This window comes from Oreochromis niloticus, unplaced genomic scaffold (genome assembly GCF_001858045.2).
Source record: "Oreochromis niloticus isolate F11D_XX unplaced genomic scaffold, O_niloticus_UMD_NMBU tig00001134_pilon, whole genome shotgun sequence".
NCBI lineage: Eukaryota > Metazoa > Chordata > Actinopteri > Cichliformes > Cichlidae > Oreochromis > Oreochromis niloticus.
In genome coordinates, this window is record NW_020327321.1 from 1 (window position 1) to 61660 (window position 61660).

Consider the following 61660-nt stretch of genomic DNA (forward strand, 5'->3'; position numbering starts at 1 on the left):
CAGTATTTTCACGGACCGCCTTTAAGGTGTCACGGATAAATACATCAAATTAAAATGATACGACCAAGACAAAAACTGTGGTATTTTGTAAATTTAATAATAAACATGAATTCACTGTGTACTTGTGTAACTTTATTAGCAGCGTCCTCCTGAAATGCGCCAACAACATTGAGAGTAAGATCCTCTCTCTCCTTGATGCTCTCTGATCACTATGGTAACACGTAAATATTTCTTTCAAAATAAGACAAAACTACCAAAAAACAAAGTACATGAAAATATATAATTCACCATGACGCTAAATCAGTGAGAGCCCTGTGCTTGTTTCTCTGCAACGAGCCGGTCCCACCTGGACATAATGGGGGACAGTGACACCTGAAGTGTGTTGCTTTTGCTCAGTCTGCGCCGCAATTTTGTTTTGGAAGCTGTAACTGCAGAAAACTCCGCTTCACACAGTTATGTCAGAAATGGCAACAGGGTTTTTAGTGCTGTTGTGGCAATCTCGGGTATTCTCGGGCTACACCGGCAAAGCTCATAATTTACTCATAACAACCAGGAAAAGATCCAGGGAAACCGAGTTAACAATAAAAACTCTGAAAACGATAAATTTCACACTCCAGCCTCAGCTCTCGCTGCCCGGTACCAAATGACTCACGGTCCCGGTGAGGGCGCTAAGTGAACCGTGTTATAGCGAGGGACCACTGTAATACAAAATCAAAACACTGGTTCACAGACCCCGGACTGTGACAGAAGCATGTGGAGTTGAAAAACATATCAGTAAATTTCATAAAAAATGAAACAAAATGTAATGATCCCAGTTTATTCAGCTCAGTTGTTGCACATGTGGAGTTTTCATCAGTTTTCAGCAGAGTGGAAGCAGACAGTGGTTCTCTGCCACTTTTTTGACCCAGTTTTCTCCTGTTTTGTGGACAGCCAGGAAGGTCAGGCATTGCATCTTCCTTTTCTTGATCAGGGAGTTTTACCCTGTGTTTTGTTTCTAGGAAGGGGGAGAGTTTTTTGTTATTTGGCCTCGGAGACCCTGATGCTTTTAGCTTCCTGGCTCAGCTGTGTTTATTGTGAGGCTTTTCCTTTTTTTTCAGCTTTGTAAAAATAAACCCTCGATTCAGCAGCAGCTGTGTGGTTTTTGCGTGCGTTACACACTTTTCCCATGTTGCTTTGCGTTTCTGTTTTGAGGGGCGTAACAGTCCTTAAATTCTGTCCACATGGTGTTCCTAATGTGAGTGAATAATCCAGCTGTTAGCACAGCGAGTTTACAACATAGGACACATATTAAACAGGTCAATACTGATAGATACTTTATTGATCCACAAAGCAAATTGTTGTGTTAGAGCAGCATGATAAAAAGTGAAAATAGGGCCTTACACTATGAGACAGCGCAGGAATTTTTATATTTACAACAGTGAAAAAGAAAAGTAAAAATTTAATTTGTTAAAAACAGTTAAAGTAAAACTGATATTGTGTATAATATGTTAGGGTTTTTATACCTGACAGGAAACTAAGATCTCAGGTTATTCAGAAGGATCACAGCCCACTGACAACTCTGGATTATATGTTCATAAATGTATAAATATGCAAATGTAAAGATGTAGAAATAAGTAAATAGTGGGATGTTTGAGTATAAAACTTTTTTACAATGTAAAATCTGAGAGACTGAAGTTGTTTACATGATATTGTGTTGATGTTCAGTCTCAGTTTAGATTTGTGCACACCTGGTTGTTTTCAGTCACTCTGCTGGTAGATTCTAAATATCAGTAAATTACCAGGTTTAATCTGATATTTTATTGTTGATTTTCAGTCAAATTGTCACTGGGATAAAAAAAAAAAAAAAAGATGTGATTACCACTAACAAGAGCAATAAAACAAGGAAAGCTTTAATGATCATTTTCTATTTCTAGAAGTCTGATGATGTGATTTTCTATTTGAACAGCTCCTCCTAAGCCCACTGTGACCCTGCAGCCATCCAGGACTCAGATAAACATCGGTGAGACAGTCACTGTCAGATGTGTGATTCAAGGAGGTGAAAGAGCTCCGTGGACGTATGAATGGAGACGAGGCCAGAAAACATACATGAAACATCCAGTGAATACAGAATCAGCAGACTTACTGAGTCTCATGGTGGAGGATACAGCTGTCGGGCCACAAGAAGTTCTTCCTGGACAGAGTGGAGTGACATCACCACATTGAGAGTAACAGGTGAGTTGGACATATTTCACATATTTTAATTTGTACTGAACAATGTTTCATCAATGAAACAAAACATTTTCTTTCAACAGCACTGTAGGTTTATTTTGTGTTTAGGATCAAAAGTAGTTTAAAATATCTTTTAGTCTCATTATAAAGATATTTAATAATCACTCAATGAAACATCTGGAAAATATTTTGTTAGTTTGATAGAAGAATTCAGTCCAAATGTAATAATCCCAGTCTGTCCCATCTTGACCTCATGGCTGCACATGTGGAGTTTATCACTGCAGATCAGTTACTTCCTTTGTTTTTAGCATTTTTACACTAATTCCTCGACGTTTCAGGTTTGACTACAATATAACCTCATTTTATTAGAGACTGTTCTGCTACATTACAGGTTCCACTTAGATTCTTTCCTGTAATTGTTGTTAATGGCATTTATTTATTTTAATTAATGAAAAGTAAAGGTGTTCATGGGTGTCATAATATGTTTAATGATACTACAGCTAGAAGAACCTCCAGTGTAGAACAGATCCATTAGTGCACAGGTGTCGAACTCCAGGCCTCGAGGGCCGGTGTCCTGCAGGTTTTAGATGTGTCCTTGATCAAACACAGCTGATTTAAATGGCTAAATTACCTCAACATGGCTTGACGTTCTCCAGAGGCCTGGTATTAAACTAATCATTTGATTCAGGTGTGTTGACCCAGGGTGAGATCTAAAACCTGCAGGACACCGGCCCTCGAGGCCTGGAGTTCGACACCCCTGCATTAGTGGATCAGTGGTTTAAGGTTCAGTTCATGGAAAATCATTGAGAGCCACAAGAACCTGTTTGTTATACAATAACTACAAGTGTGACAAACTCCAATGTCCCAAATCAGCAACTGTACCAGTTTCACATGATGACATCATCAGAACTTTTAGAAAGCATTTCTGTTACGTTCCCCTGAGGGGTCTAGGCGGTGAGGCGAAGTAACAAAGTGTCCGGGTCAGAAAAAGGAGTCAAGGAGGCAAAAGGGTTAAATTAAAGAGTTTTATTAAAGTAGCTCAACTAAAGAGACGGACAAGCCGCTATCACCATTTAAGGAAACAAACAAAACTCAAGCGTTGGTCAATAAAGTAACGCAAGTCAAAGAGAGCAGCTCACTAGCTGCAACCACCCAGCTCACTAGCTGCAACACCAGCTCACTAGCTGCAACCATTCACATGGCACTCTGGCCCAGAGCTCACCTTTCCCTGGGCTTAAATCCCTTTAATTACTGACCAGAGTCAGCTGCACAAAAGAATAAAGGTGGCAGCTAAGGCAGGAGAGATGGTCGGACACGCCCACACAGACAACTTCAGGAGGCGTCCCTGCTAGGGCCGTAACACCCCCTCCCATAAATACAAACCCGTGGTTTGTCAGCTGATTACGATAACCAAAACAATTAAGTCCATAACCGTTCATCACCAATTGCAGGCTTTCCACCTACCAAACCCCCATAGCAACGGTTAGGCATCGCCTGTGAAGCTGCCAACCCATCTCAATGGGTTCAAAATACTGACTGAGGGTGGCCCCAGACCTTCAAAACATGTCCCATGGATAGCCAGGCTTTTTGAGGCATCACATGTGGAGAACCCAGCAGACAGCTAGTGGCCCTACTGAAACACTTTGCAGGCGATTCTTCAAGTCACCGGTACAGGCATGTTTGTTAGCCAGGGTTGCAGGTCTAGTGGTGGTTTGCACAGTCTGTCCCCCTGCAGGTCATTTGAGGACAGAGAAATGGTCAACCAGCGGCAGCTCAGGTTAGTTGACCTCTGACCATGACCACAGGCACTACTGAGCAATTGTGCTCCAAATTTAGCCTTTACTAGCCTGCAACCTTGTCGTTTGAGAACCACAACTAACTGTTCTTAAGGCAGGCTCTTTTGCTTTAGTGAGTTTTCTGTTTAGTTCAGACATTGGCAACAAGATGGCCAGTTGTGGCAAAAGAAACACAGCTTTGGTTTGCATCTTGAAACCACAGCTTCTTCAGCCTTTCTAGCTGCTCACTTCTAACTTTCCAAGACGTACTATGGCGCACAAGGATATCATGTCTACAGCATTGTTTCATAGTAGCTTAAACTCATCTGCCAGTATGGCAGCCTGCTGTAAAGTGAAACCCTCTGTCACTTAAATAACAAGCAACACACTCAGGCACTGCGTTCTTAAAGTCCTCTACCAGCACAAGCTCACGTAACGACCCCAGTCGTAACCTGGCTTGCAGAGCACCACCTATCCTATCAAAAAGCTTCGCCTTGTTCCTAGCGAAGTCAAGATAGGACTGACCTGCCAACTCCAAACCTCGAAAATGCTGCCTATAGGCTTCAGTACAAGTTCGTAGCTTGGAGGACGGCACTTTTAATCTTTTCATAAACTAGGCCGTCCTGCCTACAGACCAGAACAAGCTTCCTGAGCCTTACCTGTGAATTTACACAGCAACATCACCCCCCACACGTCTTGAGGCCACTATAATGCAGCTGCTATGCTTTCAAACACACTGAAGAAGCTCTCAACACTGGATTCACAGAAAACTGGAACCAGGTGAATGTTATTGCTTACAAACGAGCTTCTAGACACCTGTACTGATAGCTGTATCATCCATTTTGGGCCGGAGAAGGGTTAGAAAACACACCCTAATTAAGACACAACCACACCCCTCTGCCAACTCACTCAGAGACTACCCAATAATTAACCCATTAATGGTGAACTACACAACTTACTTTAACTGACCAACTCACCTCTGCTGCATACACATTAACAAATACAACTACCCAGTTCCTAAGCACACCAAACTCTACCTACCTATCTTCTGGAGCGTGCTGGGCTCGAGGCGACTTGAAAGGCAAAGCTTCAGCGACCGGAGCCCTGAATTGCCTACCCCAACAGGGAACTTATCCCCGCCAGGATTACTCCAAAGATAAGAAAGGCAAAATAATAAAAGAGTGGCCGAAGGAAGAACTTAAAGTGAAGCTCAGCTGGACACTCACCTAACTTAACTGGGAAGTTGTGGTTCTCAAAAAGGTGACAAAGCAAGATAATCAAATCCAACTTGAAGCTCCCTTTTCAAATATCCCGGACGAGCTAAGGCAGGAGAGATGGTCGGACACGCCCACACAGACAACCTCAGGAGGCGTCCCTGCTAGTGCCGTAACAATTCTCACATGATAATTTCTTCCAGTCTTCTTAATCTGCTGTCAACTCATGAAAAATAATCTGTAATTTTTTGGAATCTAAAACAAAAAATGTGCAAAGTAAAGACTTTACCTTTACATTTTACTGAAAATATTGTGTTACAGTTGAAATTTTTATGTTGTGACTTTCTAAATGTTTAACTTGTTCTCTGTGAATCAGCTGTTTGCAATGACTCCACTCTTATGTTATAAAGAGCAGAGTTTTTATGTTTCTCTCCTAACTGGATCATTCTTATGTGAACAGTTCCCGTTAAGCCCACTGTGACCCTGCAGCCACCTGGCCTCAGATATACAGCGGTGAGACAGTCACTGTCAGATGTGAGATTCAGGAGGTGAAGGAGCTCAGTGGACGTATGAATGGAGACCAGCCAAGTTAAACACACCTCCAACATCCAGTGAATACAGAATCACAGTTACTGAGTCTGACAGTGGAGATACAGCTGCCGGGGTAAAAGAAGCTTTTACTGGACGAAGTGGAGTGACGCATTAACTGTAGTATGTAAGTTGGACACATTCACTCATTTTAATTTATACTGCACAATGTTTCATCCAAAAACACAACAAAATACTTTGTATTTCAACAACACTACAGGTTTGTTTTAATCTTGTATCCAAAGTACATAAACAGCGTTTAATAATTATAACAACATACAGTAATCATACAGTAAAGTTAAACACACCTCCAACATCCAGTGAATACAGAATCATCACAGTTACTGAATCTGACAGTGGAGGATACAGCTGCCGGGCAGAAGGGACTATTTTTAACATATTGGAGTAAAATTAATGGACTGACTGTATCATGTAAGTTGGAGATGTTCTGTACAGATAATTCGTTTGTTAAAATAAGTGAAAACTCTCACTTTCTTGCAGATTTGTAGCTGATTCTTTTGTGCTGCTCACTAAAATATTTTGGTTTCAGTTTGACACCAAAAAAAAACGTGAAAAACAACTTTTCACTCACAGTGAAGATAAAAAACATATCAGAGTAACTTCTCTGCTGTGCAGCTCTACAGAACAGGAAAACAGTCTGTGTTTGTCCCAGTTCGGTGATTTTTGTGTCACAGGTTTACGTGCTTACACAGGGACCTCCAGAGCCTTTTCAACAGTGCTGCGGACCTCGGGGGGAAAGCAGTGCTGTCTTACTAGTGGGAGAGTTACAAAGCTTTCTTCGTTATGAATTAGTGATACATGTTTTATTAAACAATTAAAGATAAAACACCACAAACTCTAGTAGAGGACATAAAGTCAGAGATAGAAACTACAAGGAGCATTTAGTACAGGTAGAGCTCAGTGGCAGCACAACAAATTCTGGATCCTTTGCTTTTAGTTAGCATTTAGCATTAGTAGCGCATGCGGCGTCTGCTGTGAAAAGTCCTGTATGCTGCGCACTGTGACTCACAGCAATGTTTCTAACCTTAACACAAAGTCAGCACTGACTTTGTGTTAAACTAATCCTAAAATAATAATGGTATTTCTAACCACTGACATACCACAACTTATCATTTCAACAGCTATCGAAAGTTAATGGACCTAGCTTGAATGGGATATTTATAGAGAGATCCTCCAGCTTTAAACTTTATTAGTGGTGTGTGGATCGATATTGAAATATCATTTCTTCTGATACCTGTAATTTATGTTCTAAAATCGATTCTCATATTAAAATATTTTAGTACTTCGGAGTAAATTTGTAGTTTATCATTAACAGGAACACAGTGGAAACAAACTATATCATTCGGATTGTCTAAATTGGGAGGAACTACTTCCTCTTGTGCCTTTCATAGTCATATGCAAAATACGGCTGTATAAATGCGTTGCAGCCTCTGGCGTGTGCACTCACAACAATGGCTGTTCATAAACAAAGTGATGTGTGGACGTATTTTACCTCCACAAAAAGCCAAGATGCAGTATTTGATACATGTGGCAAGACAGTGAGGTTTTGTGGTAACACCACTAACCTCGTCAAACACATCAGAGTAAATCATATCACAGAATATTAAGAGCGTATGTTGAGGCAAACTGAAGAGGAGGAGAGGGACAGGTGCTGCTAGGGCGAGACAGACGTCTCTCGCGGAGTCCTTTAGTGCTTCAGGCAGCAACATGCTCAAATAGCACAACTTCAAGTTTTTTTTATTTCTATGTGATTATTCTGCAATATTAAGCAATAAGTACAAGTAGTCTGACGTCCTGTAATCATTATGAAGGTATATGATTTCAATTACATAATACAATTAAATATTGTATTATGAAATACAATGAAACATTAAGTTTTTGTACAAACTATCAGTATCGGATCAGTATCGTCGATACCACCCTGAATTTTACTTGGTATCAGATCGGAAAGGAAATCAGTGGTATCGCACATCACTAAACTGTATTAGCCTTCCAGGACCTGAAGCTCAGTAAAGCACCCCAAGCAGCCAAACCCATCTGTTTTCTGATTGGATCGTTACATTTGTGATTGATATGACATTAACCAATCAGCTGAAAGGAAGAAAAATCAGGTCAAAATTACTGTGTGTAGTATAAAATCACAAATAGTTTTTGCTTTGTATCAGGAAGCAGACCTAAACAAAAAATTGTAACTCGTGTAAATATTTTTATACAAACACAAATCTTTTTCACACACACACACACACACACACACACACACACACACACACATTCTCATCTGTAGATGCACAAACATACAATTTTCACATATTTTGATTTACAAGGTTACAAAACCAAACTCAGTTCACAAATACGGATTTGATTTACAAGTACAAAATACTTATGACCACAATTTGAGCCGTACATGTTGTCCATTATTGAAATGAATCTTAGAGGTTTCAGGTTTGAGTTAAAGAGTCTGGTCTCATGAACAACACACACTGCATGTTTTTCACTTAATGAACTATGAACTGCAGACGACAATATGGACTCATTTTATTGGACGCGGTGTTCTGGGAATCCATCCTACCTGACAAACCATCCTACCATCCTTGTTTCTGCGCATGCGCACAACACGAAATTAAGTGGTGAACCATCCTGCCTTTGTGAATATTAGCCAGAAAAATACTCTGACGGGTAAAATGAAGTGCCAAACCGTCCTAGCTTTATAATTATGAGCTACAAGCATACTCTGATGGGCAAAGTTAAGTGGCAAACCGTCATACCAACTTAAATTGTGCTGGAATTACTCTGTGACAGCAGAAATGTGCATAAACTACTTACGGTAGGACGGTTTGTCAAAGTAGGATGGTTTGTCAGAACACGCTGGTCTGTTAATTCAGGTTAGGACTGGGCGATATGGCCAAAAATCCATATCATGGTATAATTTGAAGCATGTGCGGTAACGTTAAATATATCGCGATATATTATTTTCTTCTGTATACTGTATTTTACACACTATTAAAATCCTTTAATTTTCTCAGAAATCAACAGTGCGCCTTATATATGAATTCTGGCTGTGCTTACTGACCTCGAACCGATTTTATGTGGTCCACAGCGCTCAAAAATCTATCAAAAAATGGTAAGCTACGAAGCCGCATTGCTTGGTGGATTGTCGGAGCATTACTGCCGTAGTCAGGAGCCTCGCAGAATAATCTGGTTCCAAACCTCCGTCCACTTCAGGTCCCAAAGTCAAACGAACCCTGCAGCATCACTGAGAGTTAAAACTGTCTAAATTGTATCATCTTTAATAAAATGATCAGTGTTACTGCTTTACCAGGTGTAACAGTTACGTTTAACATCCAGCCATTGATGAAAACAAAATGTATTAAATTTAACAAAGTTAGAAGTTAGCAGGAAGTTAGCTCGCTATTTTCGAGTTCTCTCTGACTGTCTCCTTGGTGCTTCCTTGTCCTCGTCGTCTGTTAGCTTCGTCTCCATTTTCATCATAATAATTTTACCATCTCTGTGCAAGTCTGCAAATTTCTAACCTTAATTACTGGGAGAATAATGAATGATGCTTACAGTGAGTAAAAAGAAAACTGACTGCATGTTTTGGACAGAGATTCACTTTTAATGTTTATGTTTAATGTAATACAGACACATAAAAATACACTCCAAAAACAGAAGAGTCCTTGAAATGTACAAAATGTTGATTAAAAAAAATTATAAAAATTGGGGCAACTTTGCCTGTGGTACAATGTATACAATGTATGAAAGAAATCTTTACTGCAGATATTAATTTGACTAATTTACTAATACTAATATTGTGTTGTAAGATTTATGAGTTTCATGCTTTCATAGTGATACTTGGGAGAGCTTGACATTTTTCTCAGGTGGTACACACTGTAAAAAGTTTAAGAAACACTGATAAGTGTATGTGTGCTTGTGGAAAACATTTAAAGCTGCTGTACAGAATCTTTGAAACAAGCTTAAAACATCTTTAGAATATAAACAGAGCATCTGCTTCTCTTTACAGCTCCTCACTCCACCAGGGCTCCGTTTGGCACTTTCTGATAGTGCACAAATTTGATGTACGTACTGCGGCAGTCACTCAGACAACTGGATGGTCCAAAAGTTGGCCCAATCTATTATTACCTGAGGTTTTAGTAGAGTTGTGGCTGAACCACATAAAAATATATCATTAATTTTAATCTCCCCAATCAATGATAATGTTATGTTCAAAAAATGTTTCAACACAGTTTGTTTTGCAGATTCTGTATAACAGCTTTAATATCAGGAGAACACAACTTCCAGATTGTGTGAGTAAAATCAGGTTTTTTCTCTTCATCAGTTTAACAGTTTCTGTTTTGCTGTCACTGTTCCCTGTCTGTTTTCTTACCTGGTTCTTCCTGACCTTGTACTTTCTCCTCACGTTCTCCTCTTTCCTCTCTCCCTCTTTGGACTGACAATCATACACAAATAGATTCAATTAGATTAAAAAATTACATTAATATGAAAAAAATACTATTAAGATCCTTAACAAGAAGTCCTCTCTCAGTGTACTTTCAACCAAAAGGCAAATAACCAAACCACATGAACATCTAATAAAAGATATAAATATTGAAACACTGATCCAACATTATCCTTTATTGATGGATCATTTGATTTTACACTTGTACCTGAATGTGGCTCCTTTTTTTGTTGAAAACGTCCTAATATCCATTATGAACCTGGCTGTCTCTCTGTACACACACACACACACACACACACACACACACATACACATTCTTACTTACATACAGAAGTTCACACATATACATACAATGCCTATGTCTTAGAACCAATTGGGCGTTACTTTGCTATGACGTGTTTTGTGTGAACTGTCTCGCAATAAAAAGGCAGCAGGAGGAGGTCAGAGTCGGGGTCATTTTCGTGTTAGACACAGATGATACCTCCCTTGCAAGTGAAAACGATCGATCGCTGTTGCCTTGTTTTTCTTTCACGGGAATAAGTCCTGGAGTCAGCGGGGTCTGACTTTAGACCCAACATTTATTTGGTCCTCCGAGCCGGAGCCTAAAACATCACATCCACCGCGAGGAGAGGGAGAGGACGCCACCGCAACGTGATTGACGGAAAGCCCTGGTGCTACTTTGTCACCAGGCCGGGAAGTTTGCGTCTGGGCTCCCCTCGGGATGGATGGCGATTGACGGGATACCGAGACTCTTCCCGTGAACGAAAACAACACGAACAGTGAGTACAGAAGGCCTTAGAGAGCGGCTACGTGACCCTGCGTTGAGCGCAGGTACGGGAGCGCTGGTCACGAGAGCGCACGTGGACCCAAAACAATAGAGAGCCCGATATCATAAGAGAGCCTATGAACCTGGCTGTCTCTCTGTACACACACACACACACACACACACACACACACACACACCAGGAGTTATAAGGTTAATGGGCACCCAGTCAGTTAGCTAGTTAGTATCCATTTCAAACAGGACAGTGGTAACAACAGTAGGATACAGACAATTTTTAGATTTTAAATAGGCTGTACACATTTCAATGGGAGCAGCAGGACGGTCAAATGTCGCTGATTTTACTACAGAGCAGGACGGATTGTAGGGTAGCAAACATCGTCGGGAAACACGTTTTCAACACTGCAGGTTACCTGGTGTAAGGTTTTTCAGCTAAAAAGAAACATGGTCTGACTCCTACCAACTATATAAAGAGTAACTGATGGTTAAATGCAGCTAATATGTCCTGTTTTAAGCCAGACACTCACACCTCCGCTCCGCTGCGTCTCAGCCACCATCGGTTTGGCAGAAAGGGCGCTAGAGTCAGAGTAGGGGAGAGGCGAGCTGGAACAAACCATTTTGGGAGAGGGGGGGTATCTATACTTTTGTTGTTAAAATATTACGTTTCAACCAAGTACTGTATGGTTTTTATATTTTTAGTAGTGTGTCACACAAACAGCAAATATTGTAAAAAAACAACAAAAAAAGGAAAAGGAAATTTTGCTTCAGCACCCCCAGAAATTGGCTAAAAAAGGCCTTGCTACCGACTAATTTTCCCTGTATCTCATTTGTATGAATTAAAAAAAGAGTAAAATCAAATTCCTCTAAGTGTTATATTTTTTCTTTAGATATCATCTATACAGTTCTTACTGGCCAATAGGGATGGGTATCATTTAGGTTTTATCCGGTGCCAAACCTTTACTTTTGAAACCTGCCGGTGCTTAAACGTAAATATTTTAATTTTTTTGTCAGAACCCATATCAGTACCCATCCCTACTGGCCAATACCAATATACCAACGACAAAAATACATTTCAGTGCAAATCGAATAAACCATAAAAAGTGTTTCAAATGGTGAGTTAGTTAAAACCTCACATGTAAGCTATGCCGTTATTTTTGTGCCACTATTTTAAGCGCACGTATAAAAGATTTTTGCAAGTGTTGCATTTGGAAGAGAAATTTATTTTGAGCCAAGATAAGCTAAATTTGAATGAACAAAGATTTATTGCTGCTTCATTTCAGTGTTTGCAATTATCCATATCCATAATTTTGCAATTGTCCATATACACACACAACAGCAGCCCTTCTCGCTCAGTTTTTGCATTTGCTCTTGCTTGGATCGCGGACCTGCTTGCAATGTGTTGCTTGCGCTCTCAACATTTCTACCCCTGCTTTTATATTTGTGCCACAAAACCAACCAATCACAGACTTGGATGCAAAAAATTCTGATTGGCTGTTTTGGTCTCCAATCAGCTCACTAGCTGCTGTAGCTAAACCCAGGCAAATATCCCAGAATGCATTTCATCCAAACTCAAACGAGGCAGTGGCGGAAGAACGCAGAGTGGCGGAGTTTAAAATATTGACTGGGAATGAGCTACAAAAAACGATGTGCCGGGAGCCTTGACCAGCCGGTCAGCTGGTGGGTAACAGGCATCTCTGAAAACGTTAGAGCACTGTTGCAAATATGTGACGTCTTAATAAATCGAGCAGATGTTTGAAGTTTACACAGCAACATTCTCGCCTGAAAATATCTCAAAAGTTTGTTTTGTGATCCAGAAAGAGTAATATTTCACTGCCTCGTTTGAGTTTTGGACGAAATGCATTCTGGGATATTGCATTTCGTTATTTCGAGCTGATTGAAGAACAAAACAGCCAATCAGAATATTTGCATCCAAGTCTGTGATTGGCTGGTTTTGTGGCACAAATATATCGGAGTACAGAAAGAGTTGAACGCACAGGGGCAGAAATGTTGAGAAGCGTAAGCAACACATTGCGAGCAAACGCAAATGCAAAAACAGAGCAAAAGGGGGCTGCTATTGTGTGTGTGTGTGTGTGTGTGTGTATAATTGCAAACACTGAAATACATTTTTGCACGCAGCAATTAATTTTGTTCACTCAAATTTACCTTTTCTTTCCTCAAAATCAAATTCTCCTCAAAATGCAACACTTGTGCCTGCAAAGGTAGCACATGTGGGTACACTAGCATACTTTTCACAGGGCTAACACATCTAAGACATCGTTAACAGCTTCTACAATCACATAGAAGCTGTTTTATAAAGTTAGAAACGGGACTGTGAATTTGATGTGAAAAAAAATGCACAGAAATCAATTATTTTTCAAGAATAATTAAATAGATTCAACATCTTTCTTCAACAGAATTGCAGACTGCACAGATGGTATCTTCCCAAAGGAAAAAGTACTATAGCTTACTAGGGTATATTAGACTTAACAGTTACTATATACAGTAATGGACTTCTATACATTTTACATCAGATTAAAACTTTGGGTGTAAGATTCGGATAATTATTTATTAAAAGCTAGACATTTTAAATGAGAATAAGAAAGAAAAGTATGTCTTTGTGCCCCCTTTTCCCTGTTGATGCCCTATCGGCCCCGTGGCTAAACTTTGCTAGACCCGCCCCTGCACAGTTACCAGCCGTCAGCTACGTAGAAAAGGATCCTGGTGTAGAAAGTAATATTAAATAAATTCTAACAACAGCTTATCAAGCTTAAACGTGCTGCTGTTGTTCAGCCGCTGGTTTCCTCTTTCTGGTGCAAAGTGAGCAATAAACAAACAAGAGAGACGGACTCGCGACAGAAAAGCCGATCAGCTGATCATTAATCAGTTTCATGATTGAAGTAGCAGCACGAAGGGAGGGGAGAGAGAGGCAGTCACTCCATATATCGGTTGTTAAGCTTAACGTGGGAATGCTTTACAAACATTCAGAGATGAACTTACACACTTGCTTTACTTCTCTCTGGGATAACTTCCTCGGAGATGAAATGCTGGTTTGGTAGCGAGGCTACAAATACACACAGCCGCTCTATCACATGAGCACACTGCTCCGACGTGCTACGGTTATGAGGCGAGTTACGCCATGTCGCAAGTTTTGTGAGGTGCTTTTTTGATATTTAATGGATCGGATTACATTTTTTATTTCTCTCCGATATCCGATCCAGTAATTTACATCAGTATGGGACCGATACCAATACGTAATATCGGATCGGTCCATCTCTACTATGAATCACAATTTAATTTGCACAATTCGAGACTCACCAGAGTTCATGTATTTCTCACACAATACATTAACTCTGTAGCTCAACACGTTACAGGATTGCAAGTTCCACATGGTGAATGGACTGGTTCTTTCTACTCTCCTGGAGTTCTCAAAGTGCTCTATACAACACACCCATTCACACAAGCACTACTATCTATACGTTAAGTGCTTTCTAACTATCAATCATACGCATTCATACGCCATAAGTATCTTGCCCAAGGATATTTGGCATGCAAACTAGGGGAGCCAGGGATCGAACCACCAACCTCCGATCAGCAGCTGACCCGCTCTAACTCCTGAGCTACAGCCACCCCACCACAGCAGTTTCGTACATCTGCAAAACAAAATCAGTGCTCAAAACTACGTTCATGGAGTTCTTTTACCCTTTTAACACAGTGCAATATACAGAGAAAGTCACCTTGCTGCGTGCAGACAGCTGCAGTGAAAGAAAGTTAACATGAGCAGTGCAGCGGTGCATTCACGGTACATGGGAAAACTCAATACTTCACTAAAGATAAAACAAAATAAAATAAAAATAAAATACCAACCAATAACCAATAATACATACCAGGACCAGGGTGAACTTTGAACTTGTAGGTGGGAAACAGAAGACACAGAAATATACAACCAGTTTCCAGTTTACATTAATTTATGCATCCGAAAACCAGAATAAAATATTTAAATAAAATTAAACAACAATATGTAAAAATATCTCTCTCTGTCTAGTTCAGGTTAGTTTGAACTCTTATCTGTGTTAACTACAAGTTAACCTGTGTTAGCTCCTACAGGGTTAACTAGCTTTCTTTCAGCTGCTCTTCAAACTCTGATCAATTTAAGTCGACTCAGTTCACTCACTAGACCTGCAGAGTGGCTGGTTAGTTATAATCAGTAACACAGTGAGTTACCAGTACAACACCAACACAATGAATGGAATTACAACACTGAAAGCACAAAATCAGCTGTCCACAGATTTACAGAGAAAACCTTTCACAGTCACAGTCTGGTGTGGAATCAGTTCTTGGATTAAGTCCTCTGTGTGTCGCAGTAACAGAGATTATGGTGGAGTCCTACCACAGTTCAGCAGTGTGAGTCAGTTTCCTGATCTCTGGAATATGAGTTGATCCAGCAGGAACAGAAGATTTCAGTGGAAGTTCAGATCTCCTAGGCTTGGATCACCATCAAGGTTCAACAGTCTCAGATTTCACTGCCAAGATCTGCACTCGGCTAATAAACCTGGCCTGTTGTGCAACACAAACACTGAAGTCTTATTCCAGCATTCCTAACAGCTCAGCTGGAAATCACATCCAAACTGCTCCCTGTAATGGCAGTGGTGACGTTCACCGTGCTTATTATTGTGGCCTAAAGACATCTGTGCGACAGGAAATGTCAGCTTCCACAGCAAAAGAATATAAAACACACTTACTAGGTCTCATCTTAGCTATCAGAGGCTTCAACATCAGATTGAGTAAAGAAAACAAGGACATAACATGTAATTAACTGTAAATACACACAAGTACATATTTTAAAAAGTCACTGTTCTCATCAAAACAAAAATGCAGAATAGAATCATGTGTGACACAGTTTGTTATATCTTCAGCATTGACGTTTCATGATATTTGATCATTTACATTTTTCCATCTTTAAATTGTTCTGATTCTGTCATTTTTACTTTTATGTTCTTGTTCTAAACTGAACTGCAGCGAAACCAAAGGCAGAACTGAGAGCTGATAGGACAGCTGTTCCAGTAGGGGGCAGTGTGACCCTGACCTGCTCTGTGAGCCCATCATCATCATCATCATCATCATCTGGATGGAAATACTACTGGTACAGAGATGGGAAATCTTATGAAGCTTTGACAAATGGACTAATCAGTGTCTCAGAGGGAGGACTCTACAGCTGCAGAGGAGGAAGAGGAGAACCAGTTTACTACACAGAGGACAGTGAGTCAGTCAGGATTGTCACAACTGGTGAGTTTAAATGTAACTTTCGACAAATCACTACATCTGATGGTAACTGAAGCTTTTGTCATTCATGTGTTTTTATTGTACTTTCTTGAACATTAACAGTGTCAAACAGGCCTGTTGTGACTCTGTATCCAAACTGGTCTGAGATATACAGAGGAGAGACGATCACTGTCAGATGTGAGATCCATGGAGGAGACACTGAGTGGGATTATGAGTGGGAAACAAACAGCACCATAAAACCTCCAAATCAAAATGAATACAGGATTAGATCTGCTTCATCATCCAACAGTGGAAACTACCGCTGTAAGGGCAGAATGAAAAGTTCACAGCATAACACAACAGAGTGGAGTGATTCAGTCACACTGACAGTTTCTGACAGTAAGTCATATTTGCTTTAAGCTGTTTGAACACTTTGTAAAATGTGTTTCTGTTCATATAGACTGAGATTATTATTCTTTGTATAAACTGAGCTCACTGTTCAGAGACTGTACTACATGTTCACTGAGAGAAAATCTTTCTTGAACAGATAAACCCCGTCCTGTCCTCACTGTGTCTCCATCATGGCTGAGTCCTGGAGCCTCAGTAACTCTGAACTGTGAGGTTGAACATCCGTCTGCAGGATGGAGCTTCTACTGGTATAAAGCTGTTCCTGATCTATCAGAGAAATCCTCCAGTTATGAGCTGCTACCTGATGGCAGTGGGACTGCACAGGACTCCTACATCATTCATGGACAGACACACACAGCAGGATATGTGTGCAGAGCTGGAAGAGGAGACCCAGAGTATCACACTGATCACACTCAACCAAAGTTTGTCTGGTCTGCAGGTCAGTTTGTTTCTCTCTGTCCTTTCAATAAGCTCATGTTAGGTCATCATTTTTATTCACCACCATTTAGACCATTAAAATCTCATCTCCATGACAACCATTGATGTCTGTGTACATTAAAACTCCCCAAAAGAAGAACTGAACTGAATATTTTCCTTTCTCTCTGTGATCAAACTAAACTGAATTTCTGTTTCCTTTTCTTATTGCTCAATTTATTTAATGTGATAACATGAAAAACAAAAGACATCTATGAGATTTTAAATATTTTCTCTTTGAATACTTTTACTTTGATATTTAAACTCATGTTACTGTTTGTACTGATTATTGTTACTTAGTGCACAGACAGGATTTACACAGTTAAGACTCTTTGTTTAGTGCTCAGGTAGGTGTTCAGATAAAAAAGTCAAATATAGTTAATAAAGAAACAAAGATGTCAGCAGGCAGGTTAACAGCTCTGACAAATACAAGAAAAACACTGACTACAGATGGACGCTAGAAGAAGACGTCACAAATAACAGCTGCTGTTATTGTTCATTTAAATATATGTCACGGTGCTGTTGGACCCAGTATTTTGAGTTTATTATATTTTGGTTTAATTCTGCTTCATGGATTGTTTTCTTATTCTCTTGTAGTGATGATTATTATTAGTTTCTTGTTTCTGTTTATCCGTGCTTAAGGATTTGTGGTTTCATGTATTGTTTGAGTTCCATGTGTTATTTTCTGTCTCTCAGTGTCGAGTCTGCGTTCTTGTTTAGTAATTCATGTTTCCTGTTTTATTGTGAAAGTCTTTGTCTTATGTTAGTGTGTGCAGCTTGGTTCCCCCGTCTCGTTAGCCCTCATCTCTCCCAGCTGTGTCTCCCTTCTGTTGCCCATTCCCTCATTACTACCCTGTGTATTTAAGCCCTGTGTTTTCCTCAACCCAGTGTTGCGTCGTAGCCTCAGATCCTGCCTGTGTGTTCCAGTTAGTGTTTTCATGTTTGGTTTCTGTTTGTTGGTGCCAGCAATAAAGCTGTGGTTTTCAGTTACATTTTCGTCTCAGAGTCCTGCACTTGGATCCACATCTCCACCTGCCTGCACACAGAGCCCTGACAATATCCTTCAAAGGTTTTAGTTTTGGTCCTGCTGCTGCAAAATATCTCACTGTAGAAGGAATCTGTGAAACAGACAATATCACAGAATTATGACAGAAACATTACAGCAAATGACTGAAGTGTGTTCAGAGTGATCTGTATCAGGTGGATAATGCTGAGAGTGATGACTCAAAGCTCATGATGTCACATGACGTGTACCAAGCTCTACATGAGCTGCCAGCAGATAAAGCATGTGGGTTAGATCATCTTAAACATGTCAGTATTCGGCTCCTGTGTTTTCCGAATATTTCCACTGTGATATTTTGAATGCTAACATCTGTGAGCTTTGTCTCTTCACTGCATGTTGTTTCCAGATGTTCATTCAGCAGCGTCTCTCACAGTGAGTCCTGACAGAGTGCAACACTTCACCTCTGACTCTGTCTCACTGACCTGTGAGGGAAACTTCACTGAGTGGAGAGTGAGGAAGTTCTCTGAGGACGGCCGACTGTACTCTGACTGTGGAGAATGACTGGATCCACATGTAACATCAACACATCAGAGTCAGATACTGGAGTGTACTGGTGTGAGTCTGGATCAGGAGAGTTCAGCAGTGCAGTCAACATCACTGTACAGAGTATGTTATTATACATTTACTTCTTGGATCTGAATGATTTAGACGTCACATGAACATTTGTCTCAGCTTTGCTGTATGTGAAGTAATTCTATGTGGCAAAACAAACAAATGAGAATTTCAGACAATTTCAGGCACCAAAGCATCAAATATTCTTGGATGTTGGTCTAATTTCTCTCGATTCTTTTATAATCCAGTTTGTCATAATTGCCAACAGTATTTTTGATTTTCTGTCAGAATAAAACTCAAAAAAGCTCAACATCTCTGTCGTCAGATTAGATGAACTTTTAATGTCTCAATAGAGAGAAATTTGGGAAACACGTCATGCAAAATAACACAAACATACAAACATTTACAATTTCACCTTTAACCATTCAATAACGTCACCGTCAATAATTTGACTCCTGCAGGGAACATCCCAACTATATTTCCAGTCCTCATAATCACTCAGAAAACCAGGTCTGCATGTAGATCAAGAGACACGACTCACAGCTTTTTCTCAAAGGTTTGCATCAGCTGGTCTGACTGAAACAAATGTGTGTGATTGTTTCACAGATGATGGTAATGGTCCTATCCTGGTGAGTCCTGTTCATCCTGTGACTGAGGGAGCTTCTGTTAGTCTGAGCTGCAGTTTGAAAACACAAAAAATACTTTCCAATGTGTTTTTCTATCACAATGACAAACTTATTCAAAATGATACCCGAGGGGAGCTGAAGATCTCTGCAGTGTCAAAGTCTGATGAAGGTTTCTACAAGTGTCAGTCCTCAGGAAGAGAGTCAGCACAGAGCTGGATGTCAGTTAAAGGTGAGCAGGATCAAAACATTTGATGTGTTTCTGTAAATGAGTTTCATGACTGAGAAATAACATCATATTATCTCTTTTAATGTTTTTATGCCACCTGGGTCTATTTAGTCAGAACTTTATAAAACTATTATGTAATATCTCTATACTGTCAGGTTTAATATCGTTGTGATTCAGGACTCATGTGTGGGACTCAGGTGAAAACAGCAGAGGATGTAATCAGTCAAGTTTCTTTATAACAGCGGACATAACAGCGTGAGGGCGACAGATCTGTGGGAGAGGAGAGAGCAGTTAGGGCAGGAAATCTGAGAGGGAATGTGACAAGACAGAGAGTGTTCATAAAGTGCAGCAACAATGACTTACTTGGAGTCCAGACTAGGTGGGAGTAAAGGATGAAGGCAGAGGTCTGTGGAAACTGCTGAAGGGTGGGCAGGCAGGCAAGTGAGGAAGAGGCTCTGAGGGGGCAGCAGTGGTGGTGAATAGGGGGGTAATGATCCAAGGTGGCAGGCGTCTGACTGGAGGTGAATGATGGCATGAAAACGAATCCTGAAGCAGGAAGACACTGAAACAAGGGGAAAATCTGTTAGCATACAAATCTTATTTTCCTAGAAAGGATCCCAGCAGACCTGCCTGGTTACCTCACTGACGAGCTGCAGTCATGTTAACTATCCATTAACATTTGGCTTACATCCACCGAGGTCTTCAAGGTCAACTTTATGACTCAATAAAATCCTTATAACACAGAAACTATGATTCTTACAAAGTGCTGTGTCTTGTCAACATATAGAAAATACTGTATAAAGATTTAAAATATCATTTGTTTGACCTCTGACCTCACTTTTACATTTCACATCTGCCCTTGTTGTCATGTTGAAACAAATCTGCCTTTGGACTTATTTTTACTGCACTACAAACTTCTCACAGTACAAATAAAAAAATACACGAAAATACAATACTTTTCCTTAAAGTAAATACTGTCAACAGAGTGAGCTGTCTTAGCAGAGATTTGTGCTCTCAGAATGCTTCTTTTACATATTATTAATAATTATTGTTTGTTGTTACAGTAACTGGACGCAGTTCATCTCCTGTGTGGTTGATGGTTGGACTGGTTTGTGGAGTCTCTCTCATTATTATTCTCCTGCTCTTGTTGTATCGCTGCAGACAGTCCAAGTGTAAGAGCCTCTTCTTTTCATGCTGTATTAGAGAGTTTATTTACTACATACACTTTAATTATTCACACATATACATGTATTCTGATCTCATGACACTAAATATCAGTGGAACAATTTATACATGACAAACATGTGTAATAACATTTGTCTCTCTCACAGATTCCTGCTTCACCAGGTTGGTAAAATACTTTTTATTATTATTTTAAACAAACATCAGTTACTTTTGAGTTTATTGTGTTTATTTCCTGTTTTAGGTCGATCCAGTCTGAGAGTCACAGTCCGGGCTCCTCCACAAATCATGGAGTCAACCAGGATGAAACTCATGTGTACGACTCTCTTCAACATGGTCAGCATTTAAACTGATCTTTATTATCATTATTAATATTGACTTTTATTAAACCTCCATTAACATGAACATTTCTTAGGTTCAGTTTGTGTTCAGCAGTTTTTCAAAGAACATTTAAAGATCTTACAGTCCTGGTTTTGACTCACACAGTGTTTCTGTTTTTGCTCTGATCTTTAGTGTAACTGTAATAAAATGATTAATGTGAGCCTGGCTTGTTTTTTTCTTTAGGTACTGCTGACACCTATGAATCAGTCACGCAAGTGACAAACAGAAATGGTCAGTATATGTGCTGGAAAGCACAGAAATAAAATTTGTTTTTGATTCAATGAAACTAATTCCATGTGACATGTTTTTACAAACCTGTAAATAAAATATGAACATTTCACTATTAGATACTTTATTAGAGAGTTTATTTTCTGCATTCACTTTAATTATTCAAACATACATTCTGATCTGATGACACAAAATATCAGTGAAACATTTAAACCTTATAATTTAAATGAAAGAATCTGAACAGTCTGATGAAGAAGACCAGCTCTGTTCTGGGACGTCCTCATGACCCAGTGGAGGTAGTCAGTGACAGGATGGTGGCTCAGCTGTCATCCCTGTTAGATAACTCCTCCCACCCCATGCAGGTCACTCTGACAGCACTGAGCAGCTCCTGCAGTGACAGGCTGCTGCACCCACAGTGTGAAGGAGAGATTTAGGAGATCTTTCCTTCCAGCTGCTGTCAGACTACAACATACATCATCATATCGAAACACACATGCACACACTGGTGTCTGTACATATCTCAATGTGCAATACTCTATACCTGCTGCTACTAACATCTATCGACTACACGATGAAATGCTGCTTTTTGCAGCTGCTACATCCAAATTGAAATTCTCTGCGTTGTGTTGTGTACATTTTTCTTCTTACTTTGTGATATATTATATTATTTAGTTTAGTCAGTTACTGTTCTTACTGTCTTTGAGCCACTGTGACCACTTAGTTTCCTCTGAGATTAATAAAGTATTCTTATCTTATCTTACAGATTCCTGCTTCACCAGGTTGGTAAAATACTTTTAATTATTATTTTAAACAAACATCAGTTACTTTTGAATTTATTGTTATCAGGTCTGCTGTGGCAGATGAGTGGAGTTTTAGAATTAGGACCCAAGATGCAGGCAGCTGAGATGCAAGTGAGTTTTATTCATAAAGTGGTGAAACAAACAGAAACAACAAAGGCAAGGACGGAAACTAAGCAAACCTAAACTGGAAAATACTAAAAAAAAAAAACCTGAAACCTTAAATGGCGATGCAGGGAGACACGGGGGACGACACAGAATGATGCAGAGAAAGAACACAGACGAACCAGCAACAAGCACACGAGGACACACACTATAAATACACACAGAGGGAAACGTGGAATAGCAAACAGGAGGAAGACACAGCTGAACCAAATTGACCTGACGAGACAGGAAAACATAAACTGAACACACTAACAGAAGACACGGACCTTCACAATAAAACAGGAAATGCACAGAGACACGGTACAGACACTAAACAGAGGGAACACAGAAACCAAACTCTAGGAACTAAAAAGTCTAAACCCCAGTACACAATCAGAACAAACTACAACAGAAGATCATAATAATGAAAAACACAAACTGCTGCGTCAAAAGACCGAGGACCATGACAACTGTGTTTATTTCCTGTTTTAGGTCGATCCAGTCTGAGAGTCACAGTCCGGGCTCCTCCACAAATCATGGAGTCAACCAGAATGAAACTCATGTGTACGACTCTCTTCAACATGGTCAGCATTTAAACTGATCTTTATTATCATTATTAATATTGACTTTTAGGCTAATTGATCAATCTAAATTGCCCATAGGTGTGAATGGGGGAGTGAATGTGACTGCGAATGGTTGTCTGTCTCTGTGTGTGAGCCCTGTGACAGACTGGCGACCTGTCCAGGGTGTAGCCTGCCTCTCGCCCTATGACAGCTGGGATAGACTCCAGCACCCCTGAAAATAAGCGGAAGCGAATGGATGGATGGATATTGACTTTTATTAAACCTCCATTAACACAAACATTTTTCAGTTTTTGGTTCAGTTTGTGTTCAGCAGCTTTTCAAAGAACATTTAAAGATCTTACAGTCCTGGTTTTGACTCACACAGTGTTTCTGTTTTTGCTCTGATCTTTAGTGTAACTGTAATAAAATGATTAATGTGAGCCTGGCTTGTTTTTTCTTTAGGTACTGCTGACGTCTATGAATCAGTCACACAAGTGAAAAACAGAAATGGTACAGTATATGTGCTGGAAAGCACAGAGCAGTTAGAGATGAAACTTGTTTTTGATTTAATGAATCTAATTTCATGTGACATGTTTTTACAATCCTGTAAATAAAAATATGAACATTTCAGGTTCAGATGAATATGATGACGTCACCTCATCTCTTATTGAGTTTAAAGATCTTAGAACTAAGAGTGAGTACACCAAAGTTAATTTTATAAAAAGAAAACCTGGTTTGGAAAGTTTTTTAATTAGTATGAAATTAATTTTGGGTGGGCTTATTAATATGAATTAGGTCCGGCGGCATTTTTCTCATGTTAGGAAACAGACATTTATTCAAATGTATTATTTTGTTCTTTTCATCTTTTTAAATCTGTGTATTTAGTGAGATGGCAAAACATTTAAACACCAAACAAATGAAGAATAAAAACATATATTCATCGTTCTTTGTAAGCTACATGTTTGCTGTGCAAGCCAAAGTAATCTATTACTGGCATTATTAGCATGACAACACATTACAGTGATATCAAAGTGCCACCGCACTAAGAACCAATTATTAGTCTGGACCAAAGTTAAGTGGATAATAAAGCTGTATTTTACTCTAATTACTTCCTTCAATATTAAACTTGTCACTTGGACATTTCTGATTAAACTGAACAAAGCCTGAGCTTACATTACCTTGAAAAAGTATTAATACCTGTTGAACTTCTACACATTTTGACACCTTTTTTAAATTGAGATTTTCTGTGATAGACAAATACAACGTAGCACATAATTATGAACTGGTATGAAAATGATAGATGATTTTCAAAATTTTAAACAAATAAAAATCTGAAAAGTGTGGCGTGCATTTGTTTTCAGCCACCTGTACTCTGATATCCCTCATTAAAATCCAGTGCATTCAATTACCTTCAGAAGTCACCTATTTAGCTGCTCTGTGACGGCCTCAGTGGTTTGTTAGAGAACATTAGTGAACAAACAGCATCATGAAGACCAAGGAACTCACCAGACAGGTCAGGAATAAAGTTGAAGATAAGTTTAAAGCAGGGTTAGGTAATAAAAAAATATCCCAAGCTTTAAACATCTCAAGGAGTATTGTTCAATCCATCATCCAAAAATGGAAAAAGCATGCTACAACTGCAAACCCAGGGTGATATCTAAACCCTGCAGGACACCAGCCTACCCCTGGTTTAGATCAAAGAATATTCTTGTGTTAGAATGGCTCAGTCAAAGTCCAGACCTAAATCCCACTGAGCATCTGTGGCAAGACTTGAAGATTGCTGTTCACAGTCTGGCTGAGCTTGAGCCATTTTGCAACAAATAATTGGCAAACATTTCAGTCTGTAGATGTGCAAAGCTGGTAAAGACTTGCAGCTGTAAATGCAGCGAGCGGTGTCTCTACAAAGTATTGACGAAGGTGGGTTGAAAACAAATGCATGCCACACTTTTCAGAGTTTTATTTGCTTAAAATTTTGAAAAACTATGTATAATTTTCATACCACTTCACAGTTATGCACTACTTGTGCGGGTCTATCACAGAACATCCCAGTAAAAACATTTAAGTTGGCGGTTGTAAGGTGACAAAATGTGTAAACATTCAAAGGGTATGAATACTTTTTCAAGTCACTGTCAGTTTCATTTAGTCGAGTAACAGCATCACCGTACAAAACACACCATTGTCTCAAGTGTCCCAGGTGAGCTGTTAATGATTTTTACTGATACAGAAGAAGATAGAGAAGTGTTTCAGCTTCACATGTTTTGCAAAAAAACAAAAAAATCATCTTTACAACACAGAACACATTACAAATGATAAGTTATGTGTCTGAGGCCAGATGTTTACATGAAAGTAAAATCAGATGATTTCCTCGTCCACACAGATACAGAGTCTGCCTGCGCCTTCTACACAAATCCTATAAGGTACAGTAACATTACACACCTGTAAAGACTCAAACACAAAACAGAACTTCACTTTGCATCAAGGGGAGACAATGCTTTTATAATAAACTTTATTGTTCTCCAACACAGGTGGGACAGGCATGAGGGGCAGCCAGTGACCCCTCACACACGTCCTTATGCTGATATCCAGGCAGGTTCTCAGTGTTTGTAGCTGCTGATTTATGCAGCAAACATTTCCACAGTCCTCTGCAGCAGATTATAGAAACACTTCTTTTCTCAGCTCACGACAGAAGATCTACAGCTGGGACACTGTTAAGTGGTTCTACGTGAAAAATAGTTCAATATTAACTCAAACATGTTCTTGTATGTAAAACAGGTTCAAATGCATGAAATTATATTTGTCCTTTATAGTGGACATTAAAAACACCACATGTATGAACGATAGTTTACATCTTAGAGCCCTGCTCTCAAACACTGACTCAGATGTAACTGTCTGTGAAACCAGATTTAAGAAATAAGAACTTAAAGTTCACAAAACATGTCAAACAGATTCTCCTTCATGAAGTCCTCGTTCATAAAGTGCTTCACAGACATGAACATTACAGCTAACAGCTGGATTTTCCTGTGTCAGTGCAGCTGGCCAAACAATGCAGAACCACTTACTGCTAAAGAGACAGACGGTGAAAGCAGACAGTATATCCTCAGTTTTAACATAAAACTCATTGTTGCAGCTGAGAGCAGCACAACAGTGACCCCATTAAACTGATGTTTAGTTTTAGTGTCCTTATTTTCACTGAGTTATTGGTTCTGCTATTAGTTACTTTACATAAACTGATGTGAGTCTTTTGACTGAAACTAACCAACTGACCTGGTGATGTGATGCTCTGTACTGACAGCAGATGGCGCTGAACATGTTTTTATAACTTTAAGCAGTTATTTCTTAAATGAAGCTTCACAGTCAGAGTTACATCTGTGTCAGTTTTTGAGAGCTGGGCTCCATGATGTACATTAGCATTGATACATGTAGTGTTTCATGTCCCCTTTAATGCTGAACACCTGATCTGACATTTCCACACAATAACTCTGCTCAGTAACTGATTGTTTTACATGTTTTCCATCTTCTAGTTTTTGTGATTTGGTTCATGTAAACATTTCTGATGGTTTTATTTTCATCAAAATATTTTAATTTGCACTTAAGTTTGAACTCTTAGAGATTAAACTCACTTTATATTCACAGACTTGTGACCATGACACAAAACTACAGACAGAAGTGGATAAAATCTCAGTGTTACTGGTTTTAGAAATGCTTTACAATAATAAAAAATACATCAATTAGAGTCAAAACAGGTTGTTTTGCACTTTTGAAAAAATAAATTCTCCTCTGATAAGTTGTCAAACTGTCTTTTAGAATAATGTATTCTCAGTTTTCTGCTCAGACTTTTTCTCAGACGTCTGATTTTCTCCTCTTCTGTTCAGAGTCACTCATCTTCAGTTGTCTAAAGTCAAGACTGTCTCTCTGTCCTCTGTTGTCTGTATTCTGTTTTCTTCTGTCCAGATGTCAAACTGCTTTAATTTCTGAGACCTTCATCTCTGCTTACTGATCAAACTCCTCCTCAGATTCTTACATTGCTCCTTTTAGCTTTTAACTTGCTGCTGTTTGCTGAGAAAAACTTTCTTTGCTTGTTTTGATTTTTCCAGAATAAATCTGTTGGGTTTAAGTCAACCCTGCTGGTAAACAGAACCTGTTACTGGAAGCAACCACACAGACACCAGTGTACATTTTACATGCAAGGGGAGCGTTGGAGAGCACTGCTGCGACTCGCCTGTCCAAGCAACTCCAACTCCTCTGTGTCCACTTCACTCTTTTATTGACAACAGAGGTTACACATAATTCAGTTAACCACGTGACAGTTTTAAGGCAAGCATGTGTGTGTGAGCAATGTATACGCCTGTGTGTGTGTGTGTGTGTGTGTGCGTGTGTGTGTGCGTGTGCGTGTGTGTGTGTGTGTGTGTATGTAGGTGCATGTGCATGTGTGTGTTTCCAGCTATACCATACATAGACATGCGATCTTTCAATGAACTTAAACTGTGTGTATGAGGTTTGCAGAAAAGCAGAAATAAGCTCCTTGCTAAACTATAAAAACAGGAACTTGTAAGAGGTCATGTCTCAAACAAACATTTAAAGGTGTGAAGTCTTGCACTTATAAAGAAACAGAACCTGGTGCGTTCCTAATGTATAACATAGCTCATCTCTGGACTAAGCTGCACTCTAAATAAAGAAAGCACATTTTGTCAGCACAGACACAGATAAAGGAAATAGTAGAAGGTTGAAAATAAATCCTCTGACTGTCTGGCTTTTTCTTCATAATGAAGCCATATTAGGACACATAAAGGCGATGATTATATATCTATATATTTTAGCACAAATGACAATATAAAAAACATCAATTCCAACAAAATCTGCCTCTGTTTAGTTTTTCTGTTCATTTGTCCAGACTGACACTTCTTTTGCTCTAAGAAATAAGAACACAATGATCGGGACGGTGTAAGCTACAACCCTATAATCACTCTCTGTCACCGACCTCTCAGCTAAACCTGTGTAGAGTCATCCAATGATAACAACTGGGGTTGCCACGATTCGTTGACTAGTCACGATCAGGTCAACTAGCGTTAAACGCCAAAGAAGAAGAAGCCGTCTCCAGTATCGTAGCTGTGTCCAAATTCAGGGGCTGCATCCTTTGCAGGCCGCATTTGTAGGTCAATTACGTTACAGCAACGCAACGAAGACTGTCCAACTTCGAAGACTCCTCCAAATGTGTCCTTTTCCCTAGATTGGAAGGATGGGTCGGGTGTATTCTTTGTGGCCCAACCTAACCCACAATTCATAGTGCGGCTCAGCCAATTCCAGTTTCCAAAAATGGCGGCACCTACTTTGTTTTAATATTACTCTTTCTGGGTCACAAAATAAACATTTAAGATATTTTCAGTCGAGAATGTAGCCGTGTAAACTTCAAATATCTGCTCGATTTATCAAGACATTACATATTTGCAAACGTGCTCCGACGTTTTCAGAGACGTCTGTTACCCACCAGCTCCTTAGCTGACTGGGAGGTCGAGGCTCACGTTTTCAAAACCCCCGCAGTCTTTCACTACTCAGGTTAAGCATGACATATACAGTAAGTCACTTAGATAACTTACAAATGTTGTAAAACAAGTGTTTTATGGAAGCCCGTTTCTGCCAAAACAAAGACTGTTAAACGTGGTGGAAAAGGGTCGACACCTATCCGGTCATTAAGTGATGACGTGACAAATCCTACTTCCGGGCCTAAAGTAGTCTGCGTTTAATATGGCTTTTGTGTTGTTAACATGTTTAATGTTTTGTATTTTCTTCTATTTAATCTCAAAAAGCTCCTAAAACAGTCAGTGATCACTGTTGACCTCCCTCAGCTTTTATTACCGCTAATCATTTATTTAAGCTCAGTTTTTAAAACCTTAGGATGTAACTACAGCACAGCCCATGCAGCAGTATATAAATGACTAACCTTGTATTGTGGATGGATTATCTCAGTTGTTCTCCTGGCTGAAGTTTGGTCCTTTTACAGCATCCTGCCATGCGATTACATTTGCTCCTGACCACCGAGAACACTCACGTTAACGTTTATTGAGTGGAAAAAAAGTTAGCTTGTTTATATTATGCTAACATAGCTGTGTCGCTAGCGGTCACGTAACACATCATTATATACCAGCTAGCCAAACTTCAGTAACCCTACAAACGTCACTGTTGTTTAGTTTTCTGTCTTCATTTATGTTGGAAGTGATAACAGAGCTGTACGTTTTAATTTGTTTCCAAAACCCCGCAGTCAGGACATGCTATATTGTATTTAGATAGAAGCTAGCGAGCTAACTTCCTACTAACTTCTAACTCCATTAAATGTCATAAATTCCGTTTTCATGGATGCCTGGATGTTAAACTCAATTGTTACACCTAGTAGAGCAGAACGCTGATCATTTTATTAAAGATGAAAGACTTTAGACAGTTTTTCAACTCTCAGTAATGCAATAGTGATCGTTTGATATATGGACCTGCAGCGGAGTTTAGGCCCAGACACGGCCAGTGACGTCAGACTTAACGACCGGATTGTAGCTGAGCTGGTTTTCATTGAGCCTGCTCCTTTGCCTCCCTGTGCTTCTGCTCTCAGGGCAGCTGTGGTCCAGCCATCCCATACACCCAGTTCCTCAGGTGAGGGGGGCTAGGGCCCAGTTGATCCCTGCTCCAGTTCCCAGGCCGGCTGAAGCTCTGCTAGTCCCTGCACCCGTACCTGTTCTTCGGGTAGGGACAGCAGCTGCCCAGCTGTCGCCGGTGCCTGTTCCGGTTCCCAGGGTGAGGCTAGCCAGGACACAGCCTACCTCTGCACCCGTACCTACTCCGCGGGTGGGAGCAGCTAGTGCGCAGCAGGCCCCTGCACCTGTTTCTGACCCCGCTGGAGGCTCAGGTGGGCCCGTCCAGCAGTTTTCTTCAGGTTCCGTAGGCTCAGAAAACCTAGCTCCGCCATCTGCTCATCCAGCACCTCACCCACCATTACTACCATCGTTACAACAGTCAATACATCTTAAACTTCTATCCATAGCTCAAACATTAGCTCACCTATCAGCCCAGTCACCAGCTCCGTTACCTCCTCAGTCATTTAGTCAGCTGCCTGTACCTGCTGGAGGGTCCGAGGGGCCCGTTCAGCCACACCGTCTGGTCCTGCCTCACCTCGTCCTGTCCGGCCTTCAGCGTCGCCGCCGTTGCTTTTCGCACGGTCGGCCTCCTGACCTAAAATGTTCTCGACTGTTGTGCTGTCGACCTGCAGGCCGGCACCCTGAACCTTTTCGAGACCGTTACCTGGGCCCCTGCGCCTTTCATGGACTTTTTGTTTGTTTCATTTTGAACTGTTCCTAGGCCTCAGTGCTGTTGGTCTCTGGCTCATGTTTTTGGTTTGTCTCGAGCTATGTGTTGGTGTGCCTGGGTCATTGATCCAGAGTTTTGAGTTTTCATTATTATAGTACTTTGGTTTTTGCCTTTATTTATAATTTCTAGTCTTTTGGTTTCTTTGTCAGAGTTGTGCCTTCTGGGTTCTGTTCTGTTCCATAGTTGCTGTCTCCCTGTGTCAAGTCTGTTATGTTATGTTTCCTGTTTTACTTTGAAGGACCTTGTCTTTTTATATTGTCTTTCCAGTTCGAGCCCCAGCTTGGACAGTCTTGGTCGTTGTGTCCTTGGGCAAGACACTTCACCCGTTGCCTACTGGTGGTGGTCAGAGGGCCCGGTGGCGTCAGTGTCCGGCAGCCTCGCCTCTGTCAGTGCGCCCCAGGGTGGCTGTGGCTACAACATAGCTTACCATCACCAGTGTGTGAATGTGTGTGTGAATGGGTGAATGACTGGATATGTAAAGCGCTTTGGGGTCCTTAGGGACCAGAAAAGCGCTATATAAATACAGGCCATTTACCATTTACCATTTTCTTATGTTAATGTGTCTGGTTTTGCTTCCCCTGTTTCATTAAGCCTGGTTTGCCCCAGCTGTGTTTCCGTCCTGTTACCCATTCCCTGACTGCTCCCTCTGTGTATTTAAGCCTTGTGTTTCCCTGTGTCAGTGTTGCGATCTGCCCGCATTCATGTTGTGTGTTCTGTCTGCCTGCGTAAGTTTATTTTGTATTTTAGTTTAGCCAGTTTTCTGTTTTGTCGTCCAGCATTAAAGCTGTATTTAAGTTCACCTTTTGCTTCCGTCAGTGTGCATTTTGGGTCCTTTTCCTGCCTGCACACAGCCTTCACATGGCACTATGATCTTGTCTTTATTTTTAGTTAGCACTTACCTTAAACACTTCAAGCTGTAAGCTAATGATAGTTATATAAGAGCAGACGCATGCTGATGCAATAAGCTGTACGTTTTATGTCCAATTGCTGCATAAAAAAATAATGTGTGACTAGTCGACTATCAAAATAATCATTTGTGACAGCCCTAATAACAACTATGCATTCAGAATTTTCCCCTATACAGTATTATACTATTATACTAAACAACAGTAAACTGGTCTGTTTCCTGGCATCATCTGATGTTTTTGTAAAATCTTTGGTTCTGTTGTTCTGTTTTTCTGCTGCTCTCTGTAAAATTATTCAAAGACAGTTTTGGTAATGAGCTGGATTAGATCCTAGAAACGTGACTGCAACCCTTTAAATATGTGTTATAAAACCCTCCACTCTTTACTGTTTTATCTTATATGTGGGAAAATGTTTTTTCATTCATTACAACATTTATTGCTTGACTTTGTTTTTGTTTAAATTCCCTTGCCTAATAAATTATATAAATTCAGTTTGTCAGTAAAACTGTGAGAAATAAAATCCTTGTTGTTTGAAAGAGCTGACATTGTTGTTCTTTGGTGTTTTTGTTTTTCATGCCTCTAAGCAAACTTATAAGCACCATCCTGCAGTAACCATAGCAATCTTTTTTCAAATCGAGCCTACTTTTTTAAATAAAAGTGTTTTGTTTCTACTTTCTTACTGCAAAAGTTATTTATTTAGCCTACTTTTGTTTCTGGGCTGAGTAAATACAAAGTAAAGTCATAGAGAAAAAGACTAAAAAATAATAATCAAATATGTGTCAACAAATCATTTAATCATAAGTTGAGTTTTGACTGTTTGCAGCAATTAAGCCTCTGAAATAATCCTCGTCTTAAATTTAAGATTTAAGGTTCAATAATTTAGAAATAATCTTATTGCTGATGCAGCAGATGTCAGTGCACTTAAAACGTTTCCTCTGGATCACTTTTGTCTCCTTACAGGATTAAAATGATCGGCGATTGTTTGTATGAAAGAGCATATCATTTCTTATGCAATACACAGGTCACAACACTGATATCAAACATGCTGTTGTAATTTTTATGTTTGTCTGAAACAGGTCTCTGTTGTAAATGAGACACTGAGTATCAGTTACTGTACTGCAGGCGACGGCAGTTCAGCACTAAAGGGACACTTTTTTCTCATAAATTTGCCACTTTAATGTCGAAAAATGTTCCCTTCTTGTTTTCCTCATAGAAATGATGAATAAAAAAAAACTTACTGGAATAACTGACACAAAGATGAAACAGTATTACTATTACTTACATGATTTGCCATGATAAAAGCATTTGTAATGCACAAACCTGCCCAAAAGCATTTGTCCACATTGTGTCAGCATCTCTAAAATGAGTTGAGATACGTGAAAATGTCTGAGGCCACATTTGAACTTTGGGTCTTTGTTGGAAAATAAGGAAAAAATCACAAAGTCACTGAATCTTTTTCTGCAGCCATGAAAGTTTAAATGGTTTCTTTTCAGTCCTTCAGGCTCAGAGCTGAATTGTGAGGAGCCAAACTGACTGTAAAGCTGATTGGTCCAAAATGATTCCATTCTTATTAAACTATAACTTAAAAAACTATAATAAGTCAGCTGGTACTTCATTAACACAAGTTTTTAAAACTAAGACTGAGACAAAGAGGCCTACTACACCTGCTGCATGGCCTTTTATTACCCAAGCACCTCCCACTAACACTCCCACTATTCCCAGCACTGCTGAACCTCTGAGGGACCTCAGAAATCCCAAACACTACATTATGTTGTTGATTTTTTACTTTGTTGTTGTTTGTGTGTGTATACAAAGGCTTACAGGCTAACCTATAAACCCATACCTGCTATACTATACTATGTTGAGGTGGTGTGTGAGATCATTTGTAACTAACATTCACCACATTCATACTCCAATGGATGCATCTGACAGCAACGTGCGGTTAGTATCTTGCTCGAGGTTATTTGGCATGCAGACTGGAGCAAACAGGGATCGACCATCGACCTTCCAATAAGTAGGTGACCTGCTCTGCACCTCACAGATCATTTGGTTCCTTTTGTCAGCGATGGTGTAGGTGTGACGTTGGGTCGTTGCTGTGGCACAGAGACCCTCTGAAACAGGGTTGGTAACTCATTTTCCTGAGAGGCCACATGAGAACCAAGAACTGTTGTAAAAGCCGCACAAATAAGCTGAACTCATTTCTGCTCCAAATTAATTTGATCTTTTTATAAACTGTTGCTTCACAGTTTACTGTTATTACACTGCACTGTTTTAGGCAGCACTGCCAACACGTGTCCAAATACACAGTGTGTAGTCAAACTCAACAACTTGAAAACTTGATGAGATGTTGAGCATCAAATGCTGGACTCTGAATGTTCATAATAAGTGACTTTATTTACAGAAGTGACACCAGGTGCTTTAAACAATGGTGAAGGGAAAGTGAGCTCCAGGGAATCCAGGGAAGGGAAACACATCCAAATCAGAAACACGACAAAGGAAGCAAGAGATAGTGTGAGAACCATGGTTACAGTAACTAAGGTAAGTACAACAATCCAGCAAAGACTACAGCTCAGCCACCACCTTAAGCATCGGATGAGGATGATGAGCAGCAGTTGCTTTGGCCAAAGGCAGGAACCTGGAGTGGTGCACCACCCAGGTGGAGAGGACAGCAGGAGAGAGAGAGAGGAACAACAACAGCACTGACAGGAAGTCAGAGAGGACTGGAGGACCATGACATCAGTTTCTGCATTAAATTTAAAGACATTAAGATCAAACCGCAAAAATGACAATACAGAATAGCTACAGTGCCGATATGTGTGTGAAGGGTTGTTGGTGGTTACTGTCGGTTCTGCCACAGGTTTATTTTTAATCTACTGAACGACCTCATTTTCGTCTCGGCCACATAGAAAAGAGGAAATGCAGCCTGTGGTTTGAGCCAACAGTTTTGTGTAGCAGTGTCTTATTTTAAGCCATCAGTATCCAGCAAACATAAGGTCCTAAAGCACACTGCACTTTATTGTCCTCTTCATACCCTGATGAGGACAATACTTTATAATGTTAACATGTCAGTAAGATGTAAAACTTTAATGATTGAGACCATGAACATATGCAGAAAGTGTTTAAACTCTGACCTGTAGATCAGACTGTGACAGGAAGGATCACTTCTCAAAAAGACGGGAATGATGGAAAATATTGTGTAAACATTGTTATTTGTATAACTGCAAGTTCACACAGAGCTGCAGTATCTGCACCATCTCTGCACTGAAACAAACCTCAATGATCTTTAGTTGTTTTCTTCATCAGCCTGCAGAGTTAAACTGAGGAAGAACAATTCATTATAGAAACTGTGCTTTAACTGCTACATTAACTATTTGCAGGTATTAAAGTAAAATAAAAACAAATACACGTCTTTACTATAACAGTGTCAGAGCTGACAGGTGGGGAGGTCCAGATTAGGAAGAAGAAATTAGAAGAAGGAAAGAGATTAAAAAAATAAAAAAGAGGAAACGACACAGAAAACAAACAGCACCTGAAAGAGAGCAGAAGGAAGACGTAGGCCTGAGGACAGGGCCCAGGGCTGTGATCACATGCACATAATATACAAGGACAAACAACCATCCACATCAACCCACTGCTCTAAAACACTTCAAAAACTCTGGTGTGAATGTGGTGCTGTCTTATTCTTGTTATCAAACCTCAGTAAGTGTAAAGAGGAACTGGAAGTTTGATCCAGTTATAAGTGAACCGTTCAACATGTGGTTTGTTGCAATGCTTTGTGCATTTTCTCAGCATGCTTTCAAGATTTAACCGGTGGCGTCCACATATGTGGACATCACATTTTGGCTTGTCTAGACCACAATACTAAATTTTGCTCTACAAGGACCTGATATCCACTCACGAGGACATTTTACTGCCACTGTTCTATCGAATTTTCAAACGAATGTCCCCATATGTGGATATCAGGCCCTTGTACTGCAAAATCAAGTAAGAAGTAATTCTTTGTTTTTACATTCATCAGGTCCCAATCAGCCCAAATAGCAAAGAGAAATAAAAATGCTAAGAAAGAGTTAAAGTTACTATGGCAACATGAGTAAAAATAAAGGTAAAAGTCTTTCAGGAATAATTATGATAAGATCCGTGTACAGTCATGTTGTAGGTAATACACCACAGTATCTTCTGATATATTAGTTCACACATCACTGAATCATTTGGACAGACAGATTAACGTCTGTGGAATCACACAGTGTTTAAGTCTCAGTCATTTATTTATGTTGACTGGAGGGTGTAGGTTGAAACTTTTGTGATCTTGATAGAGACCATATAGAAGATGTTGTGATGACCCACAGGTAAGTCTCTGTGTTCCTGTGATCAGTTATCTGTAACTCAGTTTTCTTCATTTGTTACCACTGAGGCCTGAAACTATCAGCTTCATAATAAAGGTCACATTTGTTTGGTAATCTGAGTCCTGCTTTGCATGGGTGGCTGTAGCTCAGGCGGTAGAGCAGATCATCTACTGATCAGAGGGTTATTGGTTCAATTCCTGGTTTCCCCTAGTCTCCTTATCACATATCCTTGGGCAAGATACTAACCCCAAATTGCTCTCCGAGGCATCCATCGGAGTATGAATGTGTGTGTGTTTGTCAGAAAACACTAAAAAAAAAAAAAGAGCTTGGGTGAATGCACAAGTTGTGTGAAGCGCTCAGAAGAGTAGAAAAAGTGCTGTATAAGAACCATTTAGCATGTGGGTCTGCTTTTTGAACTGACTCTGAACACAATCACATGATGTTGGTTGGTAACATGTGGTGTTCAACACAAACATCATTATTACAGTGTTTCAATCATTATTTCACATCATCAGTTTGTTTTATTGTGTTTACATGTAGTCAGAGGCTAAGGTCAGTGTGCATCTGTACATACATGTCAAAGCAAGACAAAGAACAGTCTGCAGAATAAATGAGTTCCTGCTTTACTTTGAAATGACAACACATAATACATTTATATATGAATGTCATTGTTACTTTAGTTGGTGAAACATAAAGGTCTTTAGTCTCACTTCAGCCACACACTGAGTCATTTCCTGTGTTTGGGTCTCCATCAAACTTAAAACCAGAATTTAACCACAAGGTGAAAACTTTCACAGGTCTGAGGTCAAAGGAGCCTTTTCACTATATTACTGCATGATGATGTTTCAGCTAAGAGTCAAATAAAATAAAGACATTTTAAAGCAGCCTAAAGTAAGAATTAACTTGAATTCATCTGTTAAACAATCAAAAGGAGAAAAAATCAAATTTAAAAAGGCTTTACTGAAAATACAGGCACCAAAGTAGAAAAGCTGTTTTGGTATATTCACTCTCAGTGACTCCCAGTCTGCAGAGACCTGCCAGGAGACAAATAATAAAGGATATTGCACCCAAAAAATACCTCAAAAGGGCAAAACATACTTACATGAAGCAACACAACAGCTTTGTATATTATAGAGAAAGGAAACAACACAACAGAAGAAACAAGCTTCTGTGTTTGCAGTGGACAGGAAATATAAACATGCCAACCAACTGCTGCGGTCAAAGCTACAGGAGCTGTTTGAGTTTGTGTGTGAAAGGGCAGGAAGCACAGAGAGACCAATCAGAATAAGAGCCTGTAGAAAAACTCTTGTCATGTCTATGTTAAACACAACTTCTCCTTTTTCTGCAAAGTAAAACTGTTTGATTATCTGTGGATCAGAGTGCAGCAGGCTGGATGTGACGATGGGGCACTCTTTGCTCTGCATGATGGGCTTTTTCTGTAAGTACACGTCTGACATTGTTTGAATGGCAGCGATTAATGAAAATGTTTCTGATCTGTGAGAATTACAGTGTGTCACTGCTTTAACCTGTTTACCTGAGAGCTGGAACAAAGCAGACTTGTGATTCTTTAAGTGTTTAAATGTTTGATACGCTGCTGCTTTTTGCATCACTTATAGTTACACACTGTGTTACAACAGACTTTTTATGTTTATTTTATTTTATTGACAAACAGATTACTGGTTAATACTGTTTATCTTTAATAATGTCTTAATTTGTTTTTGTTTTGATCTTGTCAGTTGTATAATGTCTGATGAGGTTTTATTCATTATTTTAGTGCTCAGTACTGTCATCTGTGGAAATGCTGAAGGTAAGAAATGATTATTTTCTTCCAGTTCATATATGTAGCTGTTATCTCCTACAATAATATCCTCCCTGTGTTTACATGTTATCTTCTGCACAGGCTCAATGCTTCTATTCAGCCTGTGCAGTTAAACATAAATGGCTTCAGTAAGCGCTCCATGTGGAGACTGTGGCGTTCTTCAGAGCTTTTACTGATGTACCATTTGTACCACTTTCATTCTGTAAAACTGTAACAACAAAACAGAGCAGGTACATTTAATCTCAGTGTAGATGCACAAATGTCACATGACCAATGCAAGATCATAACATTAACAATTAGGGTTGCCAACTCCCTGAACAATAAATAAGGGACACCTCGTGGCCAGGGCCGGGCGACCCGATTGTCTTCACCCTTCCCAGTGTGGTGAATTTTTTTAGCTCTTTTTTTTTTGTGTGTTAAATTATTCATTAACCATTTGACTTGAAGTTGATTTAAGTAGATGCATATTCTTTGTGATATGAACACATGGGAAACAAATGATCATTTAGTCATTTATTTTTTAGCGCAAAATGACAACATTAACACAATAAAATAGGTCTCTTTCTTAATGAGAAGCCTGTCATGCTTAACTTTTGAGAATATAAGTAAATCTTTCTTTAAAAGAACTCTGTCCTGCTTAACTTAAAATTATATAAATTAATAGAAAACAATAGCACAAAAAACATTCTTGTAACAGTGCACATTTAGTGCATTTAGTGCAATTGGCTTCAGTTGAGGTATTATTTCAGCTTTTCTAATGCTAATCAGCTGCTCCCGTTTGTAAACCCGCTTGTTCCCATGATTACGCATCATAACTCATCATCATTATTCATCTATGTATCACTTTTATGTATTAGTCATCTATTTGTTGTAATCATCTATCCTTGCAGTTGTTTATTACACAAAATAAATCATATTGTCACACTTCTGGCCACATAGCGTTGATATATTTTGCACTATGCTACTGTATATTACTGTATACTTGTATTCTATTGTAAATATTGTACATCTTATTACTCTGTTCCTCTGTCTCTCTTGCTGCACTGAGCGTGTGTGTGACAAAAGAATTTCCCTCGGGATAAATAAAGTTCTTCTTATCTTATCTTATATTCATTGCACATGCCCATATTAAAAAACAATTATTAAAAAATACAATGTTTACATAACATATCTGCTTCTGCCTGGTGGACAACAAATTGGTTAAGGGTTCCCCAAGCTTTCACGCCCCTCATTTTCTTCATGTGCCCACCACTAGAAGCATGCTGCTTGATGTCAGTCAGTCCACCATGGCCTATGGAAAAAGTGCGCCGGCACACAGTGCAGTGCGCTTTATAGGTGTAATCGCGCACTTTTTCCAGCCAGGTGTTTTCCTTTTCCCATTCCTCCCAGTACTTTTGCAGCATTTTTTTTTCTTCCTCGGAGGGGAACAAACATTGCTGGTCTAAGGTGTACTGTCGTCCGAGACTTGCATCGCAGTGTTGGCGTTTGTTTCCCTGTTGGCCTTGCTTCTTGTTGTGGTCATCTGTTGTCTTCCGGTATTTTCTCCGCAAGCGACCTTTCCTCGACCAGTGAGATAAGTGGTCATCTGAATTGTCATACTTGTGCGTAAGTGTGCTGACAGCGCATTGGTCACAGAGCAAGAGAGGGGCTGGGAATTATGTTTTCAAACAAAGTGTTAATTCCATTAACATTTATAGACTACTTTTGATTCTCACTGTATTACGGGACAAAGTGCGTCCCTTTTCAGCTCAATACGGGACGTGTACTTTTGTTTCTAAATACGGGACGATTCCGTTTTTCAAGGGACGGTTGGCAACCCTATTAACAATAAATGGATAAAGCCTGTCAAGTAATGTAGGGAGAACCACATGCTGACATGTTTTATGCTAACAGGCAAAACAAAGCACTAACAGTTAGCTTACAGTAGTAATGTAACAAACGTCACAGACCCACAAGAAGGACAGAGCACTAATATGTAGAAACAATCCATCATCTGCCCAAACTTACACTTTATCCCTTCTTAAGAGCAACAGATGCAGAACTATCACAGACACGGAGCAACCACCTTCCCGCTCTAGCCATTATTACTCGGCACTTCCTCCATTTAACCACTAGATGGCGGACTTTGACATGGACAGACCAGGAAGAAGCGGATGAATAAATGTGACCCGTCATATAACAAACTTGAAACAAACTATATTTCAGGAATAACCTGAGGGACAAAATATTTTAAATTATACAGCTCACACTCCACTGAATTTATTGGTTAAGATATTAAAATGATCATATCAAGAGTGCAACCATGTGAGCAGATGTTTCACTCAGCCGATACACAAACTTTATATTTACTAGAGTTTGTTGCCTTGAAACTGACTAATTTCCTTTTCATGAGTATTTATCTGTCCATCCTCACAGAGCACAGTTATGATTCACAAGATACTGATGAATCGGGATATCAGTCCAAAGAGCAACGAACCTCAGGTACAGCTGATTGCAGCAGGAGTGTATGTAGTGCAGATTATGTCAGTTATATTAGCATGTGTGCTGACTGCCTTAGTGTCCTTTTTTGTATTAACTCTTGGAGTTCTCAAAATCCTCAAAATGAACTGGAGGATCAATCTAATTTATTACAGCACAGCGTGATGAGTTTAGGGTAAATGCAGGTAACTCTAATCTGATTATTATTAAGTCATAATAATCACTTATTATGAATTTTTACTCTGTTATTTATAGTGTCATGGTGTGCTGTCTGCCTCAGTGTCCTCTTGAAAAAAACCTCTTAAAGTTGTTAAAGTCATAAATGAAAAAGGCTTCACATACACAAGAGTCTTTCATCATTTTAGTCTGAGTGCTTCTTCCTCGTCTTTTTGTTTAGTTTTTTAAAAAATTATTTCCTCTTTAATTTGAAGGTTTGGTTTCTTTCATGTTTAAATTGTCCTGCTGTGTCTTCTCAGTCTTTGTGAACACTCATGTGTGTTCATCTCTTAGTTGTTGCTATTGACAGTTTATTTATTTCTAGTTTTACGTTTTGATTCTTTGTATGTATTTTCATTTTTAGACGATTTGGGTATAAAATTCAGTTTTATTTAATTGATTTTGCTTCCTGCATTTGAGGTCACACCTCTGCACTCCACTCATTGTTACAGAGACACATATTTACAAGTCTGTGGACTCTACTGGAAGAATGGACACAAAATACTTGTTTCTCAAATTTGGTGTTTCTATGATAGTAGCTTAGTTTGGAGATTTTACTGTAGCAAAGTCATGTGTACATATATAAACTCTTGTGTGCATTTTATTATCTCTGTGTGTGTAATCAGGTTTGTAAATATGTCAAAACATCTGTGTGCACAGATATTATCAGCTGGAAAGTCTTAAAGTTTTGCCTGAAGCACTTAAAATCCAGACATGTGGTGAAGTTACAGCTCACCTGCTTTCCAGTTATCTGTTTTATTACTTGTGACTTTTGCTGCACGTCTGCTGTGACAGATCCACAGATGAGTGTGGAAGGTTTTCTGTTAGTCATGTTCATTAACCCTGAGCTCAGGCTCACAGGCTCAGGCTTTCTGTCACACTCAGAACAAACCACCAGGTGGCGTATTACTCAGCCAGGCTCACCTGCTCTTCACCTTGTATTTGAGTCACAGTTGCAGTAGGAAATAAAACTGCAGCTGGAACATCTGTGTGGCAGATGTGGTGGGTTTTTCCTTCTTCCACTAAAAGGGCCACAATAATAGCCTCATATTTTTCTAACTTACAGAACTTAAAATCAAGGCCACTCTGACAGCAGACAGCACAACCACACCAGCAGGGGGCAGTGTGATGCTGACCTGTGATGTGAAGGATTCTGCTGACATAGAATATGAGTTCAGAAAAACCTCATCTGAAAATAAGATCATTTCTTTTAGCTCTAAGAGTGCAACCTCTGTCTCTGATGGAGGCATCTACACCTGCAGAGGAAGGAGAAGAAACACAAGTTTAGTCACAACTAAAAGCGATTCAGTCGTCATTCAGGAAACTGATGAGTTTAAAAAACTTTTTGAGAGTTGAAAAAGGTCTTCTCCCAGTTGTAGAGGAAATCACTATTCACTAATCACCAGCACTTTAACCACTAAATCTGTCAAATTATTAATTGTTAGGCTCAGTACATCGTTTCACCTTTGTTCAGTCTTCAGATCACTTACAGACACAGAGGAGTTCATGGTGCTGTTTTGTATTTTTAGAGTGATTTAAAAACAGTTTGTGCTCCTTTCCTGGTTACTGAACCTTTACTCTTAGTTTTTCTTTGCCAGTCTAGTTTTGACTTTGGTGCCACATGAAAACTTTGTATTTCACCATTTATGAATTAATAATCAGTTTATGAGAGCAGAGCAGCCTCCAGCTTTGAATCCATCACTGGAGGTTTAACAGCATTGTTAGCAAACAACAGCTAACTGATGACTCATGGATTATATGTTTATAAATGTGTAATATGTAAATGTAAAGATGTAGAAAAAAGCAAATAGTGAAATATAAAGATAATTAAATTACCTGGTTTAATTTATTTTTAAAATGTGTTGTTGATTTTCAAGTCAAAACTATCAGTCTGCTAATGATATATTTTAATTTGATCAGCTCCTCCTAAGCTCACTGTGTTCCTGCAACCATCCCAGACTCAGTTATACAGCGGTGTGATATACAGAGGTGAGACAGTCACTCTCAGATGTGAGATTCAGGGAGGTGAAGGAGCTCAGTGGACGTATGAATGGAGTCGAGGCCAGTCAAGGATACATTCAGCATCCAGAGAATACACATTTAGAAGCGTTACTGTCTCTGATGCTGGAGGATACAGCTGCTGGGGCACAGAAGGTTCTTCCTGGACTGAGTGGAGTGATGTCATCACATTGACTGTATTATGTAAGTTGAACATATTTCTCTCATTTTAATTTCAAAAACAAAACAAAATAACTTCAACAGTACTGTGTGTTTCTTTTTTTAGTTTAGTGTCTAAAGCTTTGTACAACAGTGTTTAATGCCATTATAATACCATTCAGTAATCACTCACAGTGAAACATCTGGAATAGAAAAAAATCACATTTTTTCACATGAAATAATAAACTTTCCCAATTTCTTTATGTCTTTTGCTGCAAATGCAGAGTTTGCATCACTGTTTCAAAACTGAATGTGAGCTACTGTCCTCCAGATAAACTCAGACAAAACTTTAAATGTTGTTGTTGAAACACTTTGGCTGAACAGATGCTGAACAGATGCTGAACAGATGCTGCCATCAGCTGCTTCTCTGCTGGAACATTTCAGACAATAGCAAAAAAAATCAGGAATAAAAGAAACTCAGCTGTATTACTGTCATGTCCTCTCTACAAGGCAGAGACCCAACATGAAAAGACATCATTTCCTCTGAGTCACAATCAGCCACAGAACAAAACGTTTCTATACAGAATAGATGTTTTGATTATTCCACAGATTTATAAAAACAACATTAAGACCAAAACACACAGAAGACACAAAGTGAGACAGAAACAGAAAACTCAGGGTTATTGATTGTTGTCATTCACTCTGCTGATTCTAAATATCATCAAATTACCTTTTTTAATTTTTCAAATAAAAATGATTAAAAATGATAATTATCATTAACAAGAGCAAAAAAAAAAACAACAACAAAAAAAAACAGGGCAGTTTCAATGAGGATTTTCTATCATTCTGCTAATGATATATTTTATTTGAACAGCTCCTCCTAAGCCCACTGTGACCCTGCAGCCATCCTGGACTCAGATATACAGCGGTGAGACAGTCACTGTCAGATGTGAGATTCAGGGAGGTGAAGGAGCTCAGTGGACATATGAATGGAGTCCAGCCAAGTTAAACACACCTCCAACATCCAATGAATACACAATCATCAGCGCTACTGAGTCTGACAGTGGAGTATACAGCTGCCGGGGTAGAAGAAGCTTTTCCTGGACAGAGTGGAGTGACATCATCACACTGAATGTAAAACGTAAGTTGGAGATATTTCACTCACACTATGTGTTTTAATTTATATTCCAGAATGTTTAATTAAAAAAGATTTAAAAAAAAATTGTCTTTCAACAACACTGAAGGCTTTTTTTGTTTATTATCAAAACAGTAATCACTCAAAATGAAACATCTGAAGAATGAAAAAGATTTTGTTAGTATGGAGAAAAAATGAAATACAAATGTAATTTTCCCAGTTTCTTCACCTCAGTAGCTTCACATGTGCAGTGAGATCAGTTAGTTCATTTGTTTTTTGCATTTTTGAAGTTAATTCATTGAAGTTTCAGGTTTGACTGTAATTTGGCCTCATTTTATTAGAGATTATTAAATGAATCACAAATAATGGTTTTGTTAAATGTCAGAACATAATTTCTTAAAGACCTGCTTCATAAGGTTTTTATAAGTTCTACATTTTGCTGGGCCCAGCCTGCTTAATGTTTTTAACTGTTTCCTGTCACACGTTTACATTTATGATTATTTTACAAAGTCTCAGCATGAAGACGCTGCTAAAAAAGTTAATTTATATCAAATGTTGTAGAAAATAAATGGTGGCAAATCTACTGCTGTGTACACTAGAAGGGGCTCAGTCTAATTTATGCTTCTTCTTGGACATATAATTGAGACACATGCTGCATGTTTTCATGTTCATGCTAATGACACACATACACAGTACTTGCACTTAGACCATGTGACCTGTGATGATTTCTCTTAATGACTGTCTGTGTGAGGTTCAAACTAAATGTCAGCTAATGTCCTCCAGCTACACTCAGACAAAACTGTAACGTTGTCATTGAATCTCCTGAACACATGCTGCCACCAGCTGATCTCTGCTGGAAGATTTCAAGACAACAACAACAAAAATTCAAGTGAAAGAAAAATACAGTTTTGTCTCCTTATCACAAGACAAAAGCAGTCATATATTTATCTTTTAGGAAATAATTCAAAAAGAATAAAAAATGTTTTCTCATTTAAAGACAAAGACACTATTTACATGTCTTATGTCCTCACACCTGGATTCAGAGGAACCACAGAGACCACGTTAATATTGCAAACCATGCTGATCCTAAAAATATAACACTGTGCAGACATGGATAAATATTATGATTAGATATACTGTTTTATTTTTCATTTCTTTTTAAATTGTGCACAAGACCCATGACATGTGTACAAACTATTTATTACATTTTTGTATTTTTAATGATTGAAATTTAAATTCTTATCTATAAAATGGTGCAGAAGACATTTTTACTGCTTAAATTACTGTTTGTAGTTATGCTATTAAATAGTGGCAAATATAACCTAAATAATTATTTGGATAAACATTTTTAAACAAAGAAAAGCCAATTAAAATATGTCTCTGTGCTGAGACCTGATGGAACTAAAAAGGTTTTAATTCTTTCAGCTGACTGAAAGCTCTCACCACCTGCAACAGTCACAGGCAGCTTCCTGCAGGAACCTGGTTACAGCAGAGGTCTTGCATCTATTTTAACCCTTTTATATGCCAACACCTCACTGCTGATATTTATGGCAGCTCTGAACTATAATTATTTATGGTGGATCTGTCTCCTCCTGTGCTTGTTTATCATCCCCTCAAGTTAAACAAGGATTTTATTTCCACCCTTTTCTTTGGAATCATATAAAGATTTGACTGCATTTTAACTCTTCGGGATTTTAATGTTTGCTGCCCATCAAACTCCTATAAAACACCATTCCAACAGATGACATTAAAAAAAGTTTTACAGTCTATTTAAAAGTTTTGCTAGACTGCTGTGATGACATAAAATCATGGTTGGCAAAACATTTTTTAAATATGTAAACAATCAAAAAACAGATTGTATTATTTGAACCTTCTGACCCTCGTTTTGCTCTTAAGTGTAACCTTGTTCCTCTGAAAAAGTTCAGAACTCCCTTTGTAAAAACTCTGCAGGTGATCTTTGATGACAGTTTCTCATTTGAGAAATAAATAAGTTCTGTTGTAAAAGCCAGACTCTGCCTCCTGAGGGCCTTTGCAAAAATGAAGGACATTTTGTCATCTGCTCACTTTGAGAAAGTAATTCATGCATTTACTTCATCCATGCTAGTGTGATATGGTTTATTTTGGTAGCAGCAGGCTGTGATTGTTTAATTGGTTGTTTTTAAGTCTCTGAATGGATTCACTCCCTCAGAGCTCTCTGATCGTTTAAATAAACAAACTCCAAACAGAACTCTAAGGTCAGCTGATAAGTTGCTTCTAGTTGTTCCTAGAAGCAGACTAAAACACTGTTATGAAAAGGCTGTGTGCAGGCAGGAGTGGTGAGATGAAGGACCCAAAATGCAGACTCACGGAAACGAAACGTGAACTCAAATACAGCTTTAATGCTGAACTCCAAAAAACTAACAAATCTGAGACTCCAAGGTAAACTTTACACAGACAGAACACACAGCAGAATAAGGGCAGATTACGACACGGACACAGAGAAACACAGGGCTTAAATACACAGAGGGAGCAATCAGGGAATGGGTAACAGGAGGGAAACACAGCTGGGGCAAATCAGGCCTAACGAAACAGGGGAAGCAAAACCAGATACATTAACATAAGACATGCACCTCCAAAGTAAAACAGGAAACATAACACAGACTGAACTTAAAGACACAGACTTACAGGCAGGCACTGCAACAGAGGGAACAGAGACATAAACCATAAGACAGAACTCTAACAAAGAAACCAAAGACTAGAAATGATAAATAATATAATAAACTCAAAACTCTGGGTCAACGACCCAGGCATCCTAACAAACACAGGCTAAGACTAAGACTGGGCCTTTGTGATTGTTTTGCCTGAACTTTGGCACAGTCTGCCCTTCAAATTACTCTTTGATTACCAAATAAATAGTGTAAAAAAATACAATTCCCAAGGGGCCTCCCTCAACTAGACACATTTGACATAAAAGACTCACCTCCTTCTTCAGATATCAGTGGGCTGGTTCAAGTTCACATTCAGAGTATTATGTAAGTTGGACACAGTTCACTCATTTTAATTGATACTGCACAATGTTTCATCCAAAAACACAACAAAATACTTTGTATTTCAACAATACTGCAGGTTTTGTTTTTTCATTTTGTATGTTTTAATTTAACTATAACAACATACAGTTGTAAGAAAAAACATATTCAGTACATTTGTTGAAAAACTAAATTCAGATTTAATTATCCCAGTTTATTCAGCTCAGTTGCTTTTCATCACTGCAGCTCAGTGTCATGATGCAGATCTTTTGTTTTAGCATTTTTATTTTTTCTAATTCCTCAAAGTTTCCATTTGACTACAATTTGGCCTCATTTTAGGAGAGACTGCTCTGCTACGTTAGCCTTTCTCTAACTGCTGGTATGTTTACGCAACAGTTTTTTGATTTCTTCATCTTGTAATTCCCAAATTAAATATCATGAATTTACGGCAAAGAAAGAATTTTTTTCTGAATGAAGATTATTTGGATATATTGGAGGTTTAACAGCATTGTTTGCAAACAACAGCTAACTTACAGCTGATAGGTTACATGTTCATAAATGTATAAATATGTAAATGCAAATATGTAGAAATAAGTAAACAGTCAAATATAAAGATCAGTAAATTACCTGGTTTAATTTATTTAATAAAAACAAAAAGTTTTATTGTTGATTTTCAAGTCAAATGATCAGTCTGCTAATGATATCTTTTTATTTGAACAGCTCCTCCTAAGCCCACTGTGTTCCTGCAGCCATCCTGGACTCAGATATACAGCGGTGTGATATACAGAGGTGAGACAGTCACTGTCAGATGTGAGATTCATGGAGGTGAAGGAGCTCAGTGGACGTATGAATGGAGACGAGGCCAGTCAAGCATACGTGAAACATCCAGTGAATACACAATCAGCAGAGCTACTTGGTCTGACAGAGGAGGATACAGCTGCCGGGGTAGACGAGGTTCTTTCTGGACAGTGTGGAGTGACATCATCACAATGACTATATTATGTAAGTTGGGCATATTTCACCTTTGTTTTAAATTTCTATTGCACAATATTTAATGCAAAAACACAACAAAATATCATGTCTTTCAATAAAACTGCAGGCTTTGTTCTCATTTTAGTATCAAAAGTAGCGTAAATTAAATTTTAAAGTTTTACATAAAATCCACAGCAATCACTCACAGTGAAACTGTTATGATACGGCTGTGTGGCAGGGAGGATGTAGGACACAAACGCAAAACAATCATCAGAGGAATGAACTTAAAGGCTGCTTTATTGCAGCGGTAGAATTTTCACGAAAAGAACAAAACTTGCAAAAACAAAATGAAACTAAAAACTGGGAACTAATAACAAAAACACTGGGAAACCTGTAAACTAGCGACAGAGATCTCAGTGAGCACGGAAACACGCAGCATGGTGAGGGGACGACGTGACACTGACAGAGAGAAACACAGGTCTAAAATACACTGAGCGAAATGAGGGAATGAGACACATGAGGGGAGAACAGTCGAGACCAGGGTGAAGCAAAACTAGAAACAGTGACAAAGGACAAGCGACCGTCAAAGTAAAACAGCAAGTATAACACAGACACGGACTATACTGAACAAAGGGAACACGGAGCACAGAGACCAGAGAGACGAAAGACACGACTAGGGTGGGTTTGATGATCTATTTCCCGATTAAAATCGATTCTAGCTTGAATAACGTGATATTGATTCATTAAAATCCTGAATCGATTTTTAAATATAAATGTATTTTGTCCGAAACGCCAGAATCTCAGGTTAAACCACAAGATTTCAACAACCACCAAACAGCTAAAACAGTAAATGAGAGCAGGCACCTGCTGTGATGCTCACACCTTTGATAAAGTCTCACAAGTGTCAGCTTTGTTTTTATAGATATAAAAATATGGATATGTACTGATAAGTGATCAGAATTATAATATTTCTGACTGTCTGAGGCAAAATTTCCCAGATTCAAATCGAATCGACTTCTAGAAATCAGTGACGATACCAACCCTGGACACGACTGACTGGGCAACAAGAAAATACAGTGTTCCCTCGTTTATGTCAGGAGTTAAATTCTAAAAATAATCCACGATAGGTGAAATCCGCGAAGTAGCCAACTTTATTTTTGACAATTATTATAGATGTTTTAAGGCTGTAAAACCCATCACTAGACACTTATTCACTTTTCTCAGACAGGCATGAACATTTTGTCATGATATGAGTGAACAGTTGTTGTTTAAGGTGCAGTTCATGGTGAAGCCACCGGAGGGTGGTGTGGAGATATAATAAAAAAGTGATGGCTAAAACCTAAGACGGTGTCATGTCTGCTCCCTGAACTAATATCGTAACATGGTGTCAGAAGTGAACTGATAAGGCTATACAAGAGTGTCGCACACATGGAAGGGCTTGATTTGCTGCAGGGGAACCTCTCGGAAAATTGGAGACGGTTTCGGCAACGGTTCGAGCTGTATCTCGCGGCTACAGGAGGTGCTAGCAAGCCACCCAAGGTACAGTCTTCACTATTTCTTCACGTTGCTGGAGAGGAGGCGGTTGAAGTGTACAATACCTTCACGTTTGCGGAAAATGGTGATGAGCATAAGCTGACGAAAATAATGGAGAAATTTGAGGAATACTGTAACCCAAAGAAGAACATAACCTATGAAAGGTACAAGTTTTTCACGTGTGTGCAAGAGGATATGCCAATTAGCCAGTACATCACGGAGCTAAAGCTGAGTGGTCCAAATGCAAGAATCCCTCATCAGAGATCGCGTAGTGGGTGGAATTACATCGGATGCAATGAGAGAAAGGCTGTTAAGAGAAGATGACATTACTCTCGAAAAAGTAATTCAGCTTTGCATTGCAGCTGAAACCACTAAAGCTCAAATCAAGCAAATGCATGAGGAGGATCACAATGCTCAAGTCTCTGCACATGAAAGTAAAGACGTAGATGCAGTGAGACATAAGCAGACATGCAAAAAAGACAGACAAGGTAAGATGAAACCGAATGACAAAGACCAAGCAAGCACGTTTAATTGCAAACGATGTGGAACTAAGCATGCATCACGCCAATGCCCTGCTTATGGCAAACAGTGCAAGAACTGCGGGAAAAAGAATCACTTTGCCAGAATGTGTAGATCGAGAAAAGTGCACACTGTCGCCGATGAAGCCACGGATCAGCAGGCAAGTCTGTTCATTGGGGCTGTAAATGCAAAAACACAGACACGAACAGATGAATGGACTGTAGAAATAAAAGTTGGCCACAAACCTGTGAAATTCAGAGTCACACTGCTAGCGATCAAAGATTTGTGTAAATTTGACAAGCTGAACGCATTCTGTACTGGACAGCAGCGTCCTTTATCGCAATCTTTCTTGCGCTACGGACCGGATAATGTCAGACAGTATTTTCACGGACCGGCCTTTAAGGTGTCACGGATAAATACATCAAATTAAAATGATACGACCAAGACAAAAACTGTGGTATTTTGTAAATTTAATAATAAACATGAATTCACTGTGTACTTGTGTAACTTTATTAGCAGCGTCCTCCTGAAATGCGCCAACAACATTGAGAGTAAGATCCTCTCTCTCCTTGATGCTCTCTGATCACTATGGTAACACGTAAATATTTCTTTCAAAATAAGACACAAAACTACCAAAAAAACAAAGTACATGAAAATATATAATTCACCATGACGCTAAATCAGTGAGAGCCCTGTGCTTGTTTCTCTGCAACGAGCCGGTCCCACCTGGACATAATGGGGGACAGTGACACCTGAAGTGTGTTGCTTTTGCTCAGTCTGCGCCGCAATTTTGTTTTGGAAGCTGTAACTGCAGAAAACTCCGCTTCACACAGTTATGTCAGAAATGGCAACAGGGTTTTTAGTGCTGTTGTGGCAATCTCGGGGTATTCTCGGGCTACACCGGCAAAGCTCATAATTTACTCATAACAACCAGGAAAAGATCCAGGGAAACCGAGTTAACAATAAAAACTCTGAAAACGATCAATTTCACACTCCAGCCTCAACTCTCGCTGCCCGGTACCAAATGACTCACGGTCCCGGTGAGGCCGCTAACGGTGAACCGTGTTATAGCGAGGGACCACTGTAATACAAAATCAAAACACTGGTTCACAGACCCCGGACTGTGACAGAAGCATGTGGAGTTGAAAAACATATTCAGTAAATTTCATAAAAAATGAAACACAAATGTAATGATCCCAGTTTATTCAGCTCAGTTGTTGCACATGTGGAGTTTTCATCAGTTTTCAGCAGAGTGGAAGCAGACAGTGGTTCTCTGCCACTTTTGTTTGACCCAGTTTTCTCCTGTTTTGTGGACAGCCAGGAAGGTCAGGCATTGCATCTTCCTTTTCTTGATCAGGGAAGTTTTACCCTGTGTTTTGTTTCTAGGAAGGGGGAGAGTTTTTGTCTGTTATTTGGGCCTCGGAGACCCTGATGCTTTTAGCTTCCTGGCTCAGCTGTGTTTATTGTGAGGCTTTTCCTTTTTTTTCAGCTTTGTAAAAATAAACCCTCGATTCAGCAGCAGCTGTGTGGTTTTTGCGTGCGTTACACACTTTTCCCATGTTGCTTTGCGTTTCTGTTTTGAGGGGCGTAACAGTCCTTAAATTCTGTCCACATGGTGTTCCTAATGTGAGTGAATAATCCAGCTGTTAGCACAGCGAGTTTACAACATAGGACACATATTAAACAGGTCAATACTGATACATAGATACTTTATTGATCCACAAAGCAAATTGTTGTGTTAGAGCAGCATGATAAAAAGTGAAAATAGGGCCTTACACTATGAGACAGCGCAGGAATTTTTATATTTACAACAGTGAAAAGAAAAGTAAAATTTAATTTGTTAAAAACAGTTAAAGTAAAACTGATATTGTGTATAATATGTTAGGGTTTTTATACCTGACAGGAAACTAAGATCTCAGGTTATTCAGAAGGATCACAGCCCACTGACAACTCTGGATTATATGTTCATAAATGTATAAATATGCAAATGTAAAGATGTAGAAATAAGTAAATAGTGGGATGTTTGAGTATAAAACTTTTTTACAATGTAAAATCTGAGAGACTGAAGTTGTTTACATGATATTGTGTTGATGTTCAGTCTCAGTTTAGATTTGTGCACACCTGGTTGTTTTCAGTCACTCTGCTGGTAGATTCTAAATATCAGTAAATTACCAGGTTTAATCTGATATTTTATTGTTGATTTTCAGTCAAATTGTCACTGGGATAAAAAAAAAAGAAAAAAAAAAAAGATGTGATTACCACTAACAAGAGCAATAAAAACAAGGAAAGCTTTAATGATCATTTTCTATTTCTAGAAGTCTGATGATGTGATTTTCTATTTGAACAGCTCCTCCTAAGCCCACTGTGACCCTGCAGCCATCCAGGACTCAGATAAACATCGGTGAGACAGTCACTGTCAGATGTGTGATTCAAGGAGGTGAAAGAGCTCCGTGGACGTATGAATGGAGACGAGGCCAGAAAAACATACATGAAACATCCAGTGAATACAGAATCAGCAGACTTACTGAGTCTCATGGTGGAGGATACAGCTGTCGGGCCACAAGAAGTTCTTCCTGGACAGAGTGGAGTGACATCACCACATTGAGAGTAACAGGTGAGTTGGACATATTTCACATATTTTAATTTGTACTGAACAATGTTTCATCAATGAAACAAAACATTTTCTTTCAACAGCACTGTAGGTTTATTTTGTGTTTAGGATCAAAAGTAGTTTAAAATATCTTTTAGTCTCATTATAAAGATATTTAATAATCACTCAATGAAACATCTGGAAAATATTTTGTTAGTTTGATAGAAGAATTCAGTCCAAATGTAATAATCCCAGTCTGTCCCATCTTGACCTCATGGCTGCACATGTGGAGTTTATCACTGCAGATCAGTTACTTCCTTTGTTTTTAGCATTTTTACACTAATTCCTCGACGTTTCAGGTTTGACTACAATATAACCTCATTTTATTAGAGACTGTTCTGCTACATTACAGGTTCCACTTAGATTCTTTCCTGTAATTGTTGTTAATGGCATTTATTTATTTTAATTAATGAAAAGTAAAGGTGTTCATGGGTGTCATAATATGTTTAATGATACTACAGCTAGAAGAACCTCCAGTGTAGAACAGATCCATTAGTGCACAGGTGTCGAACTCCAGGCCTCGAGGGCCGGTGTCCTGCAGGTTTTAGATGTGTCCTTGATCAAACACAGCTGATTTAAATGGCTAAATTACCTCAACATGGCTTGACGTTCTCCAGAGGCCTGGTATTAAACTAATCATTTGATTCAGGTGTGTTGACCCAGGGTGAGATCTAAAACCTGCAGGACACCGGCCCTCGAGGCCTGGAGTTCGACACCCCTGCATTAGTGGATCAGTGGTTTAAGGTTCAGTTCATGGAAAAATCATTGAGAGCCACAAGAACCTGTTTGTTATACAATAACTACAAGTGTGACAAACTCCAATGTCCCAAATCAGCAACTGTACCAGTTTCACATGATGACATCATCAGAACTTTTAGAAAGCATTTCTGTTACGTTCCCTGAGGGGTCTAGGCGGTGAGGGCGAAGTAACAAAGTGTCCGGGTCAGAAAAAGGAGTCAAGGAGGCAAAAGGGTTAAATTAAAGAGTTTTATTAAAGTAGCTCAACTAAAAGAGACGGACAAGCCGCTATCACCATTTAAGGAAACAAACAAAACTCAAGCGTTGGTCAATAAAGTAACGCAAGTCAAAGAGAGCAGCTCACTAGCTGCAACCACCCAGCTCACTAGCTGCAACCACCCAGCTCACTAGCGGCAACCACCCAGCTCACTAGCTGCAACCATTCACATGGCACTCTGGCCCAGAGCTCACCTTTCCCTGGGCTTAAATCCCTTTAATTACTGACCAGAGTCAGCTGCACAAAAGAATAAAGGTGGCAGCTAAGGCAGGAGAGATGGTCGGACACGCCCACACAGACAACTTCAGGAGGCGTCCCTGCTAGGGCCGTAACACCCCCTCCCATAAATACAAACCCGTGGTTTGTCAGCTGATTACGATAACCAAAACAATTAAGTCCATAACCGTTTCATCACCAAATTGCAGGCTTTCCACCTACCAAACCCCATAGCAACGGTTAGGCATCGCCTGTGGAAGCTGCCAACCCCATCTCAATGGGTTCAAAATACTGACTGAGGGTGGCCCCAGACCTTCAAAACAATGTCCCATGTGATAGCCAGGGCTTTTTTGAGGCATCACATGTGGAGAACCCAGCAGACAGCTAGTGGGCCTTACTGAAACACTTTGCAGGCGATTCTTCAAGTCACCGGTACAGGCATGTTTGTTAGCCAGGGTTGCGGGTCTTAGTGGTGGTTTGCACAGTCTGTCCCCCTGCAGGTCATTTTGAGGACATGAGAAATGGTCAACCAGCGGCAGCTCAGGGTTAGTTGACCTCTGACCATGACCACAGGGCACTACTGAGCAATTGTGCTCCAAATTTAGCCTTTTACTAGGCCTGGCAACCTTGTCGGTTTGAGAACCACAACTAACTGTTCTTAAGGCAGGCTCTTTTTGCTTTGAGTGAGTTTTCTGTTTTAGTTTCAGACATTTGGCAACAAGATGGCCAGGTTTGTGGCAAAAGAAACACAGCTTTGGTTTGCATCTTGAAACCACAGCTTTTTCAGCCTTTCTAGCTGCTCACTTCTAACTTTCCAAGACGTACTATGGCGCACAAGGATATCATGTCCTACAGCATTTGTTTCATGAGTTAGCTTAAACTCATCTGCCAGTATGGCAGCCTGCTGTAAAGTGGAAACCCTCTGTTCACTTAAATAACAAGCAACACACTCAGGCACTGCGTTCTTAAAGTCCTCTACCAGCACAAGCTCACGTAACGACCCCAAGTCGTTAACCTGGCTTGCAGAGCACCACCTATCCTATCAAAAAGCTTCGCCTTGTTCCTAGCGAAGTCAAGATAGGACTGACCCTGTGCCAACTCCAAACCTCGAAAATGCTGCCTATAGGCTTCAGGTACAAGTTCGTAGGCTTGGAGGACGGCACTTTTAATCTTTTCATAAACTAGGCCGTCCTGCCTACAGACCAGAACAAGCTTCCTGAGCCTTACCTGTGAATTTACACAGCAACATCACCCCCACACGTCTTGAGGCCACTATAATGCAGCTGCTATGCTTTCAAACACACTGAAGAAGCTCTCAACACTGGATTCACAGAAAACTGGAACCAGGTGAATGTTATTGCTTACAAACGAGCTTCTAGACACCTGTGTACTGATAGCTGTATCATCCATTTTGGGGCCGGAGAAGGGTTAGAAAACACACCCTAATTAAGACACAACCACACCCCTCTGCCAACTCACTCAGAGACTACCCAATAATTAACCCATTAATGGTGAACTACACAACTTACTTTAACTGACCAACTCACCTCTTGCTGCATACACATTAACAAATACAACTTACCCAGTTCCTAAGCACACCAAACTCTACCTACCTATCTTCTGGAGCGTGCTGGGCTCGAGGCGACTTGAAAGGCAAAGCTTCAGCGACCGGAGCCCTGAATTGCCTACCCCCAACAGGGAACTTATCCCCGCCCAGGATTACTCCAAAGATAAGAAAGTCAAAATAATAAAAGAGTGGCCGAAGGAAGAACTTAAAGTGAAGCTCAGCTGGACACTCACCTAACTTAACTGGGAAGTTGTGGTTCTCAAAAAGGTGACAAAGCAAGATAATCAAATCCAACTTGAAGCTCCCTTTTCAAATATCCCGGACGAGCTAAGGCAGGAGAGATGGTCGGACACGCCCACACAGACAACCTCAGGAGGCGGCCCTGCTAGTGCCGTAACAATTTCTCACATGATAATTTCTTCCAGTCTTCTTAATCTGCTGTCAACTCATGAAAAATAATCTGTAATTTTTTGGAATCTAAACAAAAAATGTGCAAAGTAAAGACTTTACCTTTTACATTTTACTGAAAATATTGTGTTACAGTTTGAAATTTTTATGTTGTGACTTTCTTAAATGTTTAACTTGTTTCTCTGTGAATCAGCTGTTTTGCAATGACTCCACTCTTATGTTATAAACAGCAGAGTTTTTATGTTTCTCTCCTAACTGGATCATTCTTATGTGAACAGTTCCCGTTAAGCCCACTGTGACCCTGCAGCCACCTTGGCCTCAGATATACAGCGGTGAGACAGTCACTGTCAGATGTGAGATTCAGGGAGGTGAAGGAGCTCAGTGGACGTATGAATGGAGACCAGCCAAGTTAAACACACCTCCAACATCCAGTGAATACAGAATCACAGTTACTGAGTCTGACAGTGGAGGATACAGCTGCCGGGGTAAAAGAAGCTTTTCCTGGACGAAGTGGAGTGACACATTAACTGTAGTATGTAAGTTGGACACATTTCACTCATTTTAATTTATACTACACAATGTTTCATCCAAAAACACAACAAAATACTTTGTATTTCAACAACACTACAGGTTTTGTTTTTAATCTTGTATCCAAAGTAGCATAAAACAGCGTTTAATTTAATTATAACAACATACAGTAATCATACAGTAAAGTTAAACACACCTCCAACATCCAGTGAATACAGAATCATCACAGTTACTGAATCTGACAGTGGAGGATACAGCTGCCGGGGCAGAAGGGACTATTTGTTAACATATTGGAGTAAAATTAATGGACTGACTGTATCATGTAAGTTGGAGATGTTCTGTACAGATAATTCGTTTTGTTAAAATAAGTGAAAACTCTCACTTTCTTGCAGATTTGTAGCTGATTCTTTTGTGCTGCTCACTAAAATATTTTGGTTTCAGTTTGACACCAAAAAAAACGTGAAAAACAACTTTTCACTCACAGTGAAGATAAAAAACATATCAGAGTAACTTCTCTGCTGTGCAGCTCTACAGAACAGGAAACAGTCTGTGTTTGTCCCAGTTCGGTGATTTTTGTGTCACAGGTTTACGTGCTTACACAGGGACCTCCAGAGCCTTTTCAACAGTGCTGCGGACCTCGGGGGGAAAGCAGTGCTGTCTTTACTAGTGGGGAGAGTTACAAAGCTTTCTTCGTTATGAATTAGTGATACATGTTTTTATTAAACAATTAAAGATAAAACACCACAAACTCTAGTAGAGGACATAAAGTCAGAGATAGAAACTACAAGGAGCATTTAGTACAGGTAGAGCTCAGTGGCAGCACAACAAATTCTGGATCCTTTGCTTTTAGTTAGCATTTAGCATTAGTAGCGCATGCGGCGTCTGCTGTGAAAAGTCCTGTATGCTGCGCACTGTGACTCACAGCAATGTTTCTAACCTTAACACAAAGTCAGCACTGACTTTGTGTTAAACTAATCCTAAAATAATAATGGTATTTCTAACCACTGACATACCACAACTTTATCATTTCAACAGCTATCGAAAGTTAATGGACCTAGCTTGAATGGGATATTTATAGAGAGATCCTCCAGCTTTAAACTTTATTAGTGGTGTGTGGATCGATATTGAAATATCATTTCTTCTGATACCTGTAATTTATGTTCTAAAATCGATTCTCATATTAAAATATTTTAGTACTTCGGAGTAAATTTGTAGTTTATCATTAACAGGAACACAGTGGAAACAAACTATATCATTCGGATTGTCTAAATTGGGAGGAACTACTTCCTCTTGTGCCTTTCATAGTCATATGCAAAATACGGCTGTATAAATGCGTTGCAGCCTCTGGCGTGTGCACTCACAACAATGGCTGTTCATAAACAAAGTGATGTGTGGACGTATTTTACCTCCACAAAAAGCCAAGATGCAGTATTTGATACATGTGGCAAGACAGTGAGGTTTTGTGGTAACACCACTAACCTCGTCAAACACATCAGAGTAAATCATATCACAGAATATTAAGAGCGTATGTTGAGGCAAACTGAAGAGGAGGAGAGGGACAGGTGCTGCTAGGGCGAGACAGACGTCTCTCGCGGAGTCCTTTAGTGCTTCAGGCAGCAACATGCTCAAATAGCACAACTTCAAGTTTTTTTTATTTCTATGTGATTATTCTGCAATATTAAGCAATAAGTACAAGTAGTCTGACGTCCTGTAATCATTATGAAGGTATATGATTTCAATTACATAATACAATTAAATATTGTATTATGAAATACAATGAACATTAAGTTTTTGTACAAACTATCAGTATCGGATCAGTATCGTCGATACCACCCTGAATTTTACTTGGTATCAGATCGGAAAGGAAATCAGTGGTATCGCACATCACTAAACTGTATTAGCCTTCCAGGACCTGAAGCTCAGTAAAGCACCCCAAGCAGCCAAACCCATCTGTTTTCTGATTGGATCGTTACATTTGTGATTGATATGACATTAACCAATCAGCTGAAAGGAAGAAAAATCAGGTCAAAATTACTGTGTGTAGTATAAAATCACAAATAGTTTTTGCTTTGTATCAGTAAGCAGACCTAAACAAAAAATTGTAACTCGTGTAAATATTTTTATACAAACACAAATCTTTTTTACACACACACACACACACACACACACACATTCTCATCTGTAGATGCACAAACATACAATTTTCACATATTTTGATTTACAAGGTTACAAAACCAAACTCAGTTCACAAATACGGATTTGATTTACAAGTACAAAATATTTATGACCACAATTTGAGCCCGTACATGTTGTCCATTATTGAAATGAATCTTAGAGGTTTCAGGTTTGAGTTAAAGAGTCTGGTCTCATGAACAACACACACTGCATGTTTTTCACTTAATGAACTATGAACTGCAGACGACAATATGGACTCATTTTATTGGACGCGGTGTTCTGGGAATCCATCCTACCTGACAAACCATCCTACCATCCTTGTTTCTGCGCATGCGCACAACACGAAATTAAGTGGTGAACCATCCTGCCTTTGTGAATATTAGCCAGAAAAATACTCTGACGGGTAAAATGAAGTGCCAAACCGTCCTAGCTTTATAATTATGAGCTACAAGCATACTCTGATGGGCAAAGTTAAGTGGCAAACCATCATACCAACTTAAATTTGTGCTGGAATTACTCTGTGACAGCAGAAATGTGCATAAACTACTTACGGTAGGACGGTTTGTCAAAGTAGGATGGTTTGTCAGAACACGCTGGTCTGTTAATTCAGGTTAGGACTGGGCGATATGGCCAAAAATCCATATCATGGTATAATTTGAAGCATGTGCGGTAACGTTAATATATCGCGATATATTATTTTCTTCTGTATACTGTATTTTACACACTATTAAAATCCTTTAATTTTCTCAGAAATCAACAGTGCGCCTTATATATGAATTCTGGCTGTGCTTACTGACCTCGAACCGATTTTATGTGGTCCACAGCGCTCAAACATCTGTCAAAAAATGGTAAGCTACGAAGCCGCATTGCTTGGTGGATTGTCGGAGCATTACTGCCGTAGTCAGGAGCCTCGCAGAATAATCTGGTTCCAAACCTCCGTCCACTTCAGGTCCCAAAGTCAAACGAACCCTGCAGCATCACTGAGAGTTAAAAACTGTCTAAATTGTATCATCTTTAATAAAATGATCAGTGTTACTGCTTTACCAGGTGTAACAGTTACGTTTAACATCCAGGCATTGATGAAAACAAAATGTATTAAATTTAACAAAGTTAGAAGTTAGCAGGAAGTTAGCTCGCTATTTCGAGTTCTCTCTGACTGTCTCCTTGGTGCTTCCTTGTCCTCGTCGTCTGTTAGCTTCGTCTCCATTTTCATCATAATAATTTTACCATCTCTGTGCAAGTCTGCAAATTTCTAACCTTAATTACTGGGAGAATAATGAATGATGCTTACAGTGAGTAAAAAGAAAACTGACTGCATTCTTTGGACAGAGATTCACTTTTAATGTTTATGTTTAATGTAATACAGACACATAAAAATACACTCCAAAAACAGAAGAGTCCTTGAAATGTACAAAATATTGATTAAAAAAAATTATAAAAATTGGGGCAACTTTGCCTGTGGTACAATGTATACAATGTATGAAAGAAATCTTTACTGCAGATATTAATTTGACTAATTTACTAATACTAATTTTGTGTTGTAAGATTTATGAGTTTCATGCTTTCATAGTGATACTTGGGAGAGCTTGACATTTTTCTCAGGTGGTACACACTGTAAAAAGTTTAAGAAACACTGATAAGTGTATGTGTGCTTGTGGAAAACATTTAAAGCTGCAGTACAGAATCTTTGAAATAAGCTTAAAACATCTTTAGAATATAAACAGAGCATCTGCTTCTCTTTACAGCTCCTCACTCCACCAGGGCTCCGTTTGGCACTTTCTGATAGTGCACAAATGTGATGTACGTACTGCGGCAGTCACTCAACTAGATGGTCCAAAAGTTGGCCCAATCTATTATTACCTGAGGTTTTAGTAGAGTTGTGACTGAAACACATAAAAATATATCATTAATTTTAATCTCCCCAATCAATGATAATGTTATGTTCAAAAAATGTTTCAACACAGTTTGTTTTGCAGATTCTGTATAACAGCTTTAATATCAGGAGAACACAACTTCCAGATTGTATGAGTAAAATCAGGTTTTTTCTCTTCATCAGTTTAACAGTTTCTGTTTTGCTGTCACTGTTCCCTGCCTGTTTTCTTACCTGGTTCTTCCTGACCTTCTACTTTCTCCTCATGTTCCCCTCTTTCCTCTCTCCCTCTTTGGACTGACAATCATACACAAATAGATTCAATTAGATTAAAAAATTACATTAATATGAAAAAAATACTATTAAGATCACTAACAAGAAGTCCTCTCTCAGTGTACTTTCAACCAAAAGGCAAATAACCAAACCACATGAACATCTAATAAAAGATATAAATATTGAAACACTGATCCAACATTATTCTTGATTGATGGATCATTTGATTTTACACTTGTACCTGAATGTGGCTCCTTTTTTTTGAAAACGTCCTAATATCCATTATGAACCTGGCTGTCTCTCTGTACACACACACACACACACACACACACACACACATACACATACACATTCTTACTTACATACAGAAGTTCACACATATACATACAATGCCTATGTCTTAGAACCAATGGGCGTTACTTTGCTATGACGTGTTTGTGTGAACTGTTCGCAATAAAAAGGCAGCAGGAGGAGGTCAGAGTCGGGGTCATTTTCGTGTTAGACACAGATGATACCTCCCTTGCAAGTGAAAACGATCGATCGCTGTTGCCTTGTTTTTCTTTCACGGGAATAAGTCCTGGAGTCAGCGGGTCTGACTTTAGACCCAACATTTATTTGGTCCTCCGAGCCGGAGCCTAAAACATCACATCCACCGCGAGGAGAGGGAGAGGACGCCACCGCAACGTGATTGACGGAAAGCCCTGGTGCTACTTTGTCACCAGGCCGGGAAGTTTGCGTCTGGGCTCCCCTCGGGATGGATGGCGATTGACGGGATACCGAGACTCTTCCCGTGAACGAAAACAACACGAACAGTGAGTACAGAAGGCCTTAGAGAGCGGCTACGTGACCCTGCGTTGAGCGCAGGTACGGGAGCGCTGGTCACGAGAGCGCACGTGGACCCAAAACAATAGAGAGCCCGATATCATAAGAGAGCCTATGAACCTGGCTGTCTCTCTGTACACACACACACACACACACACACAACCCACACACAGGAGTTATAAGGTTAATGGGCACCCAGTCAGTTAGCTAGTTAGTATCCATTTCAAACAGGACAGTGGTAACAACAGCAGGCTACAGACAATTTTTAGATTTAAATAGGCTGTATACATTTCAATGGGAGCAGCAGGACGGTCAAATGTCGCTGATTTTACTACAGAGCAGGACGGATTGTAGGGTAGCAAACATCGTCGGAAACACGTTTTCAACACTGCAGGTTACCTGGTGTAAGTTTTTCAGCTAAAAAGAAACATGCTGACTCCTACCTAACTATATAAAGAGTAACTGATGGTTAAATGCAGCTAATATGTCCTGTTTTAAGCCAGACACTCACACCTCCGCTCCGCTGGTCTCAGCCACCATCGGTTTGGCAGAAAGGCGCTAGAGTCAGAGTAGGGGAGAGGCGAGCTGGAACAAACCATTTTGGGAGAGGGGGGTATCTATACTTTGTTGTTAAAATATTACGTTTCAACCAAGTACTGTATGGTTTTTATATTTTAGTAGTGTGTCACACAAACAGCAAATATTGTAAAAAAAAAAAAAAAAGGAAAAGGAAATTTTGCTTCAGCACCCCCAGAAATTGGCTA

The 61660-nt window shown here is 39.4% G+C and overlaps 2 protein-coding genes and 1 long non-coding RNA gene across 3 annotated transcripts; all 3 read left to right on the top strand.

Moving 5' to 3' along the window:
* The first annotated feature begins 5730 nt into the window (after positions 1–5730).
* LOC112844744 (uncharacterized) lies at positions 5731–16608 on the top strand. The gene is made up of 3 exons (XR_003217489.1): positions 5731–5912; positions 16057–16323; positions 16423–16608. It is a non-coding gene; the product is annotated as an uncharacterized LOC112844744 (long non-coding RNA).
* Positions 16609–18741: 2133 nt separating this feature from the next.
* Positions 18742–30612, top strand: LOC109200866 (uncharacterized). The gene is made up of 12 exons (XM_019356426.2): positions 18742–18850; positions 20713–20820; positions 20980–20995; positions 21075–21166; positions 21395–21442; positions 22203–22218; positions 22873–22964; positions 23406–23453; positions 23575–23637; positions 25321–25360; positions 25469–25529; positions 29539–30612. The coding sequence occupies exons 1-12, from the start codon at positions 18742–18744 to the stop codon at positions 29581–29583; spliced, it is 738 nt and encodes a 245-aa protein (XP_019211971.1). The 3' UTR covers positions 29584–30612.
* A 6135-nt stretch (positions 30613–36747) lies between these two features.
* On the top strand, positions 36748–55560 carry LOC109200867 (peroxidasin homolog; the record flags this gene model as incomplete). The annotated part of the gene is made up of 6 exons (XM_025904366.1): positions 36748–36976; positions 37313–37345; positions 43083–43349; positions 47069–47350; positions 51720–51986; positions 55507–55560. Coding segments are annotated over exons 1-6 (940 nt in total), but the record flags the coding sequence as incomplete, so codon positions are not given.
* Positions 55561–61660: the final 6100 nt, after the last annotated feature.

What these genes read in the sequence shown, in the direction of transcription:
- LOC109200866 (XM_019356426.2), top strand. Translation starts at nt 18,742, where the DNA reads ATGACTGGATCCACATGTAACATCAACACATCAGAGTCAGATACTGGA. An exon ending in GTACGACTCTCTTCAACATG is followed by an intron (nt 21,167 to 21,394) that starts GTCAGCATTTAA and finishes TTTTTTCTTTAG; the next exon opens with GTACTGCTGACACCTATGAA. An exon ending in TAAAGATCTTAGAACTAAGA is followed by an intron (nt 23,638 to 25,320) that starts GTGAGTACACCA and finishes TCGTCCACACAG; the next exon opens with ATACAGAGTCTGCCTGCGCC.